Source organism: Malus domestica, chromosome 05, assembly GCF_042453785.1.
Source record: "Malus domestica chromosome 05, GDT2T_hap1".
Taxonomy (NCBI): domain Eukaryota; kingdom Viridiplantae; phylum Streptophyta; class Magnoliopsida; order Rosales; family Rosaceae; genus Malus; species Malus domestica.
The window spans coordinates 1,530,967-1,581,727 of NC_091665.1; the positions used below are offsets into that span (position 1 = coordinate 1,530,967).

The 50,761-nt window shown below is 37.5% G+C and overlaps 5 protein-coding genes across 13 annotated transcripts in view; 3 read left to right on the top strand and 2 right to left on the bottom strand.

Annotated features, from left to right (window-relative positions):
• Positions 1–454: 454 nt before the first annotated feature.
• LOC103422156 (uncharacterized) lies at positions 455–843 on the top strand. The gene is made up of 2 exons (XM_070821020.1): positions 455–638; positions 713–843. The coding sequence occupies exons 1-2, from the start codon at positions 455–457 to the stop codon at positions 841–843; spliced, it is 315 nt and encodes a 104-aa protein (XP_070677121.1).
• Positions 844–26,320: 25,477 nt separating this feature from the next.
• On the top strand, positions 26,321–30,308 carry LOC103425058 (pentatricopeptide repeat-containing protein At1g71420). Its single transcript, XM_008363137.4, has 2 exons — positions 26,321–29,215; positions 29,745–30,308. Exon 1 carries the CDS (start codon positions 26,554–26,556, stop codon positions 28,825–28,827), a length of 2,274 nt encoding a protein of 757 aa, XP_008361359.3. The 5' UTR covers positions 26,321–26,553; the 3' UTR covers positions 28,828–29,215; positions 29,745–30,308.
• Positions 30,309–32,997: 2,689 nt separating this feature from the next.
• Positions 32,998–38,121, top strand: LOC103425079 (peptide chain release factor 1, mitochondrial). 8 transcript variants are annotated; one of them, XM_070822014.1, is made up of 13 exons: positions 33,005–33,207; positions 33,392–33,547; positions 33,700–33,765; positions 33,883–33,981; positions 34,070–34,253; positions 34,338–34,386; positions 34,471–34,549; positions 34,658–34,732; positions 34,804–34,881; positions 35,046–35,204; positions 35,866–35,961; positions 36,050–36,246; positions 36,415–36,706. In XM_070822014.1, the coding sequence occupies exons 3-12, from the start codon at positions 33,703–33,705 to the stop codon at positions 36,242–36,244; spliced, it is 1,077 nt and encodes a 358-aa protein (XP_070678115.1). In that variant the 5' UTR covers positions 33,005–33,207; positions 33,392–33,547; positions 33,700–33,702; the 3' UTR covers positions 36,245–36,246; positions 36,415–36,706. The 8 variants fall into 8 exon arrangements, 7 of the variants coding, with proteins under 7 accessions (XP_008361378.3, XP_070678115.1, XP_070678117.1 ...); XR_011581130.1 differs by lacking the exon at positions 36,050–36,246 and adding an exon at positions 37,940–38,121 and having other exon boundaries at positions 33,032–33,207; positions 33,308–33,547; positions 33,665–33,765; positions 36,415–36,574; XM_070822012.1 differs by having other exon boundaries at positions 33,032–33,207; positions 33,308–33,547; positions 33,665–33,765.
• Positions 37,456–41,166, bottom strand: LOC103407848 (endoglucanase 9-like). The gene is made up of 6 exons (XM_008346720.4): positions 40,892–41,166; positions 38,987–39,490; positions 38,724–38,873; positions 38,311–38,422; positions 37,925–38,088; positions 37,456–37,783 (listed from the first exon to the last, which is right to left on the bottom strand). Exons 1-6 carry the CDS (start codon positions 41,120–41,122, stop codon positions 37,457–37,459), a joined length of 1,488 nt encoding a protein of 495 aa, XP_008344942.3. The 5' UTR covers positions 41,123–41,166; the 3' UTR covers position 37,456.
• Positions 41,167–45,131: 3,965 nt separating this feature from the next.
• The window catches only part of LOC103407851 (SCY1-like protein 2 A), a 10,410-nt gene continuing 4,780 nt past the window's right edge, over positions 45,132–50,761 (bottom strand). For both annotated transcript variants that reach the window (XM_029101798.2, XM_029101799.2), the window contains exons 8-14: positions 50,633–50,719; positions 49,517–49,630; positions 49,195–49,323; positions 48,622–48,684; positions 47,120–47,281; positions 46,861–46,979; positions 45,132–46,708 (exon numbers count right to left, since the gene is read on the bottom strand). In XM_029101798.2, the coding sequence (XP_028957631.2) occupies positions 45,778–46,708; positions 46,861–46,979; positions 47,120–47,281; positions 48,622–48,684; positions 49,195–49,323; positions 49,517–49,630; positions 50,633–50,719 (1,605 nt within the window). In that variant the 3' untranslated portion in view covers positions 45,132–45,777. The remainder of the gene's footprint in view (positions 46,709–46,860; positions 46,980–47,119; positions 47,282–48,621; positions 48,685–49,194; positions 49,324–49,516; positions 49,631–50,632; positions 50,720–50,761) is intronic.

Sequence of the window (50,761 nt, forward strand, 5' to 3'; positions counted from 1 at the left end):
ACATACTAACCTTAGCGGATTGTCAATGCCCAATTGGCAATCCTATGGCTAGGAACGTTTTAGGAATGAACATAAGAGAAAGGTCTCGTTAATCTAACTTACTTAAATCACTTATCTCTTAGATCAAATACATTCCTTGGATTCCCTTATTGCTTAAACACAAGATACAATAAATAGTGATTAACAATAAGCTTTGCCCTTCATTAAACATAAAAAAGTTTAATATATTAAGTATTCCAAAAGCTATTACATCAAATGAGTGGCTTTGTGGGCATACTTCCAACATCCTAGTAGGAAGGATTGGAGCATGTGCTTGAACGATGCATTATGGGCTTATAGGACTGCCTATAAGACTCCTATTGGAATGTCCCCATTTCGGTTAGTTTATGGGAAACCATGTCGTCTTCCAGTAGAGTTAGAACACAAAACTTATTGGGCGATCAAAGCCTACAACATGGACATGAGTGTTGCCGGACAACAGAGGAAGTTTCAATTGAATGAGTTAGATGAAATCCGAAATGATGCATACGAGTCTAGTCAAATATACAAGGAGAAATCAAAGGCATTTCATGACAAGATGATATCAAGGAAGAGCTTTGTCATTGGACAAAAGTTCTTCTATTTAATTCTCGCCTTCGGTTATTTCCAGGTAAACTTCATTCTCGATGGGTTGGTCCATTTGTTATAACTAATATTTTTCCTCATGGTGCAGTGGAAATCCAAAATGCAAAGACTGGAAACGTGTTCAAAGTGAATGGGCATAGACTCAAGCCATATTACGAGTCTTTTGCGGAGCATGATGTGGAGGTTGTAGCCCTCCAAGAACCATCTTCCCTTGGATGATTACTTTTGGTATCGTCCAGCTGGGGACGTAAAAGCAAGCGCTTATTAGGAGGCAACCCAATATTTCTATTCATTGTCTTTTCATGTCATTTTCAATTTTCCGTTTGTTTTTGTTTTCTGAATTTTCTTTCGTGTTAAACTGAATTATTTCTTTTCTTTGTAGGAAAGTTTGATCATGTCCACCATTGGAGTTTATTTCATAATTGAAGTTTGGGGGTCATCGTTTGATTTTATTGCAAATTGGGGAAGTTTTCAGTCTAATTGCTTTATTTTGTTTCTTACTATTTTATTTTATTTTTATTTTATGCATTATTGTGTTTTCTGACATTGGGGACAATGTTCAGTTTAGGTTTGGGGGTAAGGATTGAAAAAATGACCAAATTGAAAATTTTCTTCCCTTCGACTAAGAACTGGTTTGATTTGTGTCCGTGTTGTTTCTTTTTATTTTCTTAATTAGTTTTGTTTACTCTAAAAAAAACCCCAAAAAAAAAAACATTAAGAAAATTTGAAAATCTAAAAATAGTCTTATTTTCTTTATTGTTTTGAATTAGATTTTTGTTAGTTTCCCGACCCAATGATATAATTGGATTGAATTTGAACCATGGTGATCAAGAACTTAGTAAGCATGTATTGTGTGAAATTCTTTATTCTCTTGTTAGCCTTGTACATGTTTAATCATCTTTGAAAACCCAAATGCACATAGCCTTGTTGATGTGAAACTAAAGCATGACTTAAAGTTTCGTATGTGAACATAGTGACCATAAACAGCCTATGTGAGTTTTTGAGCCTATTGAAAGTGTGTGCATTTTTCATACACTCATATTCTTTCATGTGTGATGAACTTATGTGACTTACATCTCTAGAACTTGCATAACGATCTTTCGAAATGTTTGTCATTTGATTGCATAAACTTGAAAAGGAAAGACGCATTAGGTTTACCACCATGGCCCAAATAAGCATGTTTCCTGAAGAAAAATGATATCATTAGATTACCAATTTGAGTCATATGTTGAGCCTTTTATTTCTTATCACCAGATATGTCTACCCTTATACCTTAAACATTTTTCCTTACCATTTCCAAGCTAGCTAGTGAGCAATGTGAGATTGTCTTATGAGAAATGTTTGTGAAGTACTTTGAAGGAGTTTGGCAAAAGAATAAGTGTGGGGGTATTTCATGTTTGTATTTAGTTTTAAAAAATATAAAAAAAAAAAAGAAAGAAAAAGAAGAAAAAGAAGAAAGAAAAATTGTATACAAAGCAAATCAAAAATTTTTTTAAGTTTCAGTTTAGGGGTGTGGTTAGAGGAATTAGTAGAGTGGCTGGAGAGCTTGAGTTCTTATAAATCTCAACAAGAGAATTGCTTGCAATGTAGCTTGGAACTTGTGTTTACCTATCCCTTCATTTCTATAACCCTCTCTCTAAGCCTCATTACAACCAATAAAAGTCCTCTTGATTTAAGTTTTGCAATTATGATTGTGGAGATGAGATCTTTATGCAAGCTTATGGTAGATCTTTCACATTTGATTCTTTGAGCGAAACATGTTAAACTAAACATATGTGTGATTGAGTGTATGTCCTGTGAGAAGGTCACTAGTTTGTATGTGGTGTTTTAAAAAAAAAAACTTGAAATTGCATTAACATGGCTATTACACACACTACACTTTAGGGATGATTAAAAGGTTACTGTTAACATTTGAATAAGGAAGATGAGCTTGGATTAGCTTGTTTGGTGCTAGCTAAGGTTCTTGATGATTTGTTTCCTTGAATGAAATTCTATGAGGGTCACATAGGGGGAAGCTAATGTTTTTCATGTTGCTACTTTTTCATGTTAGTAAGGGAATTGCTATCCACAAATTAAGAAAACAAGCCAACTGATACCTATTCAAATATCAGAGGAAATGGAATTAAAGATGAGGAATAAGTGGGGGTAATGGGCATAAAGGCTGCCTAAAGAGTTACAATTGTTTTACCATTTCCTCTCACTTATTGTCATCACTAAATGGTTGTTAGTAGGGTGAGTTATGAAGAAGAAACTGGGGCAGCAAGTAAGAATAAAAAGGCTGCAGGTTGCAACGGCAAAGAAGAGGAGAAAGAAAAAATAGAACAGAAAGAAAAGGCAAGGCAGCAGCGTTGGGGAATGAAGGAAAGGAAGGAGGAAATCTTGGCATTCTCTTCTTTCGGTTTTATCTTCTCAAACTCATGTTTTTCTTTTGGTTTTATTTAAGGATTATGTGTAACTAATTTTTAGTAGTTAGGGGCTGTTTTGAAGCCCTGAATATGATTGCAAGTTTGTTATGACATTTCGTTTGAATTACTTTTTATGAATGGATGAAAATTGATTCACTACTTTTATGATTGCAAGCACCTGTTTACTTAGCATAGCTTGTTTGAGAGTGAGAAATGCCTCTGTAGCTTCAAGGGACTGATAATCTTACCAAAATGGGGAATGAACTTCCTATAGTAACTAGTTAACCCCAAGAAGCCTCTATGAGCTTTAACACTAGTAGGAATAAGCCATTTAGAAATGGAATCCAATTTCGTAGGGTCTGCAGCAACACCATCCTTTGAGAATATATGACCAAATTATTCAACTTGTGATTTACCAAAAGCACATTTAGACTGCTTTACAAACAATGTGTGCTCCTTCAAGGTGTCAAACACCATTCTCAAATGCTGCAAATGTAAGCTCCAAGAAGCACTATAGACCAAGATATCATCAAAGAAAACTAAGATAAATTTTCTGAGATGTGGTCTAAATATTTCATTCATTAAGCACTGAAAAGTGGTAGGTACATTGGTCAATCCAAATGGCAATACCAGAAATTCATAATGACCATCATGTGTTCGAAATGCAGTCTTTTAAACATCATTAACATGTATTCCAATTTGGTAATAACCTATTGGCATACATGTTAATGATGAAACATGTTAAGTGCAAGATGTATAACCTATTGGCATACATGTGTTCGAAATGCAGTCTTTCTAACAACATATTTCTTTTAAACATGCATATAAATCAAATATGTTGTTAGAAAGAAATATGCCAATGCAGAAACATGTTCAGAGCATACCACTAATCAAGAATAATGTGAAAGAATTATTATAAAAATGTACTAACAAAGGAATGGGTCCTGCACAAAGAATACTCAAAGATACCTATGTAGAAGTGCTATGATGCTGGGATCGAATGCCTCGACTCTAACTCCTGAAGGGGGTGCAAAACAAAGGGTGAGTGGACCAAAGTTTATAATAATAATAATACTAATAATAAGAAAACCATTTTCTTTCTGAACATACTAACCCCCTGTTTTGAAAGCACATATATAGTATTAGTACTACATAATAGGTTTTCTGAAAACTCTAGCATGCCATGGAAAACATTCGTAAAACATGTATAAATAAAACAATGCTCAATAATGGTGATATAGTAGCCCAAACGCAAGTCCGTAAAACCTCTGTAAATCACATCAATGATGTACTCAACTAGGGGTATCATAGTCGCCCGAAGGCATAACCTGTCCATCACCCGAAGGTGAAGATGTATGACTCTGGGTTACGCCAGAGAAGAAACATATACATAACACACCAACACTAGTCGTGGCTAGTGAAGTTGTCCGACACTGGCTTTGCTAGTGAAGCTGAGGGTATGTTGTAAATATCCTCAAATGTGTCCTATGGCCATAGACGTCTACATACCCACTAGATAAGCACCGAAAACATATCTCAAAAACTCGTATCAAATCACCAGAGCTCAAAAGCACAAAGCCTCATCTCATAAATCCAACATAAATCATATTTGTAAATCCATATAATTTCATATACGGAAATCCAATAATTCATAACCTTTAGTAAAACGTAAATTTGATAAGTCATAACTATTTTGTAAAAGCAATTTAAATAAATCATAATTTCTCCGTAACCATAATTATAAAAATCTGTAAAACATATTATAAAACATACTCAATTCATGAAATATGAAATGCATGCAAGCCTAATATTTTATAAAACATGCAATTTGAGAAGGGGTCCACTCATAGATATTTTTTTGTCGGGGAGTATGTAACGACCTGTGCCCAATTATTATGATTTTTATAATTTTAAAAAGTGAATTTACGAAAATGCCCATCGAGACAAAGTGTTGACTTTTGTTGACTACCATGTCATGTCACATAAGGAGATATTAATGAATGAAGTCGAGGGCAAAATTGTAAATTTATTTATTTCTAGAATACTTCAGATTTTTGGAGCAAAATCTGGTGGAGCCACGTGTGTGGCCCAGATTAAAAGAAAGAAAGATGGTCGGTGGAGATGGAGGATAAATGAGAGAAATGAGGGAGGAACCGAACCAACGAGGAAGGGAGAAAATGAGGAGAACCAATGGGAAAAGAGGAAATGAGGGAAAATGAGAGAAGGGGAAAATGAGAGGAACCCGCTGGGTTCCCCATTGACCCGCGACCCGACCCGGTTCCTCCATCTTTTCTGGCGGTTTCCGTTGGTTTTTCCGTCAAATCGTCGCCACCCACCACGTGAGAAACCTTCCATGACCTGCCATCTTCCATTTCCAATCAAATTTCACTAGATTTAGCCAAGAATGGAACTCGTGGGTTCCGAGGGTACACGGCGAAAATCCAATGATCGTGAAGCTAACTCTATTAACCACCACTACCAATGGACTCCCCTCAATCCCAGAAGCAAGGCCCAAGCAATGTTTAAGGCATTGGAGTGAGTTTAGAGGTCGAATCAAAACACACCCAAACCTAAGATTCCTAAGGGATTTCATGAAATTAAGGCTTTTCCCGGCCAAATTGGCTTTGGTTGTAGGTATGAAAGTTGCTCCACTCATTGAGATATTCATTCCGGTAAAATTTGAGAATTTTTAGAAATAGTTAAATTTTCCTGCGAGTCGAGGCGGCCAACCTCCACCTGCGGCGGCTCATGGGCCGAGACGTCCCCTCACCTTCCTAGGTTAAATTTGAATACCCTGATTCCATTTGTGAGGTCCGATGGACGAATTTTCGTCGTTTGAACCCATTAAGGTCCGCCGCTTGATTATTATAGCAATCGACGATCCGACAGTTGGATCGTCACCAAACTTTGATATGTTATAATACGTAATATTTGAGGATATTAGAAACTTACGGATCGGGGATCCGACATGCGGATCTTCCCGAATAGGATATGTAAGTTATATGTTCTATTGACAAGAATTCTAAGACATGATTTGATAATTGTTCTAGGCACCGATCGTTCGTAACGCCTTAATGTTTATGCTAGGGAGTTGTAGCGCGAATTCCAGGTGAGTGGGCTTTTGGTTTTCTATATATACGTATATATGCTTTACATTTTCCCAGAAACTGTTTTAAACGAGCGTATTCTTTTAAATGCCATGTCATGCTTGTATTTCATTTTATTATATGCATTGGTATGTATATGCAAACTATTGTATGACACTGCGGAGGCCAGGTAAGTTTCAGGTGAGTATTGTATGATGTTAGTGGTTGCATTGGTTACGGTTATACGTAGGGGCATGTAGAGCTCATTATCTTGCACCCCGGTGTTAGTGCTCCCGCCCGTGGCCAGGGCAAAGTTTTTCACGTGAAGTTCACCTCCCGCACCGTACGCTCACCTTGGATCCAAGTTTGGTGCACAACCCTGTCGTACAAACCACATTAGGTGGTTCCGACTCATATGCAGGCATATTTAATGAGCTGTAGGTTCAGCCGTACAGGTCACGTTAGGTGACTCTGGCTGGCATATCATTTTACATTGATTTATTTCACCTGGCTTACTTATTTCATTGTTGAGATACTTGACATGGCATATACTTGGTTTTCACTACTCTCAAGCATGATTTCTATATACATATGTATTATTATTTTCTAGGAAATTATACGGGTTTTACGACGAGGGGTTATAACGTTTTCAAAAGGTTTTTATTAAAATCTTTATTTTTAGGCCCACTCACTCTTGTTTTTGCACCCCTCCAGGTTTTAGCTGTTGAAAGTCCGTATCGGTAAGGATTCTTGGAAAATCTCAGTATAGGTGGCTACCTCTGAGGGTATGATATTTATCCACACTACTGTACTTTACTTATGCTCTGAGGTCGCGTGTGAAATTGGTTCATCCCCGCTCACAGTGCACTCTTGTCTTTAGGCACTTTTTGGTTTCAATTTATTCACATTTTCCACATCATAATACTTTATGGCTTCGTCACCTTCCAGATGTCGGCCAACACAACTCGATTCGAAGTCCTAGTGGACATTCCGGGTCGGGATGTGTCAGAGCCGCTCGAACTAGAGAGGATAGTGTCACTTCCGCTTTTGCCCTGACGGCAAGCTTTATCTCTCCCTTCCTATTTCGATATCTCCGTCTAATAACTGTTACTGTTTATTTCCATGTTCAATTCCAATTCCTCCATTTTTCAATCGAATCGATCGAATCTCTCTCTCCCTCTCTCTCGATCTCTCCACCCAATATGTATTTTTGTTTTCAATTCAATTTGAGTTCCACCATTTTTCAAATCAATCGAATCGATCGAATAGGATAAGCACGGGTGACCTTCTCAGCATCGATTCTCTGGAGCTTGAGTTCCCCTGTCAGTATAACATGTTACCTTTCCCTTTCGATCTGGTTTTTGTTTTCAAAAATTTGCATGTTGCTGTTTCATTCCTGTTTTCAATTTATGATTTTGAATCTTTGCAGTTGAATTTCTTTTGCATACATCATTAGTTCTCAAACACTTGAGATTTCTATGAATCCAATGATCTATTGCAACACCAACTGCACAAGTTCTTGGTATTAACAAGCCTTTTCTCTTTTATCTTTAAATTGTGGCTTTTACATATCTTTCCCTAAAATTACAGAAAAATAGGAAAATAGATTAGAATTGTGCTTTCACATTTGGTTACTGTTTTTTGAATTGTTGTTTTCACGTTTGGTTTTTGAGTGTTTTATGCATTTTGGTTGTTGGCTTTTTAGTAGTTGATGAATCGAGCGTTCAAAAATCAAAAGCGAGTTGTGTTTGCCAATTTCTTTAGGTGCTGAATGATTCCGTTAAGGCGAAGTTTATCGAAGAGCATCCGGAGAGGTCAGCCCATCCTTCTTTTCTCAGTTTACCTGTAGTCACTCAGGTATGGATTCTGCTAATAGCCAAATTATGCTTACATATTTCCATATGACCATTTCAGAACAAGTTTTCTCCTTACATTCCTGCATTCTCATTACATTGTTTTTTTTTTAATGAGCATGTGATTTTGGTACATTCGTTAAGAAAATAAAAGAGGAAAAGAGAAAATTGTTAGGTTGTGCAACTTGGTTGCTCTTCCTTCTTTTTTAATAGTCCTCATAATGATGTTTTTTTGGTTTTGAAATACTGAAATTAGGAGAGGAAAAGAGCAAATTCTTGCTTTATTTGGTGTGACTTTGCTTGTTTTGTTTGAGAAGGTTTAGTTTCATACCTCTAGTACAAATCAAATTCGGGATAAGGTTTGGTTTGCTTGGGTGTTTCTGGTTTGTGATTTGATAAGGCCTCATTATCCCAATACATAGGTTGGTATTCCAACCTCCTACCCGATTTGGATGCCTTTTAACATTACATGTTGAGTCGTTTATCAAGTTTCAAGTTATTAAATAGCTAGTCCACTTTTAGAATGTTTTTCTTCGAGTATTTATGTGAACGTACATGGACATGTTTTTGTGGGTGAGAGTGGCTAATTGCCTTTTCTTTTCCTAGACTATTTATTCTCTTGTAGTCCTGGTTTTTCATGCATTTGGTGTTAGGATATATAATTAATAACAATTGCAGACCGACAGAGAGAGAGGAGAGAGAGGGAAGAGAGATAGAGAGAGAGAGGGGAAGAGAGATAGAGAGAGAGAGAGAGAGAGAGAGAGAGAGAGAGAGAGAAATGGTTAACCAACGATATAGGATGGAGGATGGATGGGAGGGTGATTGTTCTTGTTTGCAGGGAGTCTCAGTGAATTGCGTCACAATTTTAAGTTTAGTTGGAAGGAAGGAATTGGATCTTGGGTTATAATATTTTCTTACTTGTCACGTCACAGATCTTGTTTACAGAAAATCCAATTTTCTGGATTTTCATGAATTGATTTTTGTGTGATCTGAGCTTGATTCATTGATCTAGCTCTTCCTTTTTTTGTAGTGAGAATGAGAAGAACGAATTCACCAACCTCTTCTCTCGCTAAGTAAGGTAAATTGAATTGAATCGAATTGAATTTTCTTGTTTTTTTTTTTTATTTCTCTGTTTGGTTGATGAAAAAATTGGTACTGAAATCTGTGTGAATTTGTGTATCTTGGATTGGCACTTTGATGGAATTTGATCTGACAATGCATGTTGTAGTGGAAGAGAAGCACATGCTTAAAGAGGAAGGGGAATGAATCGCATGTCCGCTGGATGGTAGTTGGTTGCTTTGCAGTTTCAAAGACTAATGTAGACATTGAAATTTCGGTGGCATAAATGTTAGCCATTGCATTAAGATTACATTTGTAAACATTGAAATTTTAGTGAAATAAATGTTGACCATTGTATTAAAATTACAACCTTCATTCACTTCACCTACAACATCCACCCAAGTTTCACCTACAACACCCACCAAAATTCACCTACAACATCCACCAAAATAAATGGATGGTGGTGATTCATTCCCAAAGCCTATAAATAGGCTCCTCCATCAAAGAATCAAAGGAGGATTTTGACATACACTTTCTCTACTCCCAAATTGGAAGAGAATTCACACCACACCAAAGCCTTGAAGCCTCGAAACTCTGAAGCTCTCAAGCAAACCCCGAAGGATCAAGAAAGCCCTCTTCGTTCTTCGTGAAATCCTCCTTCAAGATCAAGCCCTAACGCCCCCTTGAAGAACTTCCACCAATTCAAGATCAAGCCCCGACGGCCCTTGAAGAAGGAGTTCATCATTCATCAACTGTTCGTCCAAGATCAAGCCTCGACGACCCTTGGATCAACAACACTACATCTACACGTTTCAAAGATAGAATCAGAGGCTAAATTTGTAGAAGAGATTGTAACCCCTAAATCATTAATACAAATATTATTTTGTACACGTGTTCTTGTCTCATTCATCGCAGGAATTCCCGTGTTTACAACTAACTGTGTTCTTTTGTGCATCATGTGGAGTTTCATGTTCAAGTACACATTTGTGTATATCATTGAGCCATTTAGGCAATTCATTAGGTTTAAGAGAGAAATCGATCTCTTGGAGGACGAATTATGATTTATGAAAACCCATTTTATACATTTCTGTAGAACATGTTTTAGTCTGACCTTGATTTAGGTAACAGGTTGACTGAAGAGTCATCAACCATTCTTGTGGGTGAAATTTTGATTGGGTTGAAGCTCTTGTACACAATCCCGTATTAATAGGGAACAGAATATTGATAAACATTGAAAGTTAATCGATTTTTTTTTAATGTCAAGTTCTTTATATCTCTTCATATTTCATCTTGAATATGCAGACTCCCTTCTATCTTCCTCTTTTTTTATGAAATAGTGATAGTATCAGTGTTCAATTTAAGAAATAATGATAATACACGTGTTCAATTCTAGAAATAGTGGGTGTTCTGTTTAAAATATAGTCAGTGTTCAGTTTAACAAATAGTCAGTTCAGTTTAAGAAATAGTAGGTTCAGTTTACGAAATAGTTAATGTTCAGTTTACAAAATAGTCAGTATTCAGTTTAAGAAATAGTGATAGTACCAGTGTTCAGTTTAAGAAATAATGATAACACTCTTGTTCAGTTATAGAAATAGTCAGTGTTCAGTTTAAGAAATAATCAGTGTTTAATTTAAGAAATAGTGATAGTACTAGTGTTCAGTTTAAAAAATAGTCAGTTCAGTTTAAGAAATAATCGGTTCAGTTTACGAAATAGTCAGTATTTAGTTTAAGAAATAGTGATAGTACCAGTGTTAAGTTTAAGAAATAATGATAATACTCGTGTTCAGTTATAGAAATAGTCAGTGTTCAGTTAAAGAAATAATCAGTGTTCAATTTAAGAACTAGTGATAGTACTAGTGTTCAGTTTAAGAAGTAGTTATAGTACCCGTGTTCAATTTAAGAAATAATGATAGTACACGTGTTCAATTTAAGAAATAATGATAATACATGTGTTCAATTCTAGAAATAGTGGGTGTTTTGTTTAAGAAATAGTCAGTGTTCAGTTTAAGAAATAGTCAGTTAAGTTTAAGAAATAATCGGTTCAGTTTACGAAATAGTCAATGTTCAGTTTACGAAATAGTCAGTATTCAGTTTAAGAAATAGTGATAGTACCAGTGTTTAGAAGATGAGGTTAAGGGAGTCAGACTCCACAATTACTTGCTCCCTTCTCAACGTAGGCCCATAAGGCCTTCTTCACCGTCATAGATTCGACGGCTAAACTGGAGGCTGCCCTCATTCCACCAGAACCTCCTCCCAATTGGAACTAACCACTGCTGTTTTTAATCACCCAACCCGTACCACCAATCATCGTCTCTTCTCTCCATGCACCAACATAATTAACCTTCCACCAACCAAATGCCACTTTCCTCCACACAAAATAAACACTATTTATAGAAAGATAGCAAAATAACTCACAGTATTTCTGGAATTGAACAAAATAAACACTACTTATAGAAATATAGCAATAGTACCAAGAAACAAAGAGTTTTCATTTTTTCGTAGGTAAAAAAAAAAAACAAGGGCATCAATTATTTTGAGCCTCCAAAAATGATATTCTTTCAAACTTCCCCATTTCACGATTAATTCCAGCCGTTGGATTAAATAGAAGCTTCATCTATGGAGCGGATAGAGTTGATTTAAATATCCGAGCAAGTTGTGATTTGAAAGAGGCCTCATGCTTTCTATCTTTCCCACGAGGCATTTTAGAAAGAGAAAGATGAAATATTTTAGAGAGAGAGTAGAAGCTCTATCTCTGTCTCTCTCTCATCCGTGCCAACAAACACCAAGACTTATTTAGATAGATAAATTAAATGCAGAGCTCCAACCACCACTTTCAGCAATCAAACATGTGCCTCTCACATTCACACTCCACTTTTTATTAGCCTCTTTCTCTCTCTCTCTCTCTCTTTCTCTCTCTCTCTCTCTCTCTCTCTCTCTCTCTCTCTCTCTCTCTCTCTCTTATCTCCCTCTTCAGCCTAAGCCTCTGCATTTTTCTGTGGCTAGGGAGAGCTTTTGGGGATTTCCGATGTGGAACTCGGCGGAGAACGTGTTCGCGAGATCGGGGTCGTTTCGGGAGGAAGGGGACGATGAGGAAGCGCTGCGGTGGACCATGTTGGAACAACTCCTGACCTACACCCGAGTATGGCGCAGCATTTTCAGAAACGTCGTTGGAGACTATGGAGATCGACGTTGGTGAGCTCGAGGCTAAGGACCAGAAGCTCATTCTCGACGGCTTGTTAGCTATCTCATTTCAACCGACTGAAGTCGGAAGAAATCGCAAGGTGAGAGGAAGCTCGTTCGTTGGAGGAGGTAGGCACCTTTTGAATAACAAACCTATTAATCTCTGTTTGGTGGATTAATGAGGTAGTGGCATACTTGTAAATAAAAAGAAGTTTAATTCTAACATATTGGCTGACAGAATGGGATTTGAGTTATAGGCAGGGGCTGGAAAAAAAATTTATTTCGTTTTGGGCTTTTAATTCATCCCATGTGGGTTTAATGGTTGTGGGCCTGAAATAGAATAGTTTTGTCCTTATGATTAAATATGAAGTCTTTTTTATTAAATAATAGTATAGGGTGGTTTTTTGGTTAAATTAAACTTTGTCCAAGCCCTTTTCATTAAAGCTCCCTTTAATAAAACTCTACTAAAATGTTAGAATTTGGGAAAACGGACAGCAAATTCGGATTCAGCACGCTGAAAAACCCAAGGAGGGACCTCGGGTTACCCCACGCATCGCCACGGGGTGGCGGCCTGGGAGGCCACGCGCCGAAAGGGGTGGTCGAAAAAGTCATCGAAAAATTCGCTAGCTCTGCCGTCGACGGCAACGAAGCACAGTATCTCTGGCAGAGGCGCGTGTGCTTCACGCGCCAACCATAGAAAGTGGGCTTGGGTTCGGGTCGGATATGGGCTTTGGGTTGTTAGGTTGGGCCAGGTTAAGGTTAATGGACCAAGGGTTTGGGTTACATGGCTTAAAGGTTTGGGCCAATTATTGGATTGGGCCCGGTTACTGGGTTGGGCCTGGTTTTGGGTTGCAAGTTGGGTCAACCCGATTAGGCTCGTGGGTCACACCCGCCGGACTCAAGGAAGAAGAAGGCCAGATCTAGAAATTTTGGCCGGGAAACCTCCCCGGCTGCGTTTTGGGGTCAAAACTCAACCAAAACCAACGCATAATATATGGTTTTAAAGCTAGAGAACCAAGGAGAAGGAATATACCTATCCTGTAGCTGGAGTTGGCCGGAAAATGGCTCGAAAGTTGTCGGATCTCAGTCAAAATCTGGGGAAATCACCCATCTGCAATCACTTTCCCCCATCAAGGTTATAAACAGTTCCAGATCATCATTACAAGAGAATTTGGGGAGTTCTAAGGCTTACCAAGGTCGGAACTTCAAAGAGCTCGCCGTGAAACATGGCACCGACGATGGTTTGATTTAATCAATATAAGAGAGAAAGAGATAAGGGGAAGATAACAAGTTCAAAACTTTGTCCTTTGGTTCTGTCGTACAATTAGGTAGTGAAGGGAGTGAGGTGAAGATCGTTTGCTCATGAGGCTCGTCGGAGTACGGCGATGTGGTTTCTGCTTTCTTGTGCAGCGTGCACAGACATAGAAGAATAGATGAAGAAGATCAGAGAGGCGAAGGGCCAGATGTGGTTGAGTTGGTGGTCCTGCATGCGTGTAGGTGTCCCCATTGTTGTTGCAGAGGTGAGGCACGGGAGATAGGTGAGGAAATGACAGAGAGATGAGGGAGATATGAGGGAAATATGAGAGGGAGCTGAGGGTTTGAGAGAGTCCAATGGATCAAGGGGGGAATGACACAGGGAAAAAGGGGAAAAGGGGGAAGTGGGGTGTGGGCCCCAAGTGATAGAAAATTATTAAAATAATAAAAATATCAAACCCTAATATCTAGAATAGTGAATTGACTACTTGCCCCTCGACTTTGTAGTTCTGTAAAATGTTCATCGTAACTCCAAATTCGATTTTGTTTACGCTCATACGTTCATAGCGATGAGTACTACAAGAAAACGCTAATAGAATAGGTCATACATTGCCTGGTACGAAGGTCAACAAAGGTCAATGATTTCACCTCGAAGGGCATTTTCGTATATTCACACTATAAAATTATAAAAACTGAAATGTTTGGGGACGGGTCGTTACACAAGAACAATATCACAACCCTCCAATGTAATAGCATATAGATCTAAAACTCCTTTATATTCCTGGATTCTAATTTAAGCTTGAGACAATGTACCCTGTGTCGCTACTTTACCACCATCTGCAATTTTCACATTGAACACATGCCCTGTGTCTAAATGACTCTTGAGTCTTTTACCCAATCCCAGATCTATAAAATTATGTGAGCTGCCCGAATATATCAAGATTGTGACTAGACAATTCTTAATAAAACTAGGAACTTTCATGGTCTTAATAGATGGAGGTGTTGGAGTCCCAAATAGTGCACAAGCAGTAATTTCTGGTTCATCCTCTTCTAAATCATTCTCGACCTCATTCTCTTTACTCTCCATATAGTCTTTCACATCAAGTAATAACAATTGTTTCTTTTCACAACTATGACCTCGAACATACTTCTCTTTGCAATGGAAACAAATACCATTCGTCCTACAATGATCTACCTCTTATGGGGTTAATCTTCTCACATTATTAAATCTTGAAGGTGACCTAAAATTAGGCTGAATCACATGAGGTTTATAGAAAGATTTCACCTTGAGATCAGTAAGCTTGGAATCGATTTGTTGTGCAAAAAAAGTTGAGGCTTCAAGAACATCCTTTGGCTTCAAGAGTTTCACATCGTGTCTGAGTTCTGCCTTTAGTCCCCCAATGACAAAAGACTTCAGTAGTGATGGATTGATATCTCTGGTACGATTTGCCAGGCATTTGAACTCGATCACATAATCGCGAAGAGTACCCACTTGACGAATTTTAACCACTTGACACCGGACTTTTGTAAATTCCTCCCAATTAGGATAATTGATTAGACATCGCGCCCATTGAAACCAATGCAAAGCTTCCCCTTCCATGTGAAAAGATGCTAACTTGACCTTCTTCGAATCCTCAATGAAGAACTCAAAGTAATGCTAGGCTTTATAAATCCACCCCGGTGGATCATCGCTGTCATTGAATCGAGGGAAGTTCATCTTCAAGAATGGCGATCGCGATTGTTGCTGGTACTAATGGATGCAATCTTGATTCTTAAAATTGGGAACCCAATTAGGATTCGACCCATCTTGCATATGTGGATTTAATGGAGTTGCCTCTGAAGATTCTCCCACATAACCTCCATTGCCAAGCGCCATGAGCGACTATTATTGAAGGAGAATTAGGTCGTGAGACGTCTTGAATTATGATCGCAATTCATCTTGTGAGGACTTGAACTCATCGAATTTGGTTTCCAGATTCAAAACCCTTGTTTCCATATTTTTCCGGGATGCTTGACGCGTCATACAACAAGGAAAGATTGAGAGGAATGAAAGACTGGCTTGATACCAATGTTAGAACCTAGCTCCACATCTTCAATGGCTACACACACAGAGAGTATAACAAAAGAACAGTACTATTTCATTGACTGTTGAGTTTTCCTTACAATTTGCTATTTGTAGGGTATTTCCAACTAACTAACTAACTTTTGAACATCTACCACATATCTGTCATTGCAAGATCATGCCACTTGGCAAGTATCCTAACAGTACTACCACACTAGGATATATACTCGACTAGATTTTGAACAAACACTTGATAGGCTGTACAAGATTGGTTGAGGTTCACACATCCATTGGATCTCTCTAAAATCTCATCTTACTAAATATGAAAAACTACAAATTTGTAAAGATCCTTCCACCTTCCATTAGTTTGAAATCTCTTGAAATGTTTACTCTCTCCGCCTGTGATTGGTGGCAGACTAGTGAGGTTATTTATTGTTAACTCATGTTACATGAGGTGCCTTTCTGTGATTGGTGGCAGACCAGCATTTGCAACTTTTTCACAGTAGGCTATCTAAGTTTTATTAGATTCTTGACACTGACTCATGGTTTTTGTTTCACAGATCTCTGGGCAAGACAAGCCCGCGCATAATACTACTTCTATGGTGACATCCACATCCCGTTTTCCTCACAAACTGAGGTCCGCCCCTGTACCAATTAACAGTATGGAACGCTCTCCAAATTCCATGGGTTTATCGACACCTAGATTTTCAGACTAGTATCCACCGAACTATCCCCCAGGTGATGTGTTTTCTATTTTCTTTTGTTTCATTTTCAGATTAGTATCCACCGAATTATACTGGCGTATTTGATTTCATGGTTGCTGAAACATTCTTTTTTATTCAGAGCCCACTCCCCCTGGAGTAAATAACCAATCTAATGGGTATGGATTACATTTCAATGGCAACAATTACGAGTGTAGTCGAAGAGTTATTGGGGTAACATTGGATACCATTAGTGGCACTAGGTCACGCTGCTACGATATAAGCAACCAAATGTCCTATTCTTCTTACTAGAATTTAATATGAAGATGACTAGGTATCGGACCTTTTCCATGGGTAGCACTTCTGATAAATTATCAACTTCAGTCTACTTCGCGTTGGGCATTGGGTAAATGGAATATTCTCCATTTCAGTAAGCTAGTTTGTTTTCTCAGTACTTAGTATGCCAATTCATAGGTGTACCCAGGTATGTATATTTGTTGTGCTTCCTATGTTTAGACTTGAGAAGTGGTAGTTCTGTTTGTTGTAGTCATTGTAGTTTCATTATTTAGTAGTACGATGCTTATCTTCAAAAGGCTGACGCTGAACTTTGGAATTCGATAGTTCGTAGAAAGAACCCTTTAAAACCTCTTTACATTATTATCTTCTTAATGTTGGAATTTTTTTCATATTTTTTCTTAATTCTTGTATATAATGATGGACATTTAAATCAATGTTTGATGGGGTTCCATTTAGATTGTGAGACTCATACACTGTGTTCTAAATAACGAGCAGCAGATGCAATTTGGTATGATGTGCCTATGTATGCAATCCATGTGCGTGCATGTGGGCTCAATATCTATATGTCGTGATCCCATATTTTGTTGTATTAGTGTGTATTCTCTCTATAGAGCACAATGATGCTTGTTAGATATTTTCTGGTTGGTTTATGATCCGACTTGTGGACCAACTGACTTGACAAAACTCAATGAGACTTTCAAAAGCAATGACATGTCTAATTGTGCTTTTATCAATCAGTGAATCTTTTCCATGCCTTTATGCTCTGCAAAGTAGTTACAATCTGTTAGTTTTGTTCTGTACATGCTTCGTCCACAACTCTTAAGTCCAAGTTGAAATGGTTTATTTCTTCCAGTATCGTAAATGATCTGGATGACTTAGTAACGGAGTTCAGATTTCTGCTGCTGCCATTCTCAATATTTTGATTATCAATATGGACTGATATGGCGGCTGTGTTTTGAAGTTAGGTATAGTCAATTTAATGAACTAATATGAAGGCTATATTATGGTAGGCACGGTGTTTTTCTCAAACGGTGGTCCAGTTTTTTTGAGTGACTGCACTGTAAGCTCCAAAACCTACAGAAACAGTACCATGATAGCATCAAGGAACTGTAAGCTCTTTGATGCTGTTGTGGTAGCGTTTCTGTAGGTTTGGATACCAGAGTTTCCATATATGAAATGTTTTATTGGTTACCAAGCATCTAGGTGTAGAAGCATGTTCCTGTTGAAATAGCATCCTTTGTTAATTTGTGCGTATTTTGTGTGGGGTTTGAGGGTTTAGGTTGTTTATTTAGTATTTATATTCAAATTAGTAGTAAAGGATCTTGTTTCTCATATGGGCTATATATTTGTTGCAGATACACGTCGAACGGACAGCGCCAAGAGTGAAGAGGTAGTGTTTTAAGTTGAAAACAATTAAGTTTAGGTTGGTTTGTTAAAGGATAAAGAGAGAAGGGTGGGAAGCACAGGAGTAGAACCTTGCAATGTTGATTGCATTGATGAAACTCGTGTTAAATCATGGTGGTCTGATTTGGTTATTTGTAATCAAGTCTAGACTGTGGTTTATAACTTGATATTACCCTATGTACTTGGGTCTAATTATTTTTTAAGATATACTTGTTAGCCTTATGCACTGGGTACGACCTTTTTTTATACTTGTTAGCCTTATAAGGTTATACAATTAAAACACAATCGAATGAGTGATTAACCTGATTCCAACGGTGGCCATGGAAGTTGAACACGAAAACAGGTAGGGCACGGCAACACCAAGATCTTCTACAAACACCTAGCCGAATACAACTACTCTATGAGAAGCATTATGTTGTGTGTTCTAGGGCTTATAAGGACCGGTGTTTTATATAAGCTAAAAGTTAAGGTTTCCATCCATAAAGGAAACCTAAACTTACTTTCTTAGCCTCCAAGTCAAGTATCATAATCATATTAAATTAAGGATTCCATCAATCCTATTTCCAATATAAAACACCTATATAGGATTGATATCTTTAAGAGATCAAATCACAATCAACATTATTCTCCAATATTACATTCCTATTACATGTAGTAGACCACATAAAGGTTGATTTATATTGGATAAATCCAACATTCTCCCACTTGGTCTACAAAATGTAATATTCATGTTTACACTTGAGATTGGAGACTAATGTCACTTTAGTGGCCATGTAACAGTGATTACATTTCGTCCTTAATGCAATTTCGGTCAAATGCATTTCTTAACATAGAACTAACAAGGTTGTAGGATTGACACAACCCAGAACCTTCATAATCACACATGCTAAGATCCGCATTCACATGAAACACAAATTATGATCAAAAGATAAAACTTTAAATTAACCAAAATGTCTTACTTTATATCATCTCAGGTCCAACTTATTGTAACAAACAAGTTACACTTTATGCTTCTTCAAAGCCTTAAATCTGCTAATACAGATATCCTTCATATCTAATAAAACCACATTAACCTGCAGGTGTGATTACATCTCCAAAACAATCATGCATCACTTTCATTAGATCAGTAACAATACAAACAATGTTGGTAGCCAACGAACACAACTGAAAATACCAAATAGGCACATGTCCAAGTAAAATATCCAAAAAACTTCATAAAACAAATTAATTCAACACTTGAGAGCAAGATGAATTAACATGTTTTGACACTGATCTATGCACCATACCAGTTACTTTCATAGTGATTTCCAACACATGTGGGCAATATGGAAATCCTCACAACTGGGGCAATGCACAAACCATGCCATGCCATTTAATATGCAATTTGATAACAAGTTGATATCTAATATATATTTCATCAGATAAGTGACTAGCACACAAAAAATGTGACTTAATGAATCCAATTGGAGATTAAAATGAATATATGGATTCTATACATACCTTATAGGTCATCTACAATTGTAAGGCATTACTAACACGAAACTAAAACTCCCACTGATCTGCAACATCATCACTTAATTTGCAAATCAATACTTAAATCATATTTTTGAAAATATGCCTTTGGGAATAGCCTTACTCAATCAATGAATGCGTATTACCTCAATGAAAGCATTCACTGATGTTCCACAAAAAACATGCATCCAACAACCATCTTATATGTATTAATAAGTCCACATTTGTGCTAAGTGCTTATGAGCCCCAAAATAAATGATTAACCGAGAAATCCAAATGATTGCAAGTAACAGATAAATGTACGCATATACCAAGTATCCATTTGTGCAACTTAAACATATTATAGACATTTGAGTAACACAAATTAATGGAAGATAGAATAATGCTTTAATAGACTCATGCAAGTCCACTTAGTGCTCAAAATTTTAGAACAACTCCTACTAAGTTTTCAGAGTTTACACTTGCAAATAAGTTAATGAGTGTGAAGCCCAAATTTCGCTCACTAATTCTCCCACTTAGGAAAATACTCGTTAATATATTCTTTCAAAAATGTACCTAGAGAAAATTTCTTTATATTTTAGACATAATAAAATAGACATTACAACCAACATAAAGTTGTCAAACAGAATTTCATAAATGAGTTACACTTACTTTAGAATTTATCATACTTAGTTTACATGCTTGATTGCTACCAAATTTATACTGATCAAAATAGACATACTAATCTTCAAAAAATAAAAATGCAGAGCCGTTTTGGGTCAAAATAGTAGTCCAAAGTCATGTCTCAAAAAGACCAACACAATCTGCCTGTAAAAAATGTCTACACGAGCATGGGTTACTAGTAAATTCACCATAATTAAAATCGACGGCAAAAAATTGCGAAAATTTGCAGACACATATTAGACATCTATAAGTTAAACATATCCAAAATTCAGGTCATTTGGTGACCATTAGATGTGGCATTCACCCGATTTAAATCAAGACACGCCATCTGCAGAAACAATTATGTGCATCTACCATGAATTTATGCATCCATAACAAATTCAATTTCATATCATTTCAATTTCAATGTCCAAAGGAAACTTTAGTAGTCAAATTTCATCATCTAAATTGACATCATAGTTCAAATTGAAAAGATTTACAAGCATAAGATTTAAACAATGTGTACCTTAGCAATCCTTGATTAACCTTCATGGGTCTAATACTTTGCATCAACAAGTCTCATGAAGAGACACAAAAATACGTCATGATGCAACCAATTTTCATGCCTTCAAACCACAACCTTTTATGGGGCTCATTGTGGAAATATTTGTAACTAATGGCATAAAACTTTATCCCAATAAACTTCATGAAACTAAATTAATTTTCACCTGTAGGCAAGAAAATTAACTAGTTTCTAGTACTAGAATGGGCAATTATCAGACAACATGCATGGTGTCACTCCCTGACTGCATGCTATTGATTTTGGATTTTGGATGTCAAAGCATGCATTCACATGAGTGTACCAAATGTGCTCATGCATTCCTTGTTAATCATAAGAGGATTACGTAGAATGGTAGAAAAACACGTCCTTAACTCGTGCATAACATGTGAACACTTATGTCACTAGGAGAAGTATTGTTTACATACAATGCTTTTCTCTCGTTTAAATGGTTATGTTATTTGATGACAGCACAATGATAGGATGTTTGTTAGAGCAGTTCCACCAGAGGTGGAATTGACACACCCCGACCGAGATCAAGGCATGTTGGCCGTCACGTGAGAGTGACGTAGCCATGTGCACAGTGCGGAAGCAATAATGATAGAAAATATAAGAACAATTAAAAACCGAAATACTAGAGTGCACTACTAAACAGGAAGTGATAGGAGTTAGTTACAACAGTAAACACTCATAATTAGAGCATAATAAGTCTAGGTGCAGTCCAGTAGGACAAGTACTAGTTATACAGTACCAGGAATGTCCTACTATTATTCAGATAGGTCAGAACTGCCGACGTCCTCAAGCCACCAACAGCAAACTTACTTAAAACCTGGAGGGGCGCAAAACAGAAAACGTGAGTGGGCAAAAACAAATGTTTTACAAAACCATTTCATTTATCAACATAACTAACCCCTCGCTGTAAAACATATATAATTTTTCCCAGAATTAAGATATAAGCATATATATCAATTTAATTCATGCTTCACATAATCATATTCATATATATGCCATGCCAAGATATAAGAGTAAGCAATTCAGGTAAGAATAATTTCATAGAAATGTAACATATATGCCGGAACCCCTGTGGTAGTCTGTACGGCTGAATTCATAGCTCAAAAGTCAATCTAGCCGAAGTCACTACAATGACCTATACGGCACTATACTGCACAAGAGTCAGAACCAAATGAAAAGGTCTGTACGACAATACTGGGTGTAATATATTTATGCTCAATACTACTCTCACATAATAGCTGGGCGATAAATCGCTAGTCACCTACGAGTCGAAACCATAAATAAGGTTTGTACGACAAGACTGTGCACCTAAATTGGATCCAATATGAGCATATGGTGCGGGAGGTGACATAATAAACAGGCATGTGCCATAACTATGGCTAAATCACAATCACCCTAAGTGCAGTTTTATGAGCTCAACATTATTCAATCACATATTGCATCATCGATGATTCACATAATCAAACACAACTTACCTGAGCTTACCTGAGCGTCCACAGCACCACATTTGTATATATAAAGCATCACATACCAATTCATGTATGAATTATAAGCTTATATGCATGGTGTTTATGGCATACTATCATTTAAACATATATTTCTAGGAAAATATCAAGTATATAATATACTGAAAACCAAAAGCCCACTCACTGGTATGTCGACGGGTCGTAACCCCGAGTCGCCCGTGGATACGCTCGTCCTCGGAATAAGTCTCACCTATATGCGAATTAACTATAAAAACGTTATTTTAAAGCACATAGACAAAACTAGCTAATAACTTCTCATACATAGCTCGAATTGGGTATATGAATATACCACAGTGACCTATACAACCTCAGGATCATCCCCAAATTTTTAGATAAATTTTTGGAAGCTTCACGCACCCCCACGCGTCGACAATGGCACAGCCAGACGCGCCCCCCACGCGCGGCCATGTGCCAGGCACACTGACAGCGTCAGTTAACGCTGTCAGGAATATTCCTGGAATATTCCGTTTATCCTAACAGTAACCATCCAAACTAACTGACGGTGTCAGCATATTCCGTCCAAACTGACGGAATATTCTGCCTTCGTCTCCGGCGAGTCGCTCGTCGCCGGAAAACTGGGTAAAACTTCAAAACCTTTGTTCTCACTCGATTCTTCACCAAAACTTATGAAATTTGAACCATTGGAAAGCTAACAACATGTAGAATCACGTTATACCATTTTTAAGCCTTTAAATCCACTATAATTTACCTGAGGAAGCTCGATAATCCGGTCAACTTTGAAAAACTTCGATCTCGGCCCTCCGACGTCCAAACTCTTCCAACGAACTACCCCGAGCTTCCTTAGGACCTCCTAAAGCTCCCTATAAGCTTCAAATTCCCTGAAACAAGTAGTTTTACGTCCATGTGAACAGTGCATGAAACTTTATTTCTCGGGTTCTCGAGGTATCAAAAGTATCCTTACCTAAAATGGATATCAATCAACTCATAACACCACGAGGAACACAATGGTGCACTCAAAATCTTCGATCTGCGAAGTTTGGGGTGTTCTTGCCCTTGTCCGTACATATAGCCAAGGAGAGAAAGAGTGAAACCAAGAGAGAAAGAGTACGAGAGAGAAGAGAGAGAAAGGGTAGGGATGTGTGTGTGGTCCCAAAATGCACACCAATCACAACTAAGAGAACACTTAGTTCTAATTGGATCCACTAAAAGAGGAATATAGCTAATTGGTCCAAAATCTTAAGTTTAAACCACAACATCCCATAATAATTCTCAACATCCAAGGATATTTAGGTAATTTCACACCGTCGATAACATAATTAACGTACATCTTCGGGACGGGCTATGACAGGAATAGCCCAGCACCCAGTCAAAAAACCAGACTGGCACCTTGTCAATTCACTCCAGCCCAGCAACTTGCCTGGCACCCAGCCCAAGCTAGTCTTTGGGCCAGCCCAAAATTGACTGACCAAGGAGCTGGGCTATTTGCCTGGCGTGTGCAGCTCACTCGCGAGTGGGCACAAGTAGGGGACAAGGGTGCAGGCAGTGGGGCCCGCTATAAACCCACTTGTGCTTCACCCGGAAGGAGGCGACGTTGCCCTCTCAATGTCGTTGGATTTCCAACAACTAGTTTTTGTAGACCGTTGGATTTCCAACGGTAAAAAAAAAATTAAATTTGACTTTTAAAATGGACCATCCAATCACAGATCAATGGTCCACGTTTTTTTCACAAAAAATAAAAATAATAATAATAAAAGGCCCAACTGTCAGAATTATGACTGTTGGCCACGTGGCAACGCCTTGGCTCTTGGATTTGAATATTTTTCAAATCCAACGGTCCAGATTAATTAACTATATTAAAATTTATGAAAAAATACAGAAAAAATATGAAAAAATACAAAAAAAAAAATTTTAAATGCAGAAAATTTTAAACAAAAATACAGAAAATTTTAAAAAATACAAAAAGATTTTTAAAAAATACAGATTTTTTTTTTAAATACAGAAAATTTTAAAAAAATAATTTTTTTTTTATAAATACCTAACCCTCATCTTCCACCTTACACCACATTTCAATATTTTCTACACTTTCTACCAAAGCTTTCTTATACTTTTTGTGTGAACAAAAATACCAAAAAACTCATCCTTAATTTTTTTGTCCATATAAACCATACATCCCTACATCCATCTTCATCGTTTTCAAATCTTGAGTTTTTTTTTACGATGTCTTCTTCAAGGAGAGTGCATAAACAATTTGTGGAGCAACATAAAAGATTGTTGGCACAACAAGAAGAATTGATCAATCTCGAGGAAGGTGGAGGTGGAGATAAGGCTTTCGCAATGGAGGAGGACTCGGATGATGACCATAGAAGGCAGAGGGCCTCACATTCCCGCCGTGTCATGGAAGCTGTAGGTCAGCTAGCCAAACCCAAACGTGCTGCAAACTTCAATAGAAAAAGGGAAAGACGAGGTAAAGATCTCTTGGAAGATTATTTTAGTCCCAACAGCGACTGCATGCACTGGACTTGGAAAAATTGTCCAAGTGCGTGGCAAGGAGCTTATGGCGACAGAAAATGAGCCAAAAGTATCATTTTGGAAGCAGTGGCTTCATTTGATACATGGATTTGGCATGTTTTTTTTGGTGTTCCAGGAGCTCAGAATGACCTAAATGTCCTTGCTCAATCTCCAGTGTTCGACGATCTGCTGCAAGGAAAATCGCCGAAATGCACATATTGGGTTAATGGCACTAAATACGACAGACCATACTACCTTGCAGACAATATTTACCCAAGGTGGGCTACGTTTGTCAAAACAGTGCCACATCCACATACTGAAAAAGAAGAACACTTTGCAAAATGTCAAGAGGGGTGTAGGAAAGATGTGGAATGTTGTTTTGGCATCCTGCAAGCTCGTTGGGTGATTGTCAGAGCTGCAGCTAGAATGTTTGATATTGAGGCTCTTCGATCCATCATGATAACGTGTATTATTCTCCACAACATGATTATGGAAGATGAGTATGATTATGATGTCGTCGATGAATATGAGCCGGATCCGATGAACAACTCAAGAACACGTATCTACTGTGCTCATGACCGGACCGAAGATCCCCTGCAACACGAGCAGTTGGAACGGGATGGACGATACAATGAATTGATCGTTCAGCGGTACACTGATATGCAAGAGCCATACTGGCACGTAACCCGCCAGAATGACTTGATTGAGCACCAGTGGGGATTGCAAGAAGGTGAAGATAATTAAAATAAGCTTGTGGTTGAAGAATAAAGTGTATTTGATGAGTTTATGTAATTTTATTTTAGTGTGTTTTTTTTTTTTTTTTTTAGTTTATTTGATGAGTTTATGTAATTTTATTTTAGTGTGTTTTTTTAAGTTTATTTGATGAGTATGTAATTTTATTTTATTGTGTTTTTTTTTAAGTTTATTTAAAATTTTATCCGAAATTGGTTAAAAATTTTATCCGAAAATAAAACTATTTTTTTATTTATTCTTTTAAAAAAATATAAAATATTTTAAATGAGCTGGGTGCCAGCGCATTTTGTAGGGATGGAGATCGTTTGTGTCAGCACATTTTTTTAGGGATGGAGATGCTTTGGCCTATTATTGTTCACTAGGATCTATTACTGTTCACTTGAGTAGATAAATGCGCTGAGTGCTAGCGCAAAGTCTTTAGGGGTGGAATTGCTCTTAAGATGTTATATTGAACTTGATGTGGCAGGTTCTCCAATCTTGATGGCGAGTCTTTATTGGTACAGGTGAACCAAGGAAAGCATTATCATCCATCCCTATAACTATTTTCAATCGGTAAAACCTGATGTTACACTTTTATCACACCGATGTTGTAAAATTGTGAAAATGAATGCCCACAGTAGTGTAATTGTTGTTATATGATGTTTTCAAAAGGGCAATAGTAGTGTAATTGTCGTTGTGTGAATTTCAAAAAGAGCAATCATTTTACTTTTTGGTTTGTCACGAATGTGGCTCTATATGAAAAGCACTTGGTGTGTGATTACAATACACAGCAAAGGAAAGAAGTGAAAACAATAATATCATTTCACTTTCTACAATCATTTTGTATTATAATTACAAAACTAAACAACATGATATTTTGCCTATTTATAACAACCGTAAGCTTTTAAGCAAAGAGTAATTATGGGACATGATCAATGGTAGTAGCGGTTTCAAGGTTCTTGTAACATTTTCCTGACCACATTGGGTGCAAAAGTACTGCAATAATGCATGCATTCCACCAAGACACTGACCGGACTAACTAACGCAATAGGATGTCATCATGATAACCCAACCCAATAAAAACAGACAAGGAGCTTGCTTGTCGGTGCTGTCAGTGGCTTTGCTGACCACTTGGGAGGTCGAGGTCGAGGAGGAAGCCGCACACGAACAAGTGTCATGTTACGCCCATGTGCTCTCACCCTCGCGTCTCGCATCTCTCATCGGACAACCTTCACCTCATCTTTCACCCTGCTCGACGTGCAAACCAATTATAATGATCTGCTCGGTCAGGTGCGGGTTCTCGCCACCCGCGGCCATCTCCAGGAAGCGCTCTCACTCTTCTACTCCCTTCATCCCCCACCACCTCACTGCCCCCAAACCTACGCCACTCTCTTCCACGTCTGTGTCCGCCACCGCCGCCTCCAAGACGGCCTCTCTTTGCACCGCTACATGATCGCCCACAACCCCATCCACCCACCCGACCTCTTTGTCACCAACCACCTCATCAATATGTATGCCAAATTTGGTCACTTGGACTACGCCCACCAACTGTTTGATGGAATGCCCAGAAGAAACCTTGTCTCTTGGACCGCTCTCATTTCCGGGTACGCCCTATGCGGGCAACCCCAAAAGTGTTTGAGTTTATTTGCTGGCATGTTGGTTCACCACCGCCCCAACGAATTTTCTTTCACCAGCGTGCTCAGCTCGCTCGCGGAGAGTGACGGTGTTTATGGTCGGCAGGTACATGCGCTTGCTTTGAAAATGTCTTTGGATGCTTGTGTTTACGTTGCAAATGCTCTTATTACTCTGTATAGCAAGATTTGTAATCCTGGAGGTGTTTATGATGCTAGTAAAGACGAGGCGTGGAATGTGTTTAAGAGCATGGAGTTCCGGAATCTTATATCTTGGAATTCAATGATTGCGGGGTACCGGTATCTCGGACTTGGAGCTCAAGCTATTCATCTTTTCATACAAATGTACCGTGATGGAATTGGGTTTGATCGTGCCACACTTCTCAGCGTTCTCTCATCCTTATGCAGAAGCAATGGCCTTGATGATAATGTGGTTTCTAAGTTTTGTTTCCAATTGCACTGTCTCACGATCAGAACCGGGCTTATATTAAAAATTGAAGTTGCCACTGCGTTAGTTAAAGCTTATTCAGATCTTGGAGGAGATGTTGCGGACTGTTACAGGCTTTTCTTGGAGACAAGTTGTGATCGGGATATTGTTGCGTGGACTGGCATCATAACAACTTTTGCAGAGCGAGACCCTGAAGAAGCACTCTTCCTCTTTCGTCAATTGCATCGTGAGAACTTAGTTCCCGACAGGTATACTTTCTCAATTGTTTTGAAAGCTTATGCAAGCCTTGCAACCGAGCGCCACGCCTTGGCAGTTCATTCACAAGTGATCAAAGCTGGCTTTGAGTGTGACACAGTACTTGCAAATGCCTTGATCCATGCCTATGCTAGGTGTGGCTCTATTTCCTTGTCTAAGAAAGTGTTTGATGGAATTGAACTTCGTGATGTCATTTCGTGGAATACAATGATTAAGGCTTATGCCTTGTATGGACAAGCTACAGAGGCATTGCATCTCTTCTCACGTATGAACGTCCAACCTGATCCTGCCACCTTTGTTTCTCTCCTCTGTGCTTGTAGCCATGCTGGACTGGTAGAAGAAGGAACTCGCATCTTTGACTCCATGATTGAGGTATATGGTATTGTACCTCAACTTGATCATTACGCCTGCATGGTTGATATTCTTGGTCGAGCTGGACAAATTGTTGAGGCTGAGGAGCTTCTAAGTCGAATGCCAATGGAGCCTGATTCTGTAGTCTGGAGCGCACTCCTTGGTTCATGTAGAAAGCATGGAAGAACACTGTTGGCCAAGTTAGTAGCAGATCGACTGAAAGAGCTAGCGCCAGAGAATTCATTAGGTTATGTACAAATGTCAAACATGTATTGCTCTGACGGTAAATTTGGTGAAGCAGGCCTAATTAGGAAGGAAATGAAAGGGTCTAGAGTGAAAAAGGAACCTGGATTAAGCTGGATTGAGATTGGAAATCAGGTCCATGAGTTTTGCTCCGGAGGCCAACATCATCCAGAAAGGAACATTATCTTCAGGAATCTAGAAGAACTGATTGTGCGGTTAAGGGAAATGGGTTATGTTCCAGACACAAGCTTGTCAGTGCATGATGTGGAAGAGGAACACAAAGAGGAGCTGTTGTACCATCATAGTGAAAAGCTAGCTTTAGTGTTTGCTATTATGAATGAAGGTAGTTCAAATTGTGGTCGGACTGCTATAAAAATAATGAAGAACATAAGAATCTGCGTGGACTGCCATAACTTCATGAAGTTAGCATCAAATCTACTTCAGAAAGAGATTTTTGTGAGAGACTCAAACCGGTTCCACCACTTTAATGATGGAATATGCTCTTGCAATGACTACTGGTAATAAACGAGCAGAAGTAAACCACGCTGGTTGTGCCTGATTTACCAGCATGCTGGATGGATCATGGTTCAGTTGTGAATGGTTCATGCAGATGCTGTTGATACTGAATTTTTTTTCCCATGATTTCTGTTGATCATTTGAGCCAGTGTCAACTTGATAGGGCTTGTCACAAGGCTGAGTATTAGGAATGTCGTGTCCATGACTAATTGCTGAAGACAAGGTTGATTTTGAGCTGGTCAGTCTTAGACAATATAAACCAGAGTCTCGTCAAGCAAAGCAGAAGGTTGTTTTTGTCTGCATTTTACTATGTCATTTTGAGCTAGGGTTCTGCCTGCGATCTACGGAAGTCAAATCCACCAGTCCACCCGCTCAAAATCCAGCGTATATAGAGGTCAGGTGCTTTAATTTTTTCATAATTCGTTTCACATTATTTGCTTGTGAATTTTACTTTTTTCACTTTCTTTTCAATTCAAATAAAGTATTTTTCTTTAAAGAGTATATCCAGAGAGAAAACTATTATATGCTCAAATTCACCGAATCTTTAGTAGAAGCTCCCTTAAATGGTTCCTTGATCTCTCTTTTTTGTGTTGAATTCCTTGTTGGTTTTGATAATTTTTATGAGATTTTTATGGTATGTTGCCATTCAACTTAGGTAATCTAGGCGCTTGGCCTGGGTTTGGTTTGCTTTAACATCTTGGGGTACCGTGACCCCGTCTCGATTATTGTCTGGAAATTGTGTTATTTCACCATAGCAACCTGGTTATGTATACTGTTGCTGTTATGATCCAATGACAGTGATGTTAGATCACACTTTATGTGGAGTGCGTTTCTGTGATTATTGGCAGACCAGCATTTGCAACTTTTTCAGAGTTAAGTTTTATTAGGATTTTTGTCACTGACACATGGTTTTTGGCTCACAGATGTCTGGGCAAGACAAGCCCTCGCATAATACTACTTGTATGGTTTCCATGGGTTTATCGACACCCAGAATTTCAGAGTATCCCCTAAACTATCCCCCGGGTGATGCGACTGCATTCACTTTGGTCTACTTCTATAATGGTGGTGCTCATGCTAGTGCTCATGTCTAATTCTATAATGGTGGGCGGTTACAGCATCTGATCAAGCGGAAAGCCATTAGAGATCAATTTCACTGAAGAGGATAATAAGCAAATACAAAAAGACAGCACATAGCGGACAAGGATTGTCTGCCTCTGATTTATATTCTACAATTTTCACTATGTTATTCTCATCAGAAAAGCAAAATTCTCAAACTTTCCAATAGCTAGCTCTGTGCAATCTACATTATTGACAAGTTTCAAAAACAAAAAAAGTCATTGTTAAACTTACGAAGAAAAAGAATGGATGGACCATTCGGCCCTTCCAATTCATAGATGTGGATCTCGGACCTATGAATGTGATGTTTCCGAGAAAGAAAAGAGAACTGAGTTTAGACAAAAATGAGATATTCTTGGAATTATCGAGTATGTTGTGCTCCCTAGATGTTCTATTTCCCAATGGTCCAATGAAAAGATACAAATTTGTGACGTATAAACCACATTTACATCTCACTGTACATGTCACAGCCCGTCCCGGAGATGTGTGTTATTTATTTATCGATGGCGTGAAATTACCTAAATACCCTTGGACGTTGAGAATTATTATGGGATGTTGTGGTTTGGACTTAAGATTGTGGACCAATTAGCTATATTCCTCTATTATTGGACCCAATTAGAACTAAGTGTTCTCTTAGTTGTGATTGGTGGCTTTTGGACCACACATACCCGCATACCTTCTCTCTCTCCCGTACTCTCTCTATCTCTCAAACTCTCTCTCTCTCTCTCTCTCTCTCTCTCTCCCTCTCAGCATATTGGTACGGACAACCCAGAAACCACCTCAAATCTTACATATCGAAACCAAGGTAAGTATTTTCGTGTTCCTTGTGACCTCAAGAATCCATTGGTACAAGTTTTAGAACCTGAAACCTTCGAAAACCTCGTGAAACCTAACCTTCGATTTGTGCACTGTTCATGCACACGTAAAACCTTGTGTTTCAGGGAATTTTAAGCTCATAGAGAGCTTTTGGAGGTCCCAAAGAGGCTCGGGGTAGTTCGTTTGAAGAATTTGGACGTCAGGAAGCCTAGATACGAAGAGTTGCAAAGGTCATCGGATTTTCGAGCTTGCTCCGATGTGATTTCGTGAGATTTGAAGCTTCAAATAGGTATAACGCCATTCTTCTCACTCTAAGCTTTCATTTGGTTCAAATTTCGAAGAAAATGGTTGAAAAATGAGTGAGAATAGACGGTTAGAAATTTTTCCCAGTTTCCGGCAACGGCGATGGTCGTCGGAGTTCTGAGGTAGGAGACGACGGAATATTCCGTCAAGTCTGACGGAATATTCCAACGCCGTCAGTTAGTTTGGACGGTTACCGTTGGGTTTTAACGGAATATTCCTAACGGTAGTTAGGGAATCAGGATTCCCTGCGCGTGGTGGCGCGCCTTGCTGTGCACTCGCCTGCACGTGGCGGTGCGTGAAGGGTCCAAAAATTAATCTGAAAATATGGGGATGTTCGTGGAGTTGTGTAGATCACATTGGTATATTCAAACACCCCATTTGAGCATTGTATGAGAAGTTATTAGCTAGTTTTGTCTATGTGCTTTAAATAACATTTTTATAGTTAATTCGCATATAGGTGAGACTTATCCTGAGGACGAGCGTGTTCAAGGGCGACTTGGAGGCTATGATCCTTCGACATATCAATGAGTGGGCTTTTGATCTTCAGTATATACTTATATACTTGATATTTTCCCAGAAAATATGTTTAAATGAAAGTATGCCTTGAATGCCATGCATATAAATTTATATTTCGTATATGAATTGGTATAGGATGCATTATATATAATTGTGGTGCTGTGGACGCTCAGGTAAGCTCAGGTGAGTTATGGTTGGTTATGTGAATTATCGATGATGTGATATGTGATTGAATAACGTTGAGCTCATAAAACTGTACCTAGGGTGATTGTGATTTAGCCAAAGATATGGCACAGGCCTGTTTATAATGTCACCTCCCGCACCATATGCTCACATTGGATCCAATTTAGGTGCACAATCTTGTCGTACATACCTTTTCTATGGTTCCGACTCGTAGGTGACTAGCAATTTATCGCCCAGCTATTATGTGAGAGTAGTATTGAGCATAATTATATTACACCCGGTATTGTCGTACAGACCTTTTCATTTGGTTCCGACTCTTGTGCAGTATAGTGTCGTATAGGTCATTGTAGTGACTCCGGCTAGATTGACTTTTGAGCTATGAATTCAGCCGTACAGACTACCACAGGGATTTCGGCTAATATGTTATATTTCTATGAAGTTATTCTCACCTGAATTACTTACTCTGTTATATATTGGCATGGCATACATATGTTTATGATTATGTGAAGCATGAACTGAATTGATATGATTTCATATATATATCTATGTATATGTGTATATCTTGATTCTGGGAAAAATTATACATGTTTTACAACGAGGGGTTAGATATGTTGATAAATGAAATGGTTTTGTAAAACATTTGTTTTTTGCCCACTCACGTTTTCTGTTTTGCGCCCCTCCAGGTTTTAAGTAAGCTTGATGTTGGTGGCTTGAGGACGTCGACAGTTCTGACCTATCTAAATAATAGTAGGACATTCCTGGTACTGTATAACTAGTACTTGTCCTACTGGACTGCACCTAAACTTATTATGCTCTGATTAGGAGTATTTACTTTTGTAACTAACTTTTATCACTTCATGTTTAGTAGTGCACTCAAGTAGTTCGGTTTTTAATTATTCATATACTTCTTATCATTATCGCTTCCGCACTGTGCACATGGCTACGTCACTCTCACGTGACGGCCAGCATGCCTTAATTTCGGTCGGGGTGTGTCATTACGTTTCCCAAAAATGTAAACATAAGTTCTACTTCAATGGAAGGCTATAAATTTGAAATCTCATTTATTTTTCTGTCGTTGACTAAAGGAGTCCACCTCCTAAAAACATATAAAAGTGCAAATATATATTTTTATTTATTTCTTTCGACGAAAAGGAATAACATACATTTCTGTATTGAAGAATTTTCCGGCCACGAAAAAATGTCAATTAGTCCAGCCCACTCGTGTGGACCAAACAGTAACCTAGGTTAAGCTTAAGCCCACTTCTTGTTGCTTCCTGGTCTTGCTTCCCATGGCTTCTTCTTCTTCTTCTTTGATTTTCTTTCGTACAAACTAGACAGTGCAATCCAACAACTCAACTCAATCACTCGCAAGTCGCAACGCAAGCACTTTCCCACAAGCTAAAGCTGATAAAAGCTGATTTTCTCATTTGCTTCTTTTGCTTTCAGTCATAGGTACCTTCTTGTTGTTACTTTTCTTAATCTTATTATTTTTTTATTTAATTGATTTCCGGATATTTCACGGGTTAATTAATTAGCACTTGTTGGTTGGCAGGGCACGGAGATTATGAATTCTTGAAATTGTGCACTTGTTGGTTAATTAATTAGTTGTACTGTTCTTGTGTTATTCGAATTTCAGATTTATTGCTACTTTTGTTTGGATTTGTTCGTACTAAGGGGGAGGGGTTTCTGGGAGGGAGTGTGACAATGAGAAGCCAAGTGTGGCGTAATTTGGTCCGGCCAGCAGTGCCTGCCTTTTCCCATCCTTTTCGATTTCTTCGTTCATTCTCAACGGGTTCGTTTGTTGTTTCTGTTGATTAATACCACTACCAGTGATGCTTTCTTCTTCGATGTTGTTTTCTTTATGTTTAAATTAGTTTTACATTTATACAAATGAAAAAAAAATGAGCAGAATTGGAGCCTGATCTATCTCCAAAACTTATTAAGATCATGGAGCAAAGGCTATCGCTTATCGAGCAGAGGAGTGGTTTTCTTCACACTCTCATTAACCAGGTTTACCTATGTCGTTGACTCTCTGTTTGCGGAATTATAGTTAAATGTAGTGTTTGACTAAGAACAAAAAACAAATTTTGGAATTGAAATGGTGTTGGACCTTTTGCTTGAAGACAGCCTGATGCCTCTGCAGAAGAGTATGCGAGGGCGAACAAGGAGCTACGGAAACTCAGCACTTCCGTGGACCTTATAAGTCGTCTAAGAGCCACAACCAAGGTACTGACATTAGAACAAAACCTTCAACATAAACCTTTATCCTTGTGCAGACCGAACTAAATCATTTGTTTGCTTCTCTGCTTTGTAGGAGATTAATGGTTTGAGGACTCTCATCGATGAGTGTTCTCAAGAAAAAGACATGCTTGATATGGTAACTACCGAATTGGATCAAGCCATCCACGAAGAAAGAAGGCTGCACAATTTGTTGCTCAAGTCCCTGCTTCCTAAGGATGATGCTGATGAGAGGGATTGCATATTAGAGGTCAGAGCAGGTATTACGCGCCTGCCTAACAAATTTTTATTCCATTGCATGTCTTTTATTTTTTTATTTTTTATATGACGAAAGATTTCATTAGGAACTGGTGGGGACGAGGCTTCTTTGTTTGCAATGGACATATTTAAAATGTAAGTTTGTATCAATACTTGTAAATTCTTGTATGTATTTTCTCCTCGAGAGTCTCATCTTGTGCGTATAACAATTAACCACAGGTATGATAGATTCTCACAAAAGAAGGGCTGGAAGTTTGAAGTGGTGGATATAACTGAGTCTGATCTTAAAGGATATAAGGTGTGATGTCTGATTTTAACTCACGCCTTTCAACAGACCCAGATTGAGCTAGATGCTTTAAACACCTAATGCATGCGATGCTACATGCTAATCATAACATCTTTCCAGGAAGCTACTGCAGCGATCTCAGGAGCTGATGTTTATGGGAAACTTAAATTTGAGAGTGGGGTTCACAGAGTACAGGTTTGCCTCCCACCTGCTCAATGCAGTACTTACAGTTGCCCCCAAAAATACTGACAATGTTGTTTTGGCAGCGAGTTCCTGTGACAGAGAAGTCTGGACGTATTCACACTAGTGCTGTTTCTGTTGCTATCCTTCCTCAAGCTGATGAGGTTCTACGTGCTAATCTTTTTAGTTGGAAGACTGAATCTAACATTTATCTATTGACATAAGTTTCTTGTATTCACTGTTTGACATCCGGACTTTGTGGTTATTGTGATTTTGCTTTCAAAATGACATTATTTTTTCTGACCATATGTATATGGGATTGCTGCAGGTAGATGTCCACCTGAGGAACGAAGATTTGAGAATTGACACGTATAGATCTGGTGGTTCAGGTGGTCAACATGCAAATACAACTAACAGTGCTGTTAGAATAACTCATATTCCAACTGGCATGACTGTAGCCATACAAGACGAGCGATCCCAACATATGGTATTACCAAAACTTTTTTCAGCTAAATTACAGTTGTTGTATCCTTGAGCTTAAAATTCATTTTTCTTTTGTTATATGGAGTTGATAATTTTCCTAGTACAGTTTTATTAGAAAAATCTAGTGAAATACAAAAGGAGCTTTTTTCCTGAACTATGTATAAAATTATATACGTATATCATCTTTTACTATATCATTTTTCACTGGCAATAACTTATTCTAAACATTGTTGGTCACTTTAACAAATTAGATGGAGAATTATAGATTCGTATGTCCTTTTATTCCCTAAACCCTAAAACCCCTAAGCCGACATTCAACGTAGCCTGAAACTTGAAAAATTCACAAATTGTTCTCCCAACATGCCCTGCCTTCTCTGAAGCACTCATGCCTAAAGGATGTCACAAATATTTATAGGTCCAAGTGGGCATGGGCAACTTTTTTTGTTTTATGTATGATTTAGTTGTGCATGGTTACAGAAATCATACTCATTCATTGAATTCTTTTGCAACATCTGTGATGTACAATGTATGATTGTTGACCTCCATTACGTGAGCATTCTGATAACGTACAGGCTAATTATCTTTTTTGGTATTTATTTATTTTTGTTCTTGTAGTCCTTGTTCTTTACTATATTTCTCGTTTCCAATTTTGGGGGTCCTTGTAGAACAAAGCCAAGGCACTTAAGGTGTTGTGTGCAAAGCTTTATGAGATAGAGAGGTCTAGACTTCACGCCAATCGAACAAAACTTCGATCTCAACAGGTATGCATGATATGATGAATTTTAGTTGATACAATCTGGTTTGGCTTTGCTTTCAATATTGGTTTATGGTGCTCAACACATTGAACAGATTGGTAGTGGGGATAGATCTGAACGCATCCGTACATACAATTTTCCTCAAGGACGTGTAACGGATCACCGTGTTGGCATCACTCATCATTCGATAAATGATGTGATGCAGGGAGAGAATCTGGATGTATTTATTGATGCCCTTGTTTTGCAAGAAGAAATGGATGCAATTGCTTCTTTCAGTTCTTCGCAGTGAAAGTATGATGACTAGCAATAGTATACTGTACCATTCTTTGGTGCTGATATATTAACTGTTCTTGGTGAACAATATCTTACTATGCAGTTAAATCCAAATACTCTATTTTTATATGCTCGCGTTCGTGAATATTAGTTTTTATATGAACATTCGTGGATTTTTGTATGCAGATAAATCCTAAAACTTCATTTGTTGCTCTAAAAAGCCATGCAGCTCCCCACAGCAGCTCATCCTGATTTTGTTTTTACCAAAGTGGAAAGGATTAAAACTGCCCAGCCACTAGTATTATAGTGTAGTGAAATTTCTGAGTCACTTGAGGCATACTAAAAGGTAACTCACAAAGACTAAGATTTGTTGGGTTCAACGCCTTAATTAGCAAATAATGATTGTCTTTTGTTTCTAGGACTCAATGAAAAATGTTAAGTGGATAATTAAAACGACACTATTTTTTATAGATCTTAATTGAACTGTGTTTACTCTTTTTTTTTTTTTCTTTCAATAATGTGGTTTGAATTCGTCTTTGGCGAGAATTGAATTGAATCTAAGACTTCTCATTTACAAGTGAAGAAAAATACTAGTAAACCATAATATTAAGAGGCCGTTCGTAGTTGAAAAGTCTAGAGTCATCCAAAGAGTAAAATAACAAGAAGTCCAAATTCTAAAAGAATGCAATACTTCTCTCAGCAGTGGTGTACTAGCGTCTGCTTTTCTTAGTAGTAGTATATACTTTCAATATATTTGGAAAGTTCAAATTCACAAATGATTGCAGCCTACTATGGTGGAAGGTCACGAGGAAGTGTTCAAAACATATCTCCGCTTTCGACTTAATATTGTATATGAAGTGAAGGATTTTAAAGCCTCATCTGTTATTTATTCAATCACATTAAAGTAAATTGTGTCCTATTACAAAACTTCTTCCTTTCATCTTCTTTGATAGTTGAACAAGTTCTCCAAAAGTTTCTAAAGGATATGTAACCTCTTATTCTCCACACATTGAGGTAGCCTGTAGGTATGAAGATTGAAATGATTGTTACCTAGGACAGCCATCAGAATGACAAATTCCACTCGTAGCTAGCTAGTTCATAACATATAGTTAGATTTTGAGATAAACGGGAACCATATAGAGAAGAAAAGAAAAAAGAAAAAAGAAACGAAGAAAGAAAGAGAAACTCTTATAAGCTGCTGCTCATTGTGAGCCTAAGATCATCAACTTTATAAGCTCCCTGCAAAGTATGCCAAGGGTCCTACAATAGCGCCATTTATGTACGTTGCAGGCTCAGAGTGACTGTAATCACTGCGGTCATCTGGGAACCCATCGTTCTGGTTTGGACCTCCGACAACGGCTCCAACTAAGATGTTAGGGTTTGGGTTTAACGAATAAAAGAATGGTTGGAAACCACCATCACAACCTATGGTCTGAGGATGGCTTGCCAATGAAGGCAACGAGGATCCTCTGTGGTGAATTCTCTTGGGATAGTAGGGTCCATACCCTACCATGTAGGACATCTTCAGAGGGTTTACCCCTAAAATGTAGTCCACCTAAAAATTTCAATAAAAATCAGCCCCTGTATAAAATGATAAATGATTGAACTTAGAGTAAACACTTAGATGATAATTAACATAATAATCAGTGGTTCAAATTTACAGTTTGACATTGTCACGCAGGATTAATTGATGTACCTGTTGTTTTGCAAGGTTTCTTAAGGTCTTCGGAGTGACGACGAGGGTACCACAGTTGAATGTGAGCTTTCTAACAGCCATGTACTTGGAATAGGTAGTAAGCAAGAATGTTATTGAGGTCACATATTGGAGGTTACTTCCAGGCAGCTTATATATGAGCCCTCCTATATTTTAAACGAATATACATGGTTAGAACACATTTATTTTACACTACTCTCTCACGGAAAAACAAGGGAAGGAAGAATGCAAGAATAACCATTTTAGATTGCTAATAACAATCCTACTATAATTTCCGTATTCTATATTTGAATCCATACTTACTGAGATTTTGGCAGGTCAAAAATTGGCTGAAGTGATAAACCAATAGTGAAAACAACTATGTTTACCTTGTGTATATTGAGTACTTGAAGAGGGTGAGTTAGGCAAAATCCGGCACATAAATTGCTCTGCTTGTTGTTTATATGGCTCAAAGTTTTTGTCGTTGTTCAACAATGCCCTCTAAGAAATATATAAACCACTTTGTTAGAATTTATAAATTTATAATTAAAGTAAGAACAATAAAAATTAATTTGAGGCCTTTTGAAAATCATTTTAATTTTGAGTTTTCAGCTTTTAGTATTTTGAAAACTGAAAAACATTACCAAATACATTTAACAAATAAATTATTTAGTTTTCAAACAAAGTGAAAACAAATGTTTGAAAACTAAAAACGAATCGTTATATATGAAATGCACCCTTAATAGAACAATTGTACTGAAATAAGGTGGAAAAAGGTTGATGATGAGTATAGAATTTGTACCCTTGATAATAAAACATAAGCACCAGCAAATTTGTTGTCCCAGCTGAAAATGTCTGTTGAATCACTAGCTCCCAAGGATTTCATAAAATTGTAATAATAAAGTTCATTACTCGCTCTAAAAAGCCATGCAGCTCCCCACAGCAGCTCATCCTGAATTTATTTTTATTTTTTTTACCAAATTGGAAAGGTCAATAAATTAACAAATAAAAAATTGACGCAAAATCTAGCAAGGATAAAGAGGATCCGGATTCTATGTTACCTACCTTATATCCAGAATATGAGCAATAAAATGGGCAGACTGCAGATCCAAGTGAATCACTGTATGCCCCTCGGTACTGAATTGCAAACTGCATCACATTCTTGGCCGTGTTCAACAGCAACTTTGAGTATTTCGGATCAACCTTCCGGAAAACTAAAGAAGCAGCCGCTAATGCAGCGGCTGTCTCTCCAGCAACGTCCGAGCCCGGGTTGCTTGGTGAGACTGAGTACACGGTTCTAAGCGTGTCCATGTCTTCTGGCCTCTCCCAACATTTATGGTCCACATTTGGATCACCGACCCCAACATAGAGTTTACCGGGCGTTTGCCTAGCACACTTTAGAAGATAATCCGTGGCCCACCGTATCGCTGCCCGGGCTTCTGGTAACTGGAGGCCAATGCGCTTGCCATATTCAAGTGCTCCCCATGACAGCATTGTGGTGGTGAATGCCATTGGGAAGTTGAACTTGACATTGTCTCCAGCGTCATAGTATCCTCCAGTTAAGTCCACCTGCAAAATTGATGCAAATATTTTCATATAGGTCGAAGGTTCATGTTTGTCTCCAATCAAATTTTGTCTACACAATAATATTTGGTGCACCAGACAAGTAACTTCTCATTCCAATGAAACGCTCGTGACTATTTCGTAATTTCCTTAGAATTTTGAAAAGATTTGGTTTTTATTTTTGTAATAGGATATTATTAATATGACGGTATCTTAAGTCAATTACATAATATTACGTAGAAAATATAAAACATATAACAGTGCATTGCATGATTAATTTGAAATACTGTCATAATACACATACTTAATAAATTTACCTTGTACAAACATAGTAGGTAAAAAAGAAAAGGATCAAAGTGCTTAATTGTTTTCATTACATTCACTATTCCTTTTCTTTTTACATCTTTTTCTTTGTGAAGAAATCATTTGACCTTCCCTACATTTGACCACGCTTAGAGACTAAATTCAGAAGATTTTATTTGCACTCATATTTTTCTTTCTTTTTGTTCGTATGCTTTGCATGTGTCTATCATCTTTGCACTTATATAAAGCAAGCAGTAAAACGATCAGTTGGTGATACTCCAAGCATTATCCATTGAAACAATATTTTCGGATCACAATTTCAAACCACATGTAAGAGTATATCTATATGCTTCACACCCCTTTAATATATACACTATTCTAAATATTCATGTATAGACATTAGGCTGCAGTTAGCCACTACTCCGATTAATCCTTAGACATTTAAAAATTAAAAAAGAGCACCTAGACCTACTTAGGCCCCCACCAAGACCGCCTAGGCCCACTTAAACTACCCAGACCGGTCTAGATACCCACCTAAGTCGCGACTCCCACTTTGACATAAAATAGATAACTTTCATTTTGTATTATGTTCTAATATTTTATTTTGAAATTTATGTATTCCAATGCAATTATGTATTTTTTAGGTATAAACAGACACTTATATATACAATATATAATAAATTTACTTCAATCCGTTTAGTCCGCCTAGGCACCATCTAGCCGTCGAAGTGCTAGGCCCTAGCGCAGCTAGCGCCATCTTTTAGAACTTGAAAATATATATAGTGATTGCCTTAATTTATTAAAAGTTATTATTTATCAATAACTTCCCTTTGACCTAAAAACACAGTTAAGCCTTTTAACGTACCCCACCCTATTGCCCCCATCCACCACATTGCTACTGATCGGATTTCTCACATGTGTGCGGCTGACTGTACCATTACCTTCCCTTTCCCTCCCTAACTTACAGAGAGACCACATTACAAATAGTGTGAATAGGTTTGTATGCATGAAGGGTAATGCAATATTCCAGAAATTGACCATCTATAACGAGCTAAATTAAAAAAACAAAATACAATGCAGTAATTAAGTATATAGCATATTTACATTTGCCAGACGACCATCGGAAAGCCCAGAATTGAACCTCCATGTGATTTGTTGGGCAGCACCGGCGGGGAGTCTCCCTGACCTTTGTCCCTGAAAGAAGAGTATGGACTTTGCCAGGGCCTCTCTGTAATTAGGGTTGCCTACAGCTTGGATTTGGACACTACTACTAATACTACTGCCCAATATTACAACGACAGAGATGAAGAGGGTTAGTGGTAATCTCTTTGCCATTGGAACTTAAATTTTTTTTCCCAAATGTAAAAATTAAGCAGCCAATGAGTAATGCGATTTTGAGATTAGTTCGTGACTTTGTGCCGATTGAGATGCCTTTAAATAGGAGCGGGAAAGACCAGTCACCATGCCGCAAATTCTGGCCTTTTGTTCTTCCTTCGTTCCCCCTTCTTATTTTTATATATATTATATTGTTATATATAGGATTAAATACAACATTATGTTTACACAGAAGCGTAAGATTTGAGTTTAAGCCACAATATGTATGAGTTAAGCATATTAATTTGATATAAATTTATCATCTACAAAATTCGACATTAAGATCTCACTTACAAATAAATAGATAAGCCACTATACAGGTGTTAAGTGAAATATGATATTTTGGTTAGTTTGTTTTCCCTTCTCCCTAAGATTTATAAAGAGGAACAAACCGTAGCTCATTGCAAAGTTACTTATTCAACCTTGATCTTCTTTTCCATGCACCCGCCGCCCTATGCATACCTAGATTTATAAAGATTAAGGAGTAAATTACATTACATTTTTTTTTTTATAACAAACGATATTATCTACATAAAGGGGGTGCGAGAGTAAGTTAAACCTCACAATGAGCCAATAATAATGTGATTTCAATTAACTTTTGACGAAAATCGAATATAAAACTTCTTACTCATTTTAAATAAGAAGTCTCATGTTTTTCTCACCTAAATGGTAAGTTCAAAACTTAATTATTTTGACCGGTCTACTGCATGGTTTAGAACAAATATTCCACCCTTAAATAGAAGGTTGTTGTATAGAAAACAAAACTTAAGTTATTATTACTCATTTTTTTGGTAGTGTCATGCAAAATTTTTTTTTAACAAAATTACATAAATAGTCGACTCCAAATTGAGTGGAACACTATCATTAAGTCAAACATGTTAACCATTTGAACTTGTTTCTTTTGTTTTGGGTGGTAAACCCACGATTGGCCCATTAAGCATAAAATATGGATTAGTAATGCTCCGAATTTTCTGAAGCATAACTAACTACTACTTTACATCATTAATTGTGATAAATTCACAAGCATCATTATCATGCATGGCATGCATTTGGCCTCAGTTTCTCTAAACCAATGGCCATATATATAGTTTTCTTTTTTAATGTTGTCTGAAAAATCGTTCAGCGTATTCGATACATCAGGCAGCATGATTTCTATCGAAGAGTAATACATGTATTAAGTATTTTACTATTAAAGGTTAGGGTTAAATATTATTATCAAGTGTACATGTTTTAGAATTTGAGTGAATCAATCAGATACATATTATGAATGTAACAATGTGTGAATGTAATGAATACACACAACAATTTCGATCGTAAGTGCAAGCAAAAACTGAATCATTACCTCATGCATTAGTAGTATCTTTTAAATATATGCGGTGTTATCTACACTAAAGAGGTAAAAGAGTTTGCTAAGCCTTACAATGAATTAATTATAATAATTTGGTTAGAATTCGCATTCGGCAATAATCAAACTTAAGACTTCTCATTTACAAATGATAAAGACTAACCACTAAATTATAATTTTAAATTACTAGTTAATGGTGTTTGGTCCATGCCCGACCATTGTGTACAAATGCCTGGCCGAAGGAGAAAGCAGAGACCGTGATTTTGGGTCATATTAAGGGGTAAGTGTTAGGCAGAGAATCCATAGACAAGCAGAAAAGAGTGCAAAAATAACGGCCCACTTTATTGAAATTCCTGCAGGAATTGGATCCTCTCCGAGGCAACCTCTCGAGATCCTCTTGATCGGTGTTAGTGTACCGTTGAATTTTTATCCAACAACTACAAACAGAGGGAGTCCTCTAAAAGTTATAATAATTGTAGCCGTTGAATTTTAACCCCAGTCAAAAGGATCTCGAGGGTTTGCCTCCGAGAGAATCCAATTCCATTCCCGCGTTACAATATTCCATTCCCATAATTAATTCATTTTATAATAACGATTGGAGTTCGGAGATGATTGATTAATGCATGTCATCTCATCCCATGTGAGTTGCTTTTGTTTAAATCTTTATTTTCTCAGATAAAGTTTTTTTTTCTGTGTGTACCTAGAATGCTTGTGGCGTTGTGTACTTTACACGTGTTATTCATATGTATATATACGGTAATGCTATTCACACATTTATTTTTACTTCTACACATTTTTCTTAATTTTTTGTTATCAAATCGAATGAATTGAAGAAAGTAAATAACCAAAAAATTAACAAAAATGTGTGTGAATGGATGTGTGAATATCACTTTCCTCTATATATATATATGAGTTGGTGGCAAAGTTAACATAAATGGAATTATAAAACTATGTGACGGTGTTGAGACTAGACATTCAAAATGGCTGGGGATCTCCATATCTACTTTGTTTCGTATGCTTTAGGAGTAAGCTAGTTTTATAATGTATTATACTATATTTAAGACTTTTTGGAGAGGTAGTTTGAATAGAAAGGGAGATCGAAGTGGCTTTACTTGTTATTTCACTCAACTTGAAAACCAATCACCACTTTGGACATTTTCAAGCCTAAATCATGACAAGCCTACTTGACCTCCATCTTTCTTACAAAACTGATTCAAGATGAAATTGAGGAGGCTTAGGTGATAAGTAGTCTCTTGCATCATACTCCAAAACACTTGTTTTGTTTTTACAAACGTACTACGTACTTGAGCTTGACCAAGTTGAAATCTTTTACTGTTAATTTCGATTATACTTGAATCTTGCTCAAATAACATAGAAACTAGACATATTGAAGCAGGAATCCGAACTCTAACCCTACAATTGGACTCAGTGAAAGCATATTAAGCAGATCCTCTTGTTGTTGATCATGACAAGTGCATCCATTACTCTTGGTTGATTAATGGTTGTTTACTAGCTAGATTAATCATGCGATTAGTCATGCGTTGGAAGAGTATAAATAATTGATTTATTTATTTAGCAAAAAGTTTAAAGTGACCAAATTAATATCAAAGCAGGGTTGAGGCATGCATAAATATAGGCTTTCTGGATTGCTAGCTTGATTTGAGGATAAGCCAATCCATGATTTTACAAGCATTATATATGATAACTGAAGGATAAAGAATAAAGATAAGATACAGATACTCCCCCTAAACCCCTAATCCTCTTCGTTCAGTAGTCCTATTTACGTCTGTTTCATGCACTGCATTCTGCTTAACTATACATGAAGTTCTTTAGAAAATAAAATAAAATTAATAACGCTTCAAGTTTAGGAATTACTTCTAGTAGGCGGCGGCGGCGGCGGCAGCAATCCATGCATTGCATTCGTGCTATTTACTTCTCTAATATTCCCATTTTCTGGCCAAGAGTTCCAAAAATATTCCGTGCAAAATTCAAGTCCGAAACTGAAATTTCAAAATTTAAAATTGAAATTAGAAGGTATTTGAATTTTCCAAAAATTCAAAACTTGGCTAATTCTATTACACCCTTCTATGACATACACTTAATGATGTACCTACTAAATTAATTGCGGATATGTTTTTATTATTATTTGTTATACAATGTACTCAAATATGATTCTATATTCTTAATTATAACTCTCTTCAATTCAATGTATTACATGCCAAATGCAAAAGTGAGGTGCACTTACTATATATCTTGAGCTCCATTACATGTCGATATGTGCATGTTCATGCAAATAATTGGCTTAACTACTAACTATGTTAGGTTCGTAAAATACACCACCACACAAGTCTTTACGTGATTCACTTAAATGTGGATACTTCTCTTATACTTTTCTTCTTTTCTAAAGTGTAATATTAAAAGAATTTTGTTTGTTAATCTGAAATTGCTTATTGAAAATAAATTTCAAAAAATAGACAATGAAATAACAATCAATGTAATAGAGCTTGAACACGACTTATTTATTTGTGTCATGCTCGTGTCAGTCTGGCCCGTTGCTCGTGTCAATCCGACAAAAATAATATATCACATCACCATTCAAGGCAAGTAAAACAGAACGCACAAAACTTGAAATGTACAATTGCCGATTGGCAGGCAGCTCTACTTTCATGTCTTTACCATCTTACAAACTCCCACCTCCGGTAAGGCACTTGAGTCTTTACTACCATAACCACAATAAAACCACTCTCAATCTCTCACCTATATAACAATTTCATACAGCAGAAGAAGAAAAAATGAAGAAAGGTGAATACGCACTTGGCGATGAGTCAGTGACTACAAAAACAAATCCAAGTAGCAAAAATTGTTCGGTACATATACATATTGCTTCCAATATCATTCAGCCACCCTGACTCTCTTTTATTGATTTCAAACCCAGTCTTTGAGGCTGGGCCTGCAACGAAGATTACACTTATCCAGAAGAATTGAACCCAACATGCTTTCAAATTACAATGCAAAATTTGGTGCCAAATCACAACAAAATACAAACTAAGCACAAAAAAGACCGATACATAACAAACCTTGATATCCCCGAGAGCTGCTGCTGGCTGTCAGTCACCCATGCTCGAAATATGACGGTAGTATCCCAAAATCATTTACAAAATCAGTTTCTCCACACAGCAAGGCAGGCCTACTCTACATGGGCCATTCCCAAATCTCTTGTTGTGCCCTTCTTACATCCAACGTTATGAAGGTTAAAACCATGTATTAAGCTTTATAGCAGATCCAAGAGGGGTGGCTGTTCAGTTGCCGATTTCTCATGGCTGGAGCGTGACACTGAACTAGCACCCTTCCCTCTACCTCTTCCTCGACCTACAGCAGTTGATGGGGGAGGAGCAAGTCTTGGTGCTGTCTGCGCATTATTTCCAGAAGCAAATATGGACCCAAGATCAGCTGATCTTTCATCTGTGTAAGCATTTGAAGCTGATATCGGTTGATTCTGTTTCATAAATCCAATAGAACTCGGGGGGTTAAAACCTGAGCTACCCAAACCACCAGTAATCGAAGTTGCATTGCCTTGACCAAGTCCTATTTGCTCAACAGACCTTCCAGTAACAAAGGCCCAACTATCATTGCTATCGCTGTAGAGGTTCATACTGTTTGATCCACTGGACAGTTTGTTTCTGGGAGGCTCTATCGTACCATTGTTAGAAGGGCCCATTCCACTTACTTGGCCACTAGGCCGTGGGGGCCAGTTAACAAAGGGATCAACGTCATCAAAACTGGAACTGGATGATGCTCCTGCATTTAATTGCTTCTCAGTATCAGCAACTGGGGTAACTCCAGAAGACGCCCGAGGAGGCCACTCTATATCAACTGGGGGACATGATACGGGTGTTTGCTGACTAGTTACTGTAGTTCGCAACAAGGAATTTGGCTGTGAAGAAGTTACTTGAATTGGTTCATTACCCGGAGTGGGATAAGTGGAGGTAATGGAATTTGTAGAAATTTGGAGGGAATTGGAGGGCTGCTTTTTTATAGGACCCCAATCTTCATCCCATGCTGGACCGCTGTTTGCAGCGGTGGCAACATTTCCGCTTATTTTGCTTGGGACTTGGGAGTGGAGTCCGTTGACAGATGGAGATGGTTTTACCTCTGGAATTCCAGAATCCGTCACAGTAACTCCCCGTTTTTCCTCTATCTTCCTGCCACAAAACCAATAGGTCCAATACAGAAAAGAAGACTTAATATCAGTAAAACTAAATGCGAGAAAGAATTATATAATACTGAGACTGATAAGAATGCATGTAAGCATGCAGACATTACTTGGGTGAAACTCAAAACATTCAATTATCACCTCAGAATATCCTTGACAAAGAGCATATATTTGGCAAACTGCTGAACATTTAATTGCTGGGCAGTAAGAAGAGGTATGAGCAGCGGGAGGACATGCTCTGCAACAAATTCTACCCCATGCTGAAAATCATGAAGCAAAGACAATGAATTATATCTTGTAGCTTTGTAATAAATTAATAATACATAACGATATTAGGTAAAATGTTACGGAAGACAGATAAAGCAACCACAGAACCAGATTCATTATTGCAAACGGTTACCTGCTTAAGAATTGAGTTTGACACCCCAAGAGTACACATAAGGGTAGGAGCAGAGCGGTCAACTGCTGTACAACGCTGAATTGTTTGCAGAATATCCAAAATAGCATGCTTATCGAGTGTAGGAATCAAATCTCCTAGACAAAGCAAAGCATTGACTCTCACCTGCCAAAACAAGCACATTTGAAATTCATGTTCAATTGTTACATTAAGATTAAACCATAACAAAACAAAATAAAATTCACCCAAGTCAAGTTCAAGAGCCACCTCGAACTGGTAGTCTCATGGAATTAAAAGCTACAGTTGAACCCACAGTACCAAGAAAAAAAAAGGGTAACATCCAGGTCATTCATCTTCAACTGTCATACAATTGGCCGTCAATTCAGAAAAAACTAAAGAAAACTGTATTTTGGGACTTTAATTTCTTATGAGTTCACTGCCACCAGCATTCCATTGTCCAAAGAAAATACACAAATCAATGATATTTGAGAAACCAACTCAGGCAGAAGATTCAAGAGGTGAATCGTAGGATGAATACCACTGTACAATTGTATTCCTCTATAATTTTCACTGCTGAATCATGCCATTTTTTTAACAAGTTGCATGTTAATTAATAAATGGCAGTTTAAAAAGTTAATTTCCTCAGAAGTAGAAACATGGGCAAATCCATTACAATCAAATGGTTTAATAATTAGTGGAATTAGAAAACAGTATATACTGTGCAAATTCAACAAAAGAAACAATATGCTTCAATAACAATTTAGGAGATAATAATCACTCAATCAAGTCATTTTCCGCATTCAGGATCAGTAATGCAAAGTGTCAGGGACATATGAGGAAGCAACATACAACTAGCACAGGATGCACGAAACTCGGACAAGTTTCTGGTACATTAGGTGATAAAAATGTGTGATCTTAAGTTCCATCTTACTATGATTAGGTCAATAACTCTTGGTAAAATAGAGTGCTAAGTACTATCAACTAGTTTGCATAACAGAAAATATAATAGAAGTGACAGGCCAAAGACAATTGAAAGTCAATCTACTAGGACTGGCAGGGACACTTCGTTGGTATTAAGTTATTAACATATTACAATGTTGACCACTAGATACACCTATAAACAAAGGAAATACCAGTTAAATTCAAGATAAGAAACCAAGAGGCTGACCAAAACACAGTGGTGCCAGAAATATTATTATAGGGGATCATATCCTTAAATAATTAGTTTGATTCCAAATTCATAATATGAATGAAATGAAAACCAAATCATGCTCAATATAAGTTATAACATCAAACTCCGTTGCTTTTAAGTTACAACAGATTATTTTTTTTTTCTTTCTTTTTAAATTATGTATAACCAACAGAAAGAAAATCAAATTTCAGTATTTTCAATTTTCACTAATGGCAAGAACAGACTGATATCATTTAAGGTGAATGCACAATAAGAATGTTCTTAAATTAAACTTAAGAAACCAAAGAAAGCCAACAAAAGAATAAATACATACCGCGGCAACAGTTGTCTTAAGAGCTAAGCCATGAACACGAGGCAGAATAGCTTGTTTCACTAGCTGGAAATAATGAAAATATAAGACAACAAATACTAGTAGCTCTCCCATAAAACGTTGATTCACAAGAAAGATACTAAAACTAAAATATAGCTTTTGTTTATCTTCATCCATGTGCTAAACAGATTTTTGTATTACGGAAAAAAAAAAGCCAACAGTATAATCCACAACTGTAACACATATTCAAAAGTCTCCAGCACTGAGAGAGAGAGAGAGAGAGAGAGAGAGAGAGTGTGTGTGTGTGTGTGTGTGAGTGAACATTTAGAAGAAAGATACTAAAACTAAAATATAGCTTTTGTTTATCTTCATCCATGTGCTAAACACATTTTTGTATTACGGAAAAAAAAAAAGAAAAAAAGCCAACAGTATAACCCACAACTGTAACACATCTTCAAAAGTAGTATTTCAAATGTTTTCATTGCTCTGTGTGTGTGTGCTTCCAAAGAATGTAAATGCATACTCACCTGAACGTGTGTGTGTGCGCACTTCCAAAGAATGTAAATGCATACTCACCTGAACATCAATTTTTTTGGCAAGGAAAGAAGACTTCCTCAAAACCTCCTCCTGTATGCAAGCATCGCCATCACCATATGCTCGAACAATCATGGGCAGGACATGTGATATCAAGTGATCTTGCATAGTCTAAAAATAAATACTTAACAGGTTAAGTGTATAACTCAATAATGGGGAAAGTATCTGCTAGCAACATAGTAATCCACTGGGAATAATCACCACTTCCATGAACTGAACAGACACAGCACACAAAGTGTGCAGGGATTGAACCGAATAATGCAATAATACCAAATAAGAGAATAAGAAAAGTGCTTTCACTTACCTTGTTGATAATAAGTTCTGCATGCTTCAAAAGCAACAATAATGTGTCACCCACAGCGGTGCTCAGGACAGGAACAAGGGCTGGCAATGTTGATAACTCAAAGTCATTCTTATCCTACATTATGTTTTAAGACATAAACTTAGTCAATCTAGCTATAAAACGTAAAGTCACTTGATGATGTCCATAAACTCTACCATGACTCTGTGTGTGTGTGTGCACGCGAGAGATTGAGAGAGAGAGAGAGAGAGAGAGTACAGGTTTTAAGACATTATTATAGAAAGTTTAGGCTTAGTGCTTGATGTCTCAATAATCGTGCATGTTTTAAAAAATTAAGTATCATGGCAGTTTTTATGAGATCATCACATATTTGTTTTCATGGATCTTTCAAAAATTCACATATAATTTTGAGTGATTCTGTGTGAACTCCTTATTTTCTCAGTTAAACCCTCCAAGGCTAGCTGACAACAATTTTCTTTTAACAAGAAAACAATATTTTCTTAAAAAAAAACGACATGCATGCTATGGACAAGGGTACACTTTCAAACTACAGCGACAAAAATAAAAATTTCCAAACTGCCTAAACCACCCCAACAATTAAAAACTCAAGCATCCATCATTGCTACCATCTTTCCTTTTTATTGGAACTATAATACAATCTAATCAAGGTTATAAAAGGCGTTAGGCGCTAGTCGGGCGGCGGGTAGGAGCCTAGCGTCTAGGCAGGGCCTAAGCGGTTTTTTTTTATTTAAAGACAGAGATTATAAAGTATTAGAACATATTGAAAACATGGGGAACAAGCATATAAAGTGTTCATCCAAGTATTCAACAAGTCTTACAATTTATTGAACTAAAATGAAAAATGAAAGTTATCTATTTTCTGTCTAAGTGAGCGTCGCAACCTAGGCCGGTCTAGGCACCCTTTCTTAATTTTCAAACGCCTAGGGATTAATCGGGACAGTGGCATGCCACCTAGCGCCTAGGCGAGGATTTTTAGAACAATGAATCTGAAACATGATAACAAGCCTTGCATGATTAGTTTACAAACAGTCACAATCCTTTACAAAGCTTTTTTTAACAATGGCTCATTTCCAATCACAAAGGCAAAGCAATTAGTACCTGAGACTCTGCAATCGTGAGAACCATGGGCAGAATCATTGGTTGCATAACCAAATTCCTAAGTTCTGCACAAAGCGGCGGCAGTACCTAGAAAGACATAATAGAGACCATGTTCAATAGACAAAATAT

What these genes read in the sequence shown, in the direction of transcription:
- LOC103425058 (XM_008363137.4), top strand. Translation starts at nt 26,554, where the DNA reads ATGTTACGCCCATGTGCTCTCACCCTCGCGTCTCGCATCTCTCATCGG.
- LOC103425079 (XM_008363156.4), top strand. Translation starts at nt 33,460, where the DNA reads ATGAGAAGCCAAGTGTGGCGTAATTTGGTCCGGCCAGCAGTGCCTGCC. An exon ending in CATATTAGAGGTCAGAGCAG is followed by an intron (nt 34,254 to 34,337) that starts GTATTACGCGCC and finishes AGATTTCATTAG; the next exon opens with GAACTGGTGGGGACGAGGCT. An exon ending in CAAAACTTCGATCTCAACAG is followed by an intron (nt 35,962 to 36,049) that starts GTATGCATGATA and finishes CACATTGAACAG; the next exon opens with ATTGGTAGTGGGGATAGATC.
- LOC103422156 (XM_070821020.1), top strand. Translation starts at nt 455, where the DNA reads ATGGACATGAGTGTTGCCGGACAACAGAGGAAGTTTCAATTGAATGAG. An exon ending in CTATTTAATTCTCGCCTTCG is followed by an intron (nt 639 to 712) that starts GTTATTTCCAGG and finishes CTCATGGTGCAG; the next exon opens with TGGAAATCCAAAATGCAAAG.
- LOC103407848 (XM_008346720.4), bottom strand. Translation starts at nt 41,122, where the DNA reads ATGGCAAAGAGATTACCACTAACCCTCTTCATCTCTGTCGTTGTAATA. An exon ending in AAGTACTCAATATACACAAG is followed by an intron (nt 38,089 to 38,310) that starts GTAAACATAGTT and finishes TTTAAAATATAG; the next exon opens with GAGGGCTCATATATAAGCTG. An exon ending in GAAACCTTGCAAAACAACAG is followed by an intron (nt 37,784 to 37,924) that starts GTACATCAATTA and finishes TGAAATTTTTAG; the next exon opens with GTGGACTACATTTTAGGGGT.